This window comes from Salvia splendens, chromosome 17 (assembly GCF_004379255.2).
Source record: "Salvia splendens isolate huo1 chromosome 17, SspV2, whole genome shotgun sequence".
Lineage (NCBI taxonomy): Eukaryota > Viridiplantae > Streptophyta > Magnoliopsida > Lamiales > Lamiaceae > Salvia > Salvia splendens.
In genome coordinates, this window is record NC_056048.1 from 20,194,817 (window position 1) to 20,266,905 (window position 72,089).

At 38.9% G+C, this 72,089-nt stretch overlaps 1 protein-coding gene and 1 pseudogene across 1 annotated transcript; both read right to left on the minus strand.

Annotated features, from left to right (window-relative positions):
• Window positions 1-5,290: 5,290 nt before the first annotated feature.
• On the minus strand, window positions 5,291-9,547 carry LOC121775096 (annotated as a pseudogene).
• Window positions 9,548-25,421: 15,874 nt separating this feature from the next.
• Window positions 25,422-28,254, minus strand: LOC121773506 (low affinity inorganic phosphate transporter 1-like). The gene is made up of 2 exons (XM_042170381.1): window positions 28,114-28,254; window positions 25,422-27,159 (listed from the first exon to the last, which is right to left on the minus strand). The coding sequence occupies exon 2, from the start codon at window positions 27,150-27,152 to the stop codon at window positions 25,542-25,544; it is 1,611 nt and encodes a 536-aa protein (XP_042026315.1). The 5' UTR covers window positions 27,153-27,159; window positions 28,114-28,254; the 3' UTR covers window positions 25,422-25,541.
• Window positions 28,255-72,089: the final 43,835 nt, after the last annotated feature.

The following is a 72,089-nucleotide window of genomic DNA, read 5'->3' on the forward strand; positions in this document are numbered from 1 at the left end:
TCGAAATGCAAATTAATGAAATGACAACATGCAAGGAAGAACACAAGCGAATTACGTGGTTCGGCGTAAGCCTACATCCACGGGCAGAATCTGGTGTGTTTCTTTATTGATCACTCGAGAAATTACAAACATAAGAGCACTCAAAACTCTCAAGAATTTACAAGATGGAAAACCCTCAACTCGCCCGAAAACTTCTTGCTTCGAGAGCTAAAAACGCACAGCTGAAAGATAACACTTCCTCTCTTGAATTCTCTCTCTATCACTTTTGATTTCTGTTGTTGTTGGTTCTGGAATGAATCGCAACTCCCTTAAGAAGTATCGATCAAGAAAACCGCCGAACAGCTTCCTTTGCCGAACAGCTTCCAATTGCCGAACAGCTTCCTTTTGCCGAACAGCTTCCAATTGCCGAACAGCTTCCAATTGCTGAACAGCTTCCAATTGCCGAACAGCTTCCTTTGGCCGAACAGCTCCTTTTGCCGAACACGGTTATAACCGTTTCCAACGGCTAGTTCCTGTTTTGGTTCCCAACGGCTATTTCCTGACTTGATTCTTCCACCAGCTCAATCCGATCTTGATGAGCTCAAACACTAACAGCCTCTTTCCACAGATTTCCTTTTATCCTCAATTTCAACACTATACTTCAACCATACTAGAAAAACCATTTTTTCCAGTTAAAACAGCCCCAACCATACACCAAACGCATCTCAAAATCTCCCATTTCGTTTTTGAACAGTAGCTACCCAAATATGGGGTAGCACTGTAGCTACTACATAATTTGTGAAAAATTGCAAAACCCCCCTTCCTATGTACTCCCTCCGTCCCGCACTACTCGCACATTTCCTTTAGGGCACGGAGATAAGGAATGAGTGATATACAAAGTCAACAATTACGGCTGTAGGTATAAATTGTTACTAAAAATGGAAAGAGTGCAAATAACTTGGAACGCCCAGAAAGGAAATAAGTGCAAGTAGTGTGGGACGGAGGGAGTATGTATTTATCGGGGAAGAAACATACAAAGAGGAAATGGCGGAAGCAAAAATAGTAGATAGATAGGCGACGGGTTCTCTTCAATAAAGAAGACGATAGTCGTGGGCCTCTATTATGATCATGGGCCTCAATTATATATTTAATTATAATCAACTATAAATAATTAGTAAAAGATTTAATTGTTAATTGTATTGATATTTGGTTATGTTTAGTAGTACTAATTAACTATGTTAACACTAAACGAATTTAGAATTTTGAGTTTGTGTAAATAAGTTTTGTTTAAATATATTTGAATTTAGATTTATATTAAGTATTTATTCAAGGTTAAGTATTTGTAGTATTTAGTTTAAGTTTAATTATTCTTTCATCTATTATTTAGTTAAAAACTCAATTTTAACATTCATCTATTATATATATATATATATATATTGATATTATATACTACCTCCGTCCCATAATAATTGTCACTTTTATTGTGGGCACGTGTTTTAAGAAAGGTAAAGAAAGGTTGGTTGGAAAAGTTAATGGAATGTGAGACCCACTTTTTTATATTGGTTTTATAATAAAATGTAAGTGAAGTGAGTTAGTGGAATGCGAGACTTACTTACCATTTATGGTAAAAATGAAGTATGACAATTATTGTGAGACGGACTGAAATGGAAAAGAGTGACAATTATTGTAGGACGGAGGGAGTATAATATTAGATTTAAATTTAATACTATAAGAAAATAAATTAACAATATGATATTTAATTTATAATAAAATATTAATAAATTATTATGGGGTTAATGTGTAATTTAAATAAATATGTATGTAAGATTGAAAAAGTAAAAAGAAGTAGGAGAATATGGAATATTCTTTTAGGTGTTTTAGTGTAAATGGTTGGAGTAGAATTACTATTTGATGTGACAGAACTGAAAAAATGAGTTTGAATTTGGTAGAAATGGTTGAAGATGGTATAATAAGCTATAAATACCGCCACAAAAATTTAAAAGCTCTGTAGTCCAAGAGGGATCTATGTTTTATTTAAATAATGATTTTAATAAAATTTAAATAATCATTTACAATAAACTCAAACTTAAAATAATATACTATGGAGTGTATATATGTCTTATTACTGACAAAATTTAAAAAGTTTTTAATTTTATTTTAATGCAAACCTAAAAATAGATTATTTTTTATTCAAAAACAAAAAATGAGATTGATTTTGAAGTACTGTTGGAGCTAATTGTCTATCTCATTTATGTTTTAGAGTACAATTGGAAATGGTGTAAAATCATGCCAAAATTTGGTATTTACCACGAACCTTAAAATTGATCTAAAATATCACAAACTTTACATTTTCTTTGTTTTTTTCTATGCCAATCACCATATCCAATCAACTTCCTTATATTTTTCATCCTACTTGGCACTTACTAAATTTACGTGATTTTCTATATAACTTTTTATCCTACTTATCACGAATCTAAAAAGCAATTTAAAATATCATAAACATTTCATGGTTGCCCATGTATACAATATTTTTGCCGAAGATATATTATTTGGGTTGGGTTGGAAAATAACAAACAAAATGTAAAGTTAATGATATTTTAGACCAATTTAAAGTTAATGAGAAATACCAAAATTTGACCAAAGTTTATAATTTTAGGGACCAAATCCCTAAAACATTAAAAAGTTTCATCCGTGTTTTAGGTTAATACATTTCGTTATATGTGTTCTAACGTCGCTAACTATTTACCAACGTAGCGTACAAAATATAAAATAATAATTAAATATTTTGTACTAATGTAAAGTAATAATAAAACATTTTATACCAATATGAAACAATAATTAAGATTTTGTACTACTTAGACTTTGAGTTAATTGCATTCAAACAATAATAGTAATAGAACATACTAAAATGAGAACGGAGTAAAAAATTGTATATACACTTCAAATTTTTTATATCAATATAAACCAAAAGGTAAAACATTTTGTATGATTTGGGTGTTTATCCCTAATTTGATATACTACTCATTCTGTCCCACTTAAGATGACCACATTCTTGAGTGGCACGGAGTTTTAGGTGGAATAGTTATTTGTGATAAAGTAGAATGAAAAAAGTAATTGAATATTTTAAATTCCAAATATAGAATGGAATAGTTTTAGGTGGGATAGTTATTTGTGATAAAGTAGAGGAGAAATGAATTTAATTCCAAATATAGAAAGTTGACATCTTGAATAGAACAAACTAAAAAGGAAAGATGAATGTCTTGAATGAGATATCTTTTATACCAATATAAAACAAAAACTAAATATTTTGTTTGATTTGGGTGTTTCTGAAGGGGTTGGCAGCACAAGCGTCCGTTCAAACGGATCACATTAAATTGATCTATTTAGCAGATTATTTAGATAAACTCTATTCACGTAATTATCACATGTATCATGCTCATAACTTGAATTTTAAACATGCTTTAGCACAAATAATCCCTAAAACATGCTTGCTACGGAGTTAGCCAATTTACCTCGTTGATTCACCTAAGAATCGAAGATGGCTTGTGTCTTCTCCACGTGAAGATCTTGAGAACTCGACCTCAGATCTTCTGACTAGTTTCCCGGACTGTAAACTAATATTGTGTGTGGAAGGACTTGGAAAGAGGTCGAAAACACGAATAGAATGCGGATCAAGTTATATGGAATGATAACCGAACCGATTGGATCAGTTAGCAAATGTCGTTGCCACTTAATCAATGCAATCTAGCTCTTGCCCTTTCCGCCTTGCCAAAGTAATTTATAACTCCCAATTTTGTACAACTTTAACAGTAAAGCGGCAAGTTCGGGGTCGATCCAGAGAGAAGTTGGTGTGTCGAGTGTGTGAGTAGTGAACATGGGGGTTGGCTGCTGCCACGCTTTAACTTGGGAGTTTTTAACTACTAGTTTTAATCTAGACAGAATTAAACTAGCTAGCTTGATCAATGGAAATTTAACTACCGGATCAAGTGAATTGCAGGTAATAACAGAAAAGTAAATGCGCGGATTAAAAGCGAAAATAACTTTGATTAAACTAAAAGCTGAGTACAACGTGAAATTTAAACTAAACTAACACTTTGGAATCTAAGAAAGCGGTAAAAACTGAGAAAAATCTCAGCGGGAAACTTAAGATAACGCTAACAGAAATGAGTATTATGCAGCACTCCCTTTCGGTCGCCCTTTAAACTAAGCTATCTAACTAAGCTAGAGAACTGAACTAAACTAAGCTAGAGAGCTGAACTACGCTAAATAACTAAGCTAAGCTAAACTAGACGGAAAGTAAAGTCTCGGATGCCTTCTTGTGGTGGCACACCCTCTATTTATAAGCTCGATTCGGCCGCTAGCTGGATAACGATCTTGACAGGGAATATTCGCTCATTCTGAGAGTGAGCAAATCATTGATTGCTACGTGCTGTTCTTCTAGAATGACGACGCTTTTTTGTAACAGATTCGTGACTCAGCTCCATCCTTGCGTCTCATATTCCAGCACGTGTCCCCTTCTAGAACGTCGTCCTTGATAACAGAATGGTGCGCTATATCCAGCTCATTTCCTCACGTGTTCTTCTTATAGAAGCCAGCGGTCCCCACCTAACTGCTTGATCGCTCCCCCTTGATTCTTCTTCTAGAACATTAAATAATCAAGGGAGTCAACTAATCCTCTTTCCGCAGGATGAGACACGCTCTGATAGAGCTCTTGAATTTGGGGTACTGTGCCCAAAGATAAAACGACTAACATCTCTGGTGTAACAGCACCGCTAGTTGACGAAATGGATAATGGCAAGGACAGAGCTTCAACAGCAGAGTGAGGGAAAAAGCTGGTAAGCTATGAATAAGAGAGTATGTTGGTGTGCATAGAATTAAGTACTCCCTCCGTCCCACTTTACCATTTTTGGATGTCCCACTTTAAGAGTCTCGGTTGGAATATTCCATAAATGGTATTTGGCCCCACATTCCACCAACCTTTTTTCATTCACATTTTATTATAAAACTAATATAAGAAAGTAGGATCCACATTTCACTATCATTTTTCACCAACTTTCCTTTACATTTCTTAAAACCATGCCGAACTCAAATGAGACTCCTAAAGTGAGACAGAGGGAGTAATTCATATAAAATTGAATTGAAGAATTTGTGCACACATTTCAATGTGTGTTTATATATGTGTGTATAGAGATTTAAAATTATAATTTAATTTCAAATTGAAATATTTTTTTGATACATAATACTATTAGATTTGGAATAGAAGACTACACCAATTCCATATACCACGCAACCTTTTCTTTTTTCTCTACGATGGCAACAATAAATCTTTATATAATTTGGCTAAGAAATTATTCTTAGTAGCAACAAGTTCCCCAAAATCTTAATTTTACAATAACACAATCAATCGAAATGTAGTGTACAAATAAATTACTTCATGCATCGTGATCTAAATCATAATCTAGAACAAAAAATAGCAAAAAGAGAGAAAAAAGAAAGAAGAGAAACCAAGTAATGAATTTCCCTGGGAAAATGCTTCTTTGATCCCAAAAATATGTTGAGCAAATATAACAAGAGGCACATCAACTAACCTCAACGCCTACTCTGCATCTCTGAAGCTCTCACTTGTCAGCCACAGCTTCTTCTGGATGATAAATACGGCCTCGTCTCCGACCTGATTCAGCTCTCCAGTCGCCACTGCTTCCCAGTGCAATGCCGCCATATACTTCTTCACAAGTTGATTACTGGCTGCCTGTCCCGGAATATGGCAAATCCGGCGGGCCTCAGAATGCGATCCATCTCAAGCAGTAGATCCTCGCCACTGCAACCCTTCTTCTCGATGTCTGAGAGTACATTCCACGCGTGGAGCAAATCATAGGTTCTCGGGTACGTAGAGAAAGCTTCACACCTGCAGTTTATTAGATAATGACTCAACTTAAAATGCTGCAATTATCAAACTGAAAGAGATCACTAAAGCAACAGAAAAACACAAAAAACATCTTGAACCACAGCAGTTAATTGACGTACCAGTTATGAACTGAGCCAATCAAGCCTCCTGTCGTAGACAATCTTAAGCGTTTTGGTCCATCGTCAGCTACAACATTCATCACCCACACATCCTTGTCATTCAAGGCAGCAGCAAACGAACCTAAATTAGCTTTCATGTCCATCACGTTCCTGATAGTATCGGATGAGATCTTCGGGCTCAGAGACTCCAGTAGTTGTCAACTCTCCGCCTCCATAGTCCTGTTTTTAATCAGCGAGAATAAAATCAATATATTTGGCCACATATGCATATGCACAAGCATACAAGTTGTAGGGATTCAGAAAAATAGGGAAGAATGTGGTCGTTTACCAAGTCCTTTTCAAAACATATCGCTCGAATAGCCAAAATCAGCAGGCGTGGAGGAGGAGTAATTAATCTAGCAGGCCATGGCGCTAGTCCGCTACCTTTCATTTGGTGATCATCTGATAGTGGGAAACAAAATGATGTATAAATAAGTCGAATCACATGAATGAAACTTTGCCATAGATTCTCGAGGCAGGATGAGATTTTCTTCTGTTTCTTTTAAAGAGAATCCCTAGGTAAAAAAGTAGTGAGATGCTTACGGTCTGAATAATGCGTAATGCACGGCTCCATCAGCACGCTCCCGACAGCATCAGGGTCATCATCAGATCGGCAGAGAGGTGGCTGAGTTCCGTGTTCTCTTTCAAAATAGCAATCATTACTCAACGGCTTCTGCCAAATGACAGTTTGGTTTTTCTTAACCGCAATTCTCCAACACATGCGCTCGACTAGTGCACTCATCTCCTTCCATATTCTCAGATCCTCCTCGTCCTGAGCATAAGCTTCGGGAGACGAGTAGGCAAAATAGCCCCCAGGTCTAAGCACCCGATCTAATTCAAGGAGAAGGATCCCATCCCTCTGGAGCCAATCAATTCTACAGCGAGAACAGTGAGCAAGTTCAAAAGACCTGCTCGGATAAGGAAGCCTCTTTGTCCCAAGAACACCTAGATATGCAGGTATCCCTCTCTCCAGAGCAAATTGGATTTGATTTTGGTGCACGTCGTTAGGAGCAAGTGACATAGTAATGATATTGGATGAGAGTAGGTAACCACCAAAACTTGCAACACCACATCCAACGTCAAATACCGTGCGCAATCTACCTTCATTGTTCAATACATTGTTTGAAAAATTGAGCATCTGCCAATGGAAGTGTGATTACAAGTAAAATGAGTTTTATTAAATGTCAGTAAATGCAGTATTATTTTTACACTCGGGTTGATTATGAAATTCTCCGTACTACGATGGCACGAAACTTACATTGGCTAAGTGCGCGATATATTTATCTGCTCCGTAATGAAAGTGGGTGCCTCCTCCAGGAAAATGAATCCTATCGCCTTTAACAACCATCCAGTTTTGGTCTGACTTCTCATGGCAAGGTGAGTGTGGGGTATATTTAGCTTTCCAAACCTCATCTCGGCTACTCGGCCACTTAATCGGAATCTGTAACCTCCGAGAAAGGGTAAAAAGAGTTAAATAAACAAGCGAAACAATCAATTTGCCAACTTGTCACACAGTAAACTTCAATACCATAAACCAGCTAGATGAGCTCACCTTGTATCCGGGAGGAGGAGGAATCAAACAATTGAACCGCCTTTCAGGTAATGGGCAGTGCCTCTCGTAGTGCTCCATTAATGATAGGTCCAGCTTCAATCTCATTTGATAATAAGATTTCTGTCTAAACAGGGAATCAACTCGGAATGGCGATCATCACATACCTTACAAACCGAGCACAATGAGATCATAAAGTCAATTAGACACAATTCACGTATCATTTTTCTGATGAGAATCAAACTTGATTTGCATGAAATGAGTTGTCTAAACACTTACAGGGAAGCTCTTGGGAGTGATACCATCCTCACTGTCATCTAGCACAACTTAGCTTCATCTTGTTTACCACCAAGATCGGAATCTTCATCTCCACCCAAGTACGAAGACCCCAACTTTCTCAAAGACCGGCTGCCATACTCTAACGCAGACTCCCCAGTATTCTTAGAGCCATGGTAAACGTATAGAAAAACAAGAAATAGAGCAACAACAAATACAGTAGTCAACAACCGCTTCTTTTGTGCTCCATCTGGCCGTCCCCTCGACATTTATGTAGATTCACTAATACTTGAAAAGGCCTCGGCCTCTCCAACCACCCTAAGTTTTTTCCTTTCGTTCTTGGCTGGTAAAACTATTTCCTCAAAATCTGGAGCTTAAGGTCTGGAAGTATAATTGTGTTACAGAGGTTATGGAGTCTACCGACCAAGAAATCACACTCACAACTATTCAGGTAAACGATGGTCTATGAAGCAACCTGTAACATCAATGTATAGTTAGAAAAATTGATTAAATCAACCACAATAACGTTTTTCCAAAATAATTTATGAGAAGAAATGAATTACTATTCCTCCTATGGTGCTTAACTAAACAGAATATCGTTAAGCGTTACAAGTTTTAAAAGACAGAGTTCATATTATAAATATAGCAAATCAAGTTGCAGCAAGTATAGTGATAGAACTAGCTCCATTGTAATTTTCTTTCTTCAACACAATAACCACAGCAGGACATCTCTATGTAGTAGTATACATAAACCACAAATTAAAAAAGTTTCAAACACATACACAAGTAAAATAAGCTGAGATTATGACCGATTCAAATTGCAAAGTGACTGTGGTAAATGAAACCTACAGCATAAAGTTGAATGCACTAAAGCATTGGAGAATGAACAATCTTGGGGCTATCAGAGAACAACCAATTTCGATTGCAGGAACCGAGTTTCTCTGGCAACTCGATTCGCATTTAGAATGAAACTTCTTGCCAAATCAACAATTGTAGAAACAAATTTTCAAGATTCTAGAAATGTAGCATAATCATTGCCTGATTTGATTGAATTATCACAACCAAGATACATGATTTTTGAAGAGACCTATACTTCAAATCGATCATAGTACACTCACCTCTCCACATTAGAAAACTAATCAATCAATCTACTCCATTTATAAGAAACATTCCATACTTCATTCTATAATCCACACATCAAAATCTAATCTTTCTCTACAAAAAGACCCATAACAAAGCTGCATCGAGATAGATCTACGAATACAAAACCTCAAAGCCGCATCCAATTACATAATGCAGTAACAGAATTCACATTGCAATTAACATAAAAAGTTAACAACTCTCCATTAAAAATAGATCAAATATTCAAAGTTTCGAATCAAACGCAATGGGACACTAAAAGTAGAAACCAGATCAAGATAGCAAAGTGCCTACCGAATAGAAAATATTGAGACCGGGAAGATCTGAGTTGGATTCAAGAAATAAATAGAGAGTATAAATAAATTGTTATCGATTCAATATAGTGCGTGGTGGAGAGGTGAGTAAGTGAAGATTTAAGTAAGGTGCCGTATTTATAATTATAAGTAATTGGAAACATTTGTAAATCATGAGGAGAAAGAGAGAGATATTGAATGAGGTTAGTACTTCGGAAACAATTTGTGATTTTTACTCTCTCCGCGTGTATAAGATTTTTTCCCTTCAACATTTGGAGGGGAAAATGTGAAGGCCTTATTTTAATTTTTGTGGAATAGTATCTTAAATGGAAAATACTCACTCCGTCCATTAAATATTCTATTTTTTTCCAACCACCAATAAATGTTTCATTTCACTTTAACTATATTTGGTAAGCGTACCATTAACTTATTTCACACATTTTATTATAAAACTAATATAAGTATGAAAGTAGGTCTCACATTCTACTAACTTTTTCTACCCACTTTATAATATAAAGTTAAACAATTTCTTAAAATATATGTCAGTCAGATATGAGACATTTAATTATGGACGGATAAAGTACTAGTTTAAAACGTGAAGTAATATAAAAAGTGACTCACAATTTTTAAAATTGTTCTCAGATGGCTTTGACCTTTTATATATTTCTCGTCCCATAAAAATATAGGCATATGATATGACACTGTTGGTAAGATAAAATTGGTAAAGTAAGAGAGGTGGAAGGGTAGTTAAAATAGTATTAGTGGATAGTGAGACTCATATTATTATTAATATTTTAATGGTGATATAAGTTATAAATAATTTGATGTATAAGGGTAATAAATTAAGATGACTTTACATAATAAAAATGCCCATAATTTTATAGGACGAGGAAAATGAAAAATGTACATATTTTTATGGGAATGAGGGAGTAATATTGTAGGTCTCACTATACACTAAGACTACTTTAACTAATATTGTAGGAGTATTATCCTCTTCTCTCTTACTTTACCATATTATTCTCTTCATCTCTCTTACTTATCAATTTTGTCTTAATTCATGTGTTGTACCTATTATCTATATTTTTATGGGACGGAGGAAGTATTACATATAGTTTATTTAAAGATTAAATTTGCAGTTCTCCGAATTGTTCAATAATAACTGAAATTTCATAATTAATCGAGGTTAAAATAGAAGTTAGTTCTCAGTTTCCGTTTGTAATGGTCTAATATGTAACCCGTTAAAATAATTGCCAGCTTTTTATAATTTTGATGCCAAAAAGTTTATTTCGCAACATTACTATAAAAGATTCAATTCATGAAATAACCTTTTGCTATTGATTTGTAATTTGTTTATTAAAAATTTAGCATACTAATTTCTGCGTTACAAAAACAAGGTACAAAATATATATAAACGCAAAACAAGTTGAAGTCATCAGTGCCGTTAATTAAATCTATACATTACATATTGCCAATACGTCATGTCTATAAAACGTGACATAGTAAAAAACCATCGACATATGATACAGCGTGCTACTAAATTCTCTCCTACAATAAATCAATAAAAATAAAAGGTTCAGCAAAATCCTTCTCAAACAATAATAGTAGTCTCCAATTGGAAAATTTTTATAACTTTAATATATAAAAATAATAATAGATCAGTTATAAACTAGAAGTCTAGAACTATAAATGTTTATTTGACTAGTTATATGAATAACATGAATGAATTGTACAAGATACCCATTCTTTTGACAGGATCCAAATAAATTAATGAGGTAAGTGGCTGTTAATTTATGAATAATAATAATAATAATAATAATAATAATAATAATAATAATAATAATAATAATAATAATAATAATAATAATATGATGATGATGATGATGATGATGATGATGTGACGCGATGGTATTGGAGAAAAAGGTAGAAAATGAATGATGCTGTCGGTGAGCATTTCTCTGGGTTGATCTAACCATAAAAATTAGATTAGATAAAAAATTGAGTGGGTGGAAGAGAGTGTGTGAGGTGAGAATCCTCTTTAGGACCATAGAATCACAATTTAAAAGAAAATGACAATCCTAGGCAACTTTTACTAAGGCAAACACCACATTGACTCCACAAATCTAACCACACTTAGCAACATAGGCATACGTTTACTTGACTAAACAATAGGAATATGGGATTGATAAACTCATCATTAAAAGGAGAGAACGCTCATTTATTACTTGGTATGAAATGAGTCTCAAGGCCTATCTATAGTTGTACAAATATTACACATAAAAAGACTCAAAAAATATGCTTAAAAGCTAAAAATCGAGTTAGTAAGATCCACTCCAGCCCAATGGTAGCCACTCGGTCGACTGGGAGCCTTTGGAGTAATCAGCAAGGTTATCCATAAAAGCTAAAGACATTTACTTTTAGATTATTCAAAAAATCAACTATTGTTTGCGCCTTCTCCATATATTCTACGTACTCGACCTTAGATCTTCTAATTTGTGCCCTAACTCCAAGTTAATCTTTATGTGTGCAAATCCAATTATGCGAATAGAACTTGAATGAGAGAAACAAACCTTGAATGTGGAAGAGGAAAATTTGAAAATCCTCTTAACGTGAGACGGAGAAATTTTTAAATTTCCCAAGTATGGAGGCTAATGTTTCATTCTCTCATAAAGTCTCCTATTGGGTTATACTAGAGATTCCTGGAGGATGGACTTATTTCAAATTAAATTGAGCGTCAATTTAATTCAAGTCAACAAACATATACTCTCTTCGTCCCATAGAAATAGATACTATTTCCTTTTTGTTCGTCTCATAGAAATAGTCCATGTCCATTTATGGAAACTTTTTCACAAACAAACAGTACTAATAATGTGGTTTCCACCACCCAGTGACACTATTTCAATTACCTTTTCTCATTCTCCCCCGACTTCACCAATTACGCATTTAAATCTGTGTCGTCCCCTAAAGTGTCTATTTTCTGTGGGACGGGGGGAATATTATTTTGTGTCACTATAAAAAATAATACTCCCTTTGTCCCATTAAAAATGAAACTTTTTTTTAGGTTGTTCAACTAAAAATCAAATGTATCCTAAAATGTAAACAATATCATCTCTACTTTTTCCCCTCTCTTTACTTTACTCTCTCTTATTAACTCACAAAACAACACTATATGAAATTCAGTACCGAAAACCAAATGTTTCATATTTATTGGGACAGAGAGAGTACAAACGCTCGCCCTACACAAAAATTATGAGTAAAACGTGCTACCTCTTTCATTTAATTATTTATCGTGTTAAAGAATTTAATATCTGTCAATTAATTTGAGTCTTGTACTGACTCTTCCTTAATTGACATCTTGTTTCAAAAGTGGTGAAGTTCATCTTGCCCTGTTTATTAGTCATAGAAATACTTCCATCCGGTCAAGCTTCTGAATAATAAATCCATTTGTAAACTCCTCTTAGGGATATAATTAAGACGGTTTTGTCGCCACGCGACTCTTAACATGATAACAATTGAACCACCCCTGTATATTAATTTCCCAACTCATCAAGATTCATTTTGGATGATGAAAAACTATCACTGTTTGATAGGTTATAGCTAATGTTACTAATACGATATGCTAAAATATTATCGGCCAAAATTAAGAAATAAAAGTTTATCGAGACTTTGTCTTATCTCACTAATATATCCTTTCAATGTTATACCACACCAGTATTATTATTATTAATTTCCTAGATAAGAAAATTATCATATTAACATTGCAACTAGGTAGCCAGAGTTTTGTTGTGCGGGGCGACTCATTGAGCGTGACTTGTAGGCGACATGACACGCCGTCCACCCTTTTCCTTTTATATTTTAAATATAATTTTACTTATTTTCTCTATTCAATTCCGACTTAGTTCTAAACCGTCAAACATTACATTTTTTTTCTTCTCACTGCGAACTTCTACACAGAGCATTAATATTTCTTCATACCCAAGGTATTTCACCAGCATAAATAGCTTCTCACCCTCTGTCGTCGCCATTGGAAGTGTAAACTCACATTCGTCCAACAACAACAGTGGCTCTACAATACCCATCGGAAATCTGCATGCTATGCTGAAAACGTGTGAAATGGGAAATGGCTTTTAGCCTTTCATTTCCAAGTCTTTTGGCCTTTCACTTGTGGTAACCTCCAAAAGGTTTATGGGGTGTCTTGATTGGAAGACCATTCACTTGTTTTTCCTAGCCTATAAATAGGCTTGATCTTGAAGTAGAAAAACACACCAAGAAATCATCATCTTTTCTCTCAACGTCTCTACATCATAGTGTGCATCTTAGAAGCATTGTCTAGCTCAATTCTCGGAACTCCATCAAGTTCGCCGGTGCCTAGAGTGTTTGAGGTGCTTCTACACGCTAGGAGGAAGTCGTTTTATCTTTGGGGGCAATACGCCATTCCGTGAGCACTAGCCGGGGCGTAATTTGTCTTGTGGAAAGAGGGCTTTCCTCGACTCGACTAATAAATTTGGTTTGCTTTATTTCCGTTGTAATTTTCATTCCTCTTTTGTTGCAAGTTTCCTTTCGATTGTAATAGTTAGAGTACCCCCTGTACACGGCTTGGGAATTTCTTCCCACTACTTCTAACAATCGCAAGACAAATTAGTGTACTCTTCTAAGACAGGGTTATATCAATCGAAGTTGGAGAAAACATGAGCTTCAAAGCTGGAATGAAGAAACGAACAGTACCAATGTTCATGGGCTACAAAATGGTTAATTCCTTGAGATCTACTCTCTTGAGAATTGTGTTTATCGTTTGTCATTTGATAAGCAAGACCAATTTAGACTTGGTAGTAGTAATTGGGATGCATGGGTTGTTGAATATACCAATGCACATATGGTTCAATATAATTGTGTACTTATTGGTGGAGACAATATTGTGCAAATTATTTGAACGTGTTGTTATAAACTACAATGATCACGAGGTGGTCGCAATGGTCTCCGATGTGAACCATGGTAACAATCCAAATGAATGGTTTGTTGATACAGGTGCCACATGTCATGTGTGCTCTGAAAGAAGCATTTTTTCTACCTACAAATCTGTTGGAGGTAGAAAAGTACGTATGGGAAACCAAACCTCTTCTAAGGTGGTTGGTGTGGGTAATGTGTTCCTAAAATTAGGATCTGGAAAAGTTTTTACCCTTAGGGATGTACTGCATGTCCCAGACATCCGAAATAATTTGGTGTCAGGCTCACTTCTAGTAAATCATGGATTTTCACTAGAATTTGAGTGTGAAAAGGTTATATTGACCAAGTATGAAAAGTTCATAGGTGAAGGTCACCTAGTGAATGGGCTTTTTGAGCTGAATGTTACGGTCATTCACCGTGGAAAAGGAATAAGCAATAAGGAAGATGACACATCCTCTTATTTGCTTGAAAGCTCTGATTTATGGCATAATAGATTGGGATATGTAAATCTAAATGCTATAAAAAGATTAGTAAATCTTAATTTACTAAAAGTAGATAAGTTTAACTCACAAGAAAGATGTGAAGTGTGTGTTGAAGCCAAAATGGCTAAACTGTCGTTCCATTCGGTAGAGCGAAGCACAAAACCTCTTGAATTGATCCATACAGACGTATGTGATTTGAAATTTGTGCAAACAAGAGGTGGTAAAAAGTATTTCATCACGTTTATAGATGATTGCACAAGGTATTGTTACCTTTACTTATTAAGAAGTAAAGATGAGGCAATTGAAGCGTTCAAAGACTTCAAAAATGAAGCTGAAAATCAACTTAATTGTCGAATTAAGTGTGTTCGAAGTGATAGAGGTGGTGAGTATGTAGCGCCGTTTGCAGAATTATGCCATGCAAGTGGAATAATTCACCAAACCACAGCTCCATATTCTCTTCAATCAAATGGTGTTGTTGAACGCAAAAATCGAACACTAAAAGAGATGATGAATGCTTTGTTGATTAATTCAAGATTACCCCAGAACATGTGGGGGGGGCTGTGTTAACAGCGAATCATATCCTGAATAAAATTCCACTAAAAAATAGGGATGTGACTCCTTATGAGTTGTGGAAAGGCAAGAAACATTTGTATTCATACCTCAAAGTGTGGGGGTGCTTAGCGAAGGTAGAAGTGCCTCCTCCGAAACAAGTTGCAATAGGCCCTAAAACAGTCGATTGCATCTTTATTGGCCATGCACTTAATAGCAGTGCATATCGTTTCCTAGTCCATAGGTCAGCTGTGCCTGGCGTGGCTGAAGGAACAACAATTGAGTCAAGAAATGCTATATTCTTTGAGAATGTGTACCCTTGCAAGAAGCAGGAGGATCGTTCTAGTGAAAGAATGATGGATAAATCCACTAGTTCTAATCCTCCAAAAAGGACAAGTTCAAGTCCTGAAGATATAGAACCAAAACGTGGTAAAAGAGTTAAAATTGCTAAGACTTTTGGTCTAGACTTCATAACTTTCATGTTGGATGGTGAACCAAAAGTCATTGGCGGAAGCTTTGTCTGGCCCAGACGCAGCGTGGTGGCAAGAAGCTATCAACAGTGAAATTGAATCCATCATGAGAAATAACACTTGGGTGTTAGTAGACTTGCCTGAAGGCTGTAAGACTTTAGGGTGCAAGTGGATTCTGAAAAGGAAATATAAGCCCGATGGTACTATAGAAAAGTACAAAGCTCGCCTAGTTGTCCAAGGCTTTAAGCAGAAAGAAGGGTATGACTTTTTTTATACCTATTCACCTGTTACGAGAATCACTTCCATTCGGGTGCTTCTTGCGATTGCTGCTTTGCACAATCTTGAGATTCACCAAATAGATGTGAAAACTACGTTTCTGAATGGTGATCTGGAAGAAGAAATATATATGGAACAACCCGAAGGGTTTGTTGTGCCTGGGCAAGAGCGTAAAGGATGCAAACTGGTAAAGTCATTATATGGGTTGAAGCAAACACCATTACAATGGCATTTAAAATTTGACAATGTGATGTTGGCAAATGGATTCACTATCAATGAGTGCGACAAGTGTGTTTACATTAAGAACACATATAACGTTTTTGTTATTGTGTGTCTTTATGTAGATGATATGTTGATTATGGGCAGCAATAGGGCCATTATCAACGAAACCAAAAATATGTTGAAGAGAAATTTCGACATGAAAGATATGAATTTAGCTGATGTGATTCTCGGAATCAAAATTTAAAGGAATCATGAGGGAATTGCTCTGACACAATCTCATTATATTGAGAAAGTGCTAAAGAAATTTCACTCGTTCGATTGTGAGCCAGCTAAAACTCCATTTGAACCCAACGTGCATTTGAGTAAGCACACGGGTGATCCTGTAGCTCAAGAAGAGTATGCAAAGGTCATTGGAAGTTTGATGTTTATCACAAACTGTACTCGACCTGATCTTGCTTGTCCTGTAAACAAGTTGAGCCGATTTACGAGCAATCCAAGCAAGGAACATTGGAAAGCTCTGTGTAGAGTTTTGAGATACTTGAAATATACTCTTAACTTTGGGTTGCATTACACAAGGTATCCCCAAGTACTTGAAGGGTACTGTGATGCAAATTGGATTTCTGATTCAAAAGACTCATTTTTGACAAGTGGGTATGTGTTCACTTTGGGGGTGGTGCTGTCTCGTGGAAATCAACGAAGCAAACGTGTATTGCTCGTTCCACAATGGAATCTGAGTTTATCGCATTAGATAAAGCAGGGGAAGAAGCCGAGTGGCTCAGAAATTTCCTAGAATGTATTCCATGTTGGAAGAAGCCAGTGTCGACAATAGTGATATACTGTGATAGCCAAGCAGCTATAGGGAGATCACATAGTGGCTTATACAACGGTAAGTCTCGACATATTCGTCGGCGACATAATACCGTCAGACAATTGATCACAAGTGGTGTTATCACAGTTGACTATGTAAGGTTAGTTGATAACTTAGCGGATCCGTTAACAAAATGTTTAAACCGTGATCAAATGCATAAATTGCTAAAAGGTATGGGACTGAAAACCACATCTTAAAAAGATGATTATAGTGGTAACCCAACCATACGATTGGAGATCCCATGGGCTTGGTTCAATGGGAAAACAAAGCTATATGAATCTAGTTGTAACACTCGGAAGATTTTTAATCTTCGCCCATTGTTTAGAAAGCATTGAGTGTTATAACCTGCATGTGGTAGAAGGCTAAGTTTTGACTTTTAATGATTCTTGGAAACCTCGAGGGGGTGGGTATTGCAGGATACCTGGAAACGAATCACCTATGTAAGTGAAGAAGTGTGGGTCGCTTCAACATGTGAATCACTTATGAGTCCAAAGTGGTGTTCCATGGCCAGTAAAGGACACAAACGTGAGAACTGATGAGTTTGTAAATAATATTGTATCAATATTATTGTCTCGGTATACACTAAGGAGGAATGGTTCAAGGCATCACGTCCACCAGGCCGCCGGTATGCCCGATAGTGTTGACTATGGAAAGTTCAAAGCCACAAGCTACTAATCCAAATGCAATATTATTTCTCGAGAATTGAGCAAAAGAGTCTGCATACATGCATTTTGTGTCTGGTGTTGGTTTGAGCTTGCAGCGCTCCAACCAATGTGGGGGATTGTTGAAAACGTGTGAAATGGAATGGCTTTTAGCCTTTCATTTCCAAGTCTTTTGGCCTTTCACTTGTGGAAACCTCCAAAACTTTATGGGGTGTCTTGATTGTAAGACCTTTCACTTGTTTTTCTAGCCTATAAATAGGCTTGATATTGAAGTAGAAAGACACCAACAACAAATATAATCTCTACTCTTTCTACTACATTCTAGTGTGCATCTTAGGAGCATTGTCTAGCTCGATTCTCGGAACTCCATCAAGTTCGCCGGTGCCTAGCGGGTTTGAGGTGCTTCTACACGCTAGGAGGAAGTCGTTTTATCTTTGGGGGCAATACGCCATTCCGTGAGCACTAGCCGGGGCGTAATTTATCTTGCGGAAAGAGGGCTTTCTCGACTCGACTTATAAATTTGGTTTGCTTTATTTCCGTTATAATTTACATTCCTCTTTTGTTGCAAGTTTCCTTTCGATTGTAATAGTTAGAGTACCGCCTGTACACGGCTTGGGAATTTCTTCCCACTATTTCTAACATGCTAGTAATAGGTGGATTGCAGTGCAGATTGTTGAGTATTGCATTAATGTTCACACTGCAAAATAACTGCATACAACAACAATAATGTCCATAATGCAAAATAATTGTATACAACAACAATCAGTCTATATATATACTGCAATTTAAACATTCACCTATTACTATCATGTAATATGTAGAAATCCATCTAAAATGCCTACTAATTAATATTGCATGATCCGCCCCTAATATTACAGGATAACGTGTCACGTGGCAGCACGAGGTTGATGGTACACTGTTACTTTAAGAAGGTGTCATCTTAATACATGCCTAGGAACAAATCAATCATATCTGCAAGACAATAATTAAATCCAAAACCATATTCTTATTTCTTTGAGATTATCATTACCTAAATTCCTAGGATTACCAAAATAAATCCATCAAATCTATAAAATAAAGATAATATCTAAATTTACCAAATCAAAAATTAGGAAAGATTCTCAATGATGGAAACTATCCAAATAATTAGGAATTAATTAATGTAGTTAAATCATCAGCTCTAAATTACCAAAAGAAAATCCCATAATTTAGAAAATCCTAATTTTTTAATTTTGTAGGTCCTTTTGGACGAGACGTTGACGTCGTGCAGGTTCCACCTGCAAGATCGTCGCGTAACTCTAGCTTTGCCACCGTTATCTGGATAGGCTAGATGTGCCCTACCCAAAACCTAAATCCTTTATAAGAGGTTGTCGAGAGTGTCGTCGTCATTCCAACGACATGGTCGTCGCGAGAGGAGGCTACCATTGCAAGTGGTACTTCATCCTTCTCGTGAATTTGCGTTGTCGTCACATGAGAGTTTTAGAGGGTTACTGAGTTCCATTCAGCGATCAGTGACATTGATATGATAATATCTTTATAATATTTCTATTATTTAGTTTATAATTGATTTATCATATGTTTGTATTTGTTCAATAAGTTAGGGTACTATTATAAATATGAGGAATTGTTATCATTCTAATTAATCAATAAGAAGACTCCTTTATTATTTTGCACGTTACTTTCATTCCTTTATTGCTTTCCTAAGTCTTTTGGTTGATCGACGGGCATTAGGCTCCCGCGACTTTCTTTGTATCTCAATGCCATCTTGATAAGGGCTCTTCCTTTATCAGACGTTCAAGAATTGCAAGTTCATTGCATTCTTGTTCATCCTACAATATATTCATATAAAATACAAAATAAAGAACGAATAAATATATATTGAATGCAATTCACATAAACACAAATTTAATCCAAATAATAAGAGAAAAAACTAGCTTTGATATCAATTGATGGGGTGTGCATCGAAAGTAATTGCTTATTAAATAAATCAGAGTACGTAGATCTCTTCACGTGATTATTTGGATTATCCAATTCGTACATAAATAGGTATTGAGAATGAAGCAACTAGGGGGATGGGTGCGGAGGGTAGGCATGCACACGGGTCGAAATGTGCTTAAATAAAATTCAAAAAAATACGATGAAAGTTGCAATTTTATTGAGATTACAAGTTATAACAATTACAAATCACAAAAAACTTGAAGTCTTAAACAAAATTTAAATACAACGAGACTACTAGTCTACAGCTACAACGAAGCAAATTACAAATTACAAAAAAGACTTGAAGTTCTGAACAATAAATAGTATATATACTCTTAGTCGGCGAAGGATATCTTTCTACATAACTAAATTGAGGACACCTTTAGCAATTCAACCTTAAATGTTGAGTTTAGTCTAACAATCAACAATTATAGTAGAATTGTCAAAAGTTTCCCGAATTTAGCCTTATAGAGAAATCTACTTCATCGACTAGAGTATATACAAATACAATTATTTAATTATATTTTCATATTTTTAAACTAGAAACAAATGGGAAAAAAAGAAATAAAAGAAAAATGACATGAGCTCAACTTAAATTTAAAATTTAAGTTTAGGTGCCTACGTATCCCCAATGCTCATTTGCATTAGGGAATCAAAGCCCACGTAGTTCTCTTACCTTACTTACCTATTTGGCTTGGCCGGCGGTTGACGGTTGGCCTACGATTCATCCCCGGTGAATTCTTCTTGTTATCCCTCCTGACGATCATCCCAATCGTTTTCTTGTTCTCTGACGTCAGCTTTGGTCCAATCATCAAGTAACATCACGGCTTCCATATTTTTCGCGGAGATCTTACTTCTTGATTCATCCAACACACGTGAGCCAACACTAATAGCGGACTCGACGGCGACAGTGGAAGCCGGAACAGAAAAAATCTCCTTGGCTATTGACACAAGTATAGGAAAATCTTTCTCGTGTGTTCCCCACCAATCGAGGACATCGATTTGGGCGGGAGGAGTAGGACCTTCATCACCAAAGGAAAAGAGTGAATCGAAATATAAATCTAACTCACTTACCATACATGAGGTCGACCTTCCGCCGGTGTTGTAGCTGTATAGGTCGGCTAATTGGGATTGCGCATTGGGGTCATCATAATCGGCTTGAAATGCGAAGCCAAAGTTATGTTGTTGAGGAGGGGGAGGTCTTCTGACTTGGTGGGTACTGTTATACTTGGTTTCATATTCGGTGTAGAGAGCACGCAAGTTAAACTCGAAGGTTTGTTGGATAATTGACCGGTTCGGGAGGTTTATTTGAAATGTTTCTGAGATGTCTACTCCGAATTCGTCATTGGTATCCGATTGCAATGCTTTAAGTGGACCAAGATCAATAGAACTCAAATTGTTATAATAAAATATAAAATCTTAGAGGTATCAGCTGATTTCCATTTTGGATCCAAGACCTTTGCAATTAAAAACACTGTTGGAATCTCACTGAAATACTTAAGTCATTTCTCAATCATATAATATAAAACACACATCAATTCAGGTGAAGAGTAAGCATTTTTCATCACATTTTTAAAACCAAGTGATATATACATGCAATGCTCTAAAACACGAACAACAGTGCAATAATAAACACCCCATAATTCAACAGTTGCATTTTTGAAATATTTGAACAATTTAAATAAAGCCACGCTATGATCCTAACAACTATGCGAAAGATATAAATCAGAAACGGGATAGGTTCTAAAATAATCACACAAATAATCTTTATGCGTCAAAGTAGAATTCAGACAATCATATGTCGAATTTCATCTATGAGACACATCCATGATAAAATTCGTATATCTTACATTCTTTTGATGGCAATACTTCTTCCAAGCTTTGCCAATAGGCGGCTTTTGATGGATTAATCTAACTGCAGTTCTAATAGGACTAACATGCTTTTGCCATAATTCAAGCGCATCTTGTACACATAAATTCAAAATATGACATATGCATCTTTGATGAAAATACTTACCACCAATAACCGGAGCACAAGCCGCAATCAAGTCATTAATACTTGCAGTGTTAGCAGTTGCATTATCAAAACCAATAGAAAATATCTTATTGCATAATTGAAATTCATTCAAAACTTAAATAATTAAAGAAGCAATTTCGGGTGCAGTGTGTGGTGTCTCAAATTCTCTAAAACCAATTAAACGCTTGTTCAAAGTCCAACTATTGTCCACAAAGTGAACCGTAATGTCCATGCATCTGAGCAAATGTTCACTTTGTATCCCAAGTTGAGTAAATAACATGATAATTCAACTTTTTTCTCCAAACATTGTCTAACGGTAGATCATTGAACAGTCATTCGACCTACTCTTTTGATAGCTACGTTCAAACCACTTTGCATAGTAACCTCAAATTTTTTGTCATCATAAACATTAAAAGGAAAATGCTTCATTGCAGCCCATCTAGTCATAACGTCAGCAAAATATTTTTGATCATATTTAAAAAGAGGCATACCTGACGAACCTGAGCCACCGAGTTGGAAGTTTAGTTGGGTTTGGGTAGAGGTAGTGACACATTCTACCGGATGCTTTGTCACCAAAAGACGACAGAGGGTGCCATATCCCCCACCACTCGCAAATTTGTAGACTTTATCACAATAGTTACAATATGCATGAAACGCCGATGTCTCTTCTTGAGAGTGCGGATCATGTGGACTTGGAATCACCACCGGGACCTTCTTGTAGCGTTTAACAAAAATATCAGATTTCAAAGCATTTATAGTGTTAGTGGGTGGAGGGGGAGGAGGCATGTCCTCTTTCCGCCGGTGCTAGACGGAATATGAGAATGAGATCTATCATCATTGTTGTCCGAGTCTGACGATATAGACACGTCGTACTCGTCATCTTGTTGTTAGGAACTACCACCGCCCCCACCTTGATGCATTTCAGCGAGTAGCATGGCCATCCTATGATCTTCTTCTATCTATAAATATTATATAAGTTGAAGTATTAATTAGGAACACAAAAAAAATTAAAAAACTCAATCTTATGAAATTATTAATTGTAAAAATAATTTTATTTTTTAGAACTTACTTGCATGCGTTTAGCCGCCACTCGGGAAACCTCTTCCATAACTTCTCGACGACTAGGTCGCCTTGATTTTGAGGGACAACTACTTTGATCTTGGGCAATTCCTTTGCCCCGATCACCACGTCCCGGTCCACCAAGAGAAGAAGACATAGTGCAAAATGAAAGTAGTATGGAATATGGAGTATTGAATAAATGGTAAATTACGAACACAAAAACAAATATAGTACTCCCTCCGTCCCGCACTACTCGCACCTTTCCTTTTGGACACGGAGATTAAGGAATGAGTGATAGACAAAGTCAACAATTACGGCTGTAGGTATAAATTGTTACTAAAAATAGAAAGAGTGCAAATAACTTGGGACGCCCAGAAAGGAAATAAGTGCAAGTAGTGCGGGACGGAGGGAGTAGTAAGTAGTAACTAGTAAACAACTTGAGCTATTAGAGAGAATGAGGAGAGAATAGAGAAATTGAGATTGAGATTGAGAGAAGGAAATCCTTGTTAGCACAAGAATGGGTGAGTAAAAATAATGGGGGAAGTAGGGTATTTATAGGAGTAAAATTGGAAGAAATAAAAAAAATTTAATTTCAAATTTCAAATTCGACCGGTTTACCGCCTGAACCGGCGGTTCAGTCCACGGTTTCTGAACGAAACCGGTGGTTTCTAGCCGAAAATCGGCGGTTTCTGACCGGTTTTCAGGCCTATACACTGCCACCTATGCTCTGCCACCTGAAAAAGCACCTGAACCGTCGGAAACCGGCGATTTCTGACGAAAACCGGCGGTTTTTCTGCACACCTAGCCTGACCTAGCCGGAATTCCACCGTTGGAACCGTTGAACCGCCGGTTCCGGTTCCGGTTCATGAACCGCCGGTTAACCGGCGGTCCGGTTCGGTTTGTGCATGTGTAGATGAGAGGATGGATAAATCACCTTATAAACTGCCTGATTGACAAGCACAGTCATCTTTTGTATTCCAAAATACTTGTTATTTTTGCATTGTAAGACTTAGATTTACCTTTGTTTATGCGGGCTGAATAATGTTAGTTTAAGCTTATTGTGTTGCTGTTAAATATTATGTTCATATTTGGAAGTTATTTTGGAAAAAAAAGGGCTTTGTCTGTGTTCAATATTCATTTGTTTTCATTCCTTCGCGTTCGTTTGTTGATGTCTAGTTCATGTACTTGTTTATTATTCATGAGATTTCAATTCCAACCGGTCAGATTTTGAAATAAATAAAAACTATTATAAACTTCTCTTGTAGATATTATCAAAACGTTTTTGCCATCACATGATTAAGTGTAATAACAATAGTAGCACTACCATGTCTATCAATTACCATTGTCCAACATATCAAGATTAAATTGGGTGATGAAAAACTCACATATTTTGATAAGTAGAAGCAATTTCTTCCATTATCTATGCTACATGTTATCTACAGAGATTAAGAAATATCAACTTTTAACAAGACCGACCCCATCTTTCCGTACATAACAAGAAATACTTATCTCAATTGTTATACTTTTTTAGTGTTATACCACACCAATGTTTATTAGTTTCTCAAGAAAGTAAGCAGAGACAATATGATAATATTACTAGTATTCCATATATCGTGTGTAGAGCGAAATTGTTAGCTCCTTACATCTACGTGTTATCTCAACCGTTCGGCACAAAAATATGCCTTTTCTGCATACTAAAACTGCCAATATAGTTGACGGTTTTCTAAGACAGAGGGAACTTTTTTCCTTCTAACTGTGACTTATTAATAGTGCATGTGTACAACAAGGGGTTCTTTTAACTTGTGATATTAAGAAAAGAGTTTTAATAATCCATTCTTATCTAATTATTTATTTTCTAGTTTTTACCATAATCTCTTACTCATTATTTTCAGATTAATTTTGGGATTAAAGTCCATTTTTGATTAATCCATATAAAACGAGATGCAAGGAGCATGTCACAAAATAAAAATAAATTTTGTTTTAATCGCCTCAGCTGTACAAGCTTGTCAAATTACTGTACTACTACATTATTTTGCTTTCTTTCATTTTATCGCCTTTTTAATTACTCCGTCCATCCGTGAAATGTTGGTCACTTTTGCCATTTCGGTCTGTTCACAAAATATTGTCCACTATAATTTTTTTCATTTTTGGTGAATGGAGCTCATTTTCTACTAACTTATTACGTTCACATTCTATTATAAAACCAATTTATAAATATAGAACTCACGTTCTACTAACTTTTTCAACTCACCCACTTTTCTTCGCATTACGTAAAACCCTTGATAAATCAAATACGGACAAATATTTTGCGAAAAGAGTGAGTATTATTCTTACACTCCACACTCATATATCCGCCGGGATAGTTCATACTAATTGAGTTGCACTTATTTCGATTTCTTTCAGTTTCATAATAAGCTTTTCCCATAGCTGTTAGAATAATAAATATTGAACTGTGTATATATCAACATTAACCAACTATGGCAGCCCTAGTCCTACGGGTTGCCGTTAATATGAAATTTCATTTTACTTCCGATTTACTAAGAAAATTTTATTTTACACCTATATGAATGCTTCACAGTAAAAGGAGAAGAAAAAATCTTAGAAAAATTCCTAGTAACATAGCAATTTAAATCTGGCGTATTGATACCGGTATCGTACAGCGCACAATCAAAACCGACTTCAAAAATAAGTTCATAACTTAAAAGCTTTGCATTAAATTTAAACAGGAACCGTCGTAGCTGGATCACCCATTTCTCCATTTTCATTTTCATCCTCGACTTCATTCTCCTTCGACATCTCCTCCAGCGACTTCCCGTTCGACTCCGGCACTAAGAGCGTGAACATCACCCCCAAAGCGTTCACACACCCCAGCACCAGCAGCGCGTTTCTCACCCCCATCCCCGCCGGGTACCCCGCCTCCGTCTTCTTCGGATCCTTCGACTGCGCTGCGTACAAGAACCCGAACGCCCCCACTATCGCCCCCGCCTTCCCCGCCGCCGACGATATCCCATGGCACGTCGACCTCAGCCTCGCCGGAAATATCTCCGCCGGCACCACAAACGTCGTCGCATTCGGCCCGAAATTCGCAAAGAAGAACGTCAGCGAGTACATCGCCACGAACCCGATCCTATTATCCGGGTGCGTCCAGTGGTCGTACGGAATCGCCAGAGCGAACATGAAAATTGTCATCATCGTGAAACCCATTATCTGAATTGCGAACCTCCCGATCCTGTCGATGAAGATCACGGTGAACCAGTAGCCCGGGACGGTGCTGCAGAGCGCGATCAGTGTTTGCGCCCTCGCGATTCTGTAAACCTCTTCCAGAGCGTTCATCGTCTTCGCGGCCGGGATCCACCCGATCGCGCTGAAGATGTCCTTCTGGAAGAGGTTCTGGCTGTAGAAGGCGATGTCGAGGAGGAACCACGTGCTCGTGGTCCCGAGGAGGTGGAGCCCGTGCCTCCGGAGAAACTCCTTCGAAAAGAGGCCGAATTGATTAACATTTTTCCTCTCCGGCTCTGCCTCAGGCTCTGCTTCTATATCCACCTGCAAAACCTTAGACATGTTGGCCGCGGCCTGTTTCGCGTTTTTCTCAACAAGGGCCGTGTACCGGGCGGTCTCTGGCATTTTCATCCGCCAGTAGTAGGTGAGGGCCGCAGGGAGCGCGCCGAACATGACTATCAGCCGCCAGACGTAGTCAGACGCCGCGGGGACGGAGGCCGCGGCGTTGACTTCATAGGCAGGGGCGGGGTAGGCTGCCTTAAATGCGGCCGACATAATTATTGCCACCATCCCGCCTGCCAGGATTCCAAATCCCTGCATAGCGAAAACCGCAGCAATAAATGCGCCGCGGGTTTTTTTATTGGCATATTCGGACATAATAGTGGCCGAGAGGGGGTAGTCACCGCCGATGCCAAAGCCAAGCCAGAAGCGGAAGAAGCAGAGTGTTGCCATGACGGCCTTCGGCTGGCTTCCCAACGATAGGCCGGAGGCGATTGAGCAGATTACCATCATCATCAGTGTCATGCCGTACACTTTCTTCCGGCCTAGCCTGTCGCCGAGCCAGCCGAAAAAGAGCTGGCCGGTGAGGGTGCCGCAGAAGGCGACGCCGTTGACCGCAGCGGCCACGTTGGGGGGAAGAGAGCCTGGCTTGTCCGCCCCTTCGACGGTGTAGTAGAGGCGGCCGAGGAGCTTCGTCACGAGAGAGATGCAGAAGAGATCATAGGCGTCAGTGAAGAATCCCATTCCGGCGATCACAATCGCCGTGAAATGGTACCATTGCGTTTTGGCAACGTCAAGTGCGTTTAGCACTTCCAATTGTTTCTTGGCCATAATTTACCTGCAACAAACAGTCAAATAGTAAATAATAGTAGTAATCAATATAGCTATTAAATATATTTCCAAAGCCAACTATATGTATTAATTGCATGATCACAACTTTCCAAAGAGGTGGGTGTACGTGGGGGGGTTGAATATGACTTAGAAATGGGTCACATGAGAAGGAAAATAGTTTACTTGTCGAAGTCAATAAAGGTATAGTATATATTTTATTTATGACCAAATTTTATAAATTAATGCTCGCTTATTTGTTTATCACATATCCCTATTTTAATTTTATTGACATGAATAAAAAATCAACTCTTCTAATCAATAATTGATGATACATAGATTTGTTGTGTGTTTATTCATGAGATTCAAACCCATAAATGGATAATTATGGGATAATTAGTCATATCTAACCCCACAACTAAAATAATCTCACAACTCAATCATAGATTGTATTTTGGTATTATTTTATCTTGTAAACCGAACACCACCATAAATAATTAAGTCAAAGGATGAGATATTTAATTTCTAGTGCTCGGAAAATAATAGACCAGCCTAAGTTAGAAATATCAAGCAGATTAGATGGTGTTAGCCACAAAAAATAACAACAACGATAATAATACTGTTTGTGATAACAAGAAAGCGAAAGGAAACAGAAGCATGTTGAAAATTCATATAAGTCGAATAATGAAATTTATTGGAACGGAATCATGTTACACCACATTCATGACCTAGAATTAGCATAAATATCTTGGTATTCCCATCATTAAATAGGAAGCAGTTTCTATTATTGAAACGTAATATGGTTTCGCGAAACTTCAAATTCAAATTGACAATGAAATCCATAAAATGAAAAACAAAACACTCGCCATTCACATAATCTTTCTTCAAGCAACAAAAATATGTAATGAAGAATTCTCATGCAGATAAACAAACATAAAAATATTTATAAAAAAAACACAGTTACCTAGGCGAGGAAGAAACGTAGTAATGGCTTCTCAAACAGTTACTCTCGATTCTCAAACTTACTTATCTCTTCACGAATTTAAAGTGTTCCAAAAGCAGAGAGAGAGGAAACTTGAAACAAAGATTTGAAAGGAGCGAGTAGAAAATCGGAGTGAAGTTCGTATTTAACGACAAATTAACGGAATCTTGGAAGCATATTCGGGCCCTATTATTGTATTTCAAGAGATATCATTAACAATTACTAGTATTTAATTGGATCAAGTCAAACATGTTTTACTTTGATTACAAGATTATTATTCACATTTATATATAAATGAAGGATTAATCATTTGAAATATGTAAATATTTTAATCATTTATGTAATTATGTGTGTACAATAATATATAACTGGAATTTTTATGATTGTATATATATTTAAAATCAATTCAGGAATAGTATGTACGGAGTACTAATTTAAAATAAATTAATATATTATAGTATATATCTTAGAATAAATAAACATTTTAAAACTAAATATCGGCACAACAAAATATTAATTTAATTTCTATCTGCATAATAATTTACAAATTAAACTAGTATATATGCGTGAATTTGTTATAAATCTTTGATCTAAAACTACTTTTGCGATAGTTAGAGAAAAATCATCATACTGGTATAGCAAATCCATTCTAGTATATCTATACTTAAGGAATAAATATGTATTCTACTAATTATTTTAAAAGTAATTAAAAACTAAGAACCAGTTTTAATTATAAAATATCTAAAATATCCAATTAAGTACATAGAATGAATTTATGCACGTTCACTACTCACTGGTAAAATAGAAAACTAACTCAAAAATTTTACATAGTTAAACCATTTACTAAAACCGCGTAAACCAGTTAAAAATGGGCAGTTATTGTCTGGCGGAGGAAGTGACATTGTCTTCAGTCTTCATTTTTCACTAAATTGGAACTCTGAGTCATTATAAAATAGACAAAGTAAATGACACAATTCGAGCAAGATACATGCTATATTTGTATATCTGGAAAATAAATTTGTAAATTACTCACTCAGTCAATAAAAATATTCACTCTTTCCTTTTTAGTCCGTCCCACAAAAATATGTACTTTCTAATTTTAGAAAGTATTTTCTCTCTAATAATGTGAGACTCATTATCCACTAACCAATACTTTAATTACTTTTTCTCTCCACCTCTCTCTCAATTTACCAATTTTACATTAAAACTCGTGCCGAATCTAAAGTGCATATTCTTTGAGGTCGAAGGGAGCATTTGCTTTTGTATAAATGCTGTAAAAATTAGTTTTATAATAACTCTTTTTGTATACAATTTTTAGTTTCGTAATATGTTGTCAAATTAAAAATTTTAAATATACTAATAGACTATATTATTTTATTGGCAACAATGATGAAAAAGTAGTCCTTAAAATTATAAACTTTTGCCTAGTTTGGTACTCCCTCCGTTCCAAGGAAGATCACTCATTCCTTAGGTGGCACGTGATTTTATGCAACTTTATTTTGTGTGTTAAGTGAAAAGAGTAAAGTAAGAGAGAGAATAAAGTAGATATAAAAGTATTTTCATTTAGTAACGAGTCATTGATACGATCCTATCTCCCAATTATTTAGTTATATTTTGATTTACCGTATCTTTTCCATATTTGTTTAGATGTTTGTTTCTTGTTCAATAAGTTAGGGTAGTAATATTATAGTATTATAAATAGGAGAGATTGTTATCATTTTATTCAATCAATTAATGAAATATTTTCCCCTCCAAAGATACGTGTGTTTTCCAATCCTAATTTTGGATTCCCTCCGCCGATCCTAATTGGACGACGGAGTATTCTATCAGCCGCCAAGTTATCTACCCGACGGGAGCGACTCCCGCGCACAGAAACTCCGCCATCGTCCACCGAGCATGTTGGTCGCCGGAAATTTATCTCCACCGCCGAGCGAAACTCGCTGCCTGTGCTTGTTAAGGGAAACACCCTTAACAGTCATCTTGATTGAGACAAATTAAAAAAAGAAAGTGAGTTATCTTCAATGGGATGGAGGGAATATTTCTCAATAGCTTAAACTTTGGTCACAAAATAATGAACTTATTAAACTTTGCAGTTAAATTTTCCACAAATTTGAGGGAAATTGATTTAGTAAGAACTGTCACGTAAGGTGTCCCCGCGTGTCCCCATTAAATTCATTATTCTTGGCATGTATGAGGAGACCTGGAGAAATCCAAGTTAAGTAGTCAACCGTCAGTCCTGTCACAATTAGCTGTTAAAAATGAGTACATATATAAAAAAAATAAAAAAAATAAAGAGGGCATATAGAGGAGCAGTTTTTCTAATTTTGTGTAGTGTGGGAAAATAAGTTATGCGAGATTATTGTAAGAAGAGTTTTTCTTAATATTTATCATACATAATTTAGATTTTAGAAAAAAATGCACGTCCTAATGGGGATTAGTTAACTCTCTGAATAAATTATAATTAAAACATAAGTAGATTAGTGAATTATAGCCTTTGTCTTTGATGCAGCTATAATAGTAATTTTGATGCAGCTATAATAGTAATTTTTTTCTTTAAAGGTGTGTTGGTTTTTCTTGCCGCAAAATCCAAGTTAATCGAAGGGACCAAGGAAGCTGCAAAATTTCAAAATTTTATCATGTGTTGAAATGCTAATTGTTGCAGTTGGCCATTTTTACACTGTTCCTTACAAAGAGTATGTTGGTAATGGTACCACAATGTAGAGGAAGGGGAAAAAGTTTTAGTGATGTAATAAAAGAGAGGCTGTTTAAATTTAGATTTTCACTTAAACTTTATTCTACATCAGTTGGCGGATTCAGGATTTTTATTCTGGGGTACAGTAATATTATATTAATTTGGCGCTTCATAATTGACTTTTATCTTCACTTTAATACTACTCCAAAAAAATTATAAAAATAAATAAATTTAAAAGAAGTAAAAAACAGTTTAAAAAATTTAATGCATGACAAATACAAAATATAAAAAATTAAATATATTAAAAGAATTAAGCTTTATAAGAAATTAATGAAAAGATAAGAAAATTTATTATATTAATAGAATATTTTAAAAAATTTAAAAACTAGAGCCATTATATATTTAAATGCATTAGTAATGGGTATAAAAAAAATCTACTAAACTCAAAGGAGTCGGATATAAAAATTAAACCCTCTGTTGTTGTAGGTCGAACTCGGGCTCAGAGGTTGAGAGGCGAGAATTCCTACCACTAGGCCATTGCTGTCAATTATTTGAAAGTGAATCCTATATGATATTATCGTAAAGTTTTGGGGGTACAATTGTACCCCTTGTTCTATTCTCCCTCCGCCACTGTTCTACATCGATCGTAGAAGGGAAATGAAGAGAAGTATTGATATCATAAAATGAAGCTAAGTTTTTCTCATATTACAGTATATTTTACGGATTTATAAATCATGAAGCCCATGCAGGTAGTTAAAATTAGTTAATTTTTTTTTTATCTTGGGTTACTTTATTTTAACCGACTAACCTGTTTCAAAAATTGGTAGTACCAATTTCAGTTATTAGTCGGTTGATCGGCAAATTTGGTTCAATTAATAATTAAATTACTGATTAATAAGCACTATAGGAGTAATAACCCGATGACTTCTAGTTGCACAAATAAATCGAAACCTACCGTCGTTGGTTGATTAAATTTACAAATATATACTCCCTCGATCTCATATTCCATCTCATATTGAGGTTCCCATTTAAGCCGGACATGAGTTTTAAAAAAGATAAAAGAAAGTTGATGAAAAAATTAGCGGGACGTGGGTCTCTATATTTTTAAATATTACTACTAATTTTTAAAATAAAATGCAAGTAGATAGAGATTAATGAAATGCGAAACCTAATACCATTTATGGAAAACCGGGACTTCTAATAGGGACGGATTAAAATGAACAACCGAGACTCTTAATATAAGACGGAGGGAGTCTAAGTTTTCACATAAAATATAGCTTTAAGTTGGACTTTCCCAACATATCTATATCTATACTACTACTAATATAAAATGTGAGTTTTGGGCATAGTTTTAAATATTTACTTTGTCACACTTTAGGAGTCCCATTTGAGTTTGCCACGAGTTTTTTGAAATGTAAGGAAAAGTTGGTGAAAAGAGATAGTGGAATGTTGGGTCCTATTTTTATATATTACTCCCTCCGTGCCTTAAATTTTGTCACATATTGACCGGACACGGATTTTAAGAAATGTAATTGAAAGTGAGTTGAAAAAGTTAGTGGAGAGTGAGTCATATTTTTATATATTGGTCTTATAATAAAATGTGAGTTAGAATGAGTTAATGGAATATGAGATCCACCAAAAATAGTAAAAAGTGAAATGAGACAAATTTTGTGGGACAAAGGAAATGGAAAAATGTGACAAAATTTAAGGAAAAAGGGAGTTTTAATTTTATGGAATATTTTAATTGGAATTCCTAAAATGGGTCATCCAAAAATGATAAATCAGGACTTCTAAAATAGAACGGAGGAAGTATATGTTTTGGACATCATTTTAAATATTTATTAGTTATGTAATAGGAGTATTACATAACTTCTTCCTAAACGTTACTAACTTGGTTGAAAAATTATGTAACCGCCTAAACATGCCCACGGTTCACGAACCGGCGGTTCCGATTCGGAACCGCCGGTTCCGGTTCGGTCGTCTTCGGAACCGGAACCGAACCGTGAGGCTATTTCACGGTTCCGGTTCCGGTTCCGGTTCCGGTTCTAAACCGCCGGTTTTCCGGCGGTTTTGGCGGTTCCGGTTTTCGAACCGGCGGAACCGCCGGTTCAATTTTTTTTTTTTTTTTAAAAATTTGAAATTTGGCTTTATACAATAAATCGGAACAAGACAATGCATAATTCAAGCACAAATAAGACGAATAAGGAGAAAATGAAATAAATTTTATTGATTTTGAGTTGTAACGGACAACGATACATTACAATTTACAATACATAAGTATACAATACAACAATATAATATAATTTACAAGTGTCGTCGCCTCGTGGGACTCGGAAGGTAAATAAAAAAAACATGAAATGGGGGGGAAAAAGGAAAAATTGAAAAGGGCTTGGGATCAACTTAAACTTTCAAAGTTAAACTTTTCAAATTTAAGTTGAGTTGCCTACGTATCCACAATTTTATTGAGGAATCAAAGCCCACGTAGTTCTCTTACCTTAGGATCAACCATTTTTTCTTGCAAAATGTTGCCCATTTTCTAAGCAAACACATATCAGCACGCCATATACACATTGCTGCATTTCTAATAGGGGCAATTTGATCTTCCAAAGCAATCAATGCATCTCGAACACACATAGTCAGAATATTATTCAAGCATGGAAAAAATTAGCACTAATAGATAGTTTGTTCTGATTTTTTCCATGATAGATGCTTGAATAATGTTCTGACTATGTGTGTTCGAGATGCATTGATTGCTTTGGAAGATCAAATTGCCCCTATTAGAAATGCAGCAATGTGTATATGGCGTGCTGATACGTGTTTGCTTAGAAAATGGGCAACATTTTGCAAGAAAAAATGGTTGATCCTAAGGTAAATTGTACTTGAAGTTGAAGATCATTAAAATATATTCCCCATTCGATAAATATCTTATTGGTGAAAAAGTGGGTATCTTTGAGGCAGATGGTACTGGAACACAAATTTATATATGGAATCTGGATGATACTTCAAGATCATATATAAATTTGTGTTCCAGTACCATTTGCCCCAAAGATATCCACTTTTTCACCAATAAGATACATATCAAATGGGGAATATATTTTAATGATACATTACAATTACAAATAAAAAAACATGAAATGAGGGGGAAAAAAATTGAAAAGGGCTTGAGCTCAACTTAAACTTTCGAAGTTAAACTTTTCAAATTTAAGTTGAGGTGCCTACGTATCCACAATTTTATTGAGGAATCAAAGCCCACGTAGTTCTCTTACCTTGCTTACCTTTTTGGTCGGCTGTGCTCGCCGTTCACCGCCCCCCGTCGACTCATTGCTAATGTTGAGTGCTCTCGCTTCTGACCTCGTCATCGCCATCGGAAGAAAATTCTTCACCATCACTCTCTACACGGAAGTCGAAATCCGGCTCTTGTGCTCTCATGTCCGCCTTTGCCCAATCGTCAAGTAACATAGTGGCTTCCATGTTCTTGGCGGAGAGATTGCTCCTTCTGTCGTCTAGGACACAACCGCCGACACTAAAAGCTTGTTCAACGGCGACGGTGGAAGCGGGAACGGCGAATATCTCCTTAGCCATGATGGAGAGTACCGGAAACTCTTTGTCATGTGTTCTCCACCAATTAAGGACGTCAATTTGTTGAGTAGGAGGACCTGCATCTTGAAAAATAGAGCGCGATTCCAAATATATATCTAATTCACTAGTCGCTCTAGTCCTATTGGTTGTAGTACCATATAGATATTGCAATTGTGATACTACGTCGGGATCAATCATGATATTGGTAAAATCCCCTCCACCAAAATCAAATGTAGACGGACTAGGAGGAGCACGTACCTGGTGAGCGGTGTTATACCGCATTTCATATTCCGCGTAGAGAGAACGAAGTGCACTATCTAACCTTAGTTTGATTTCATCAACATCCGGAATACTTAGTTCGAAGCATTCTCCTCTTGTCAAGCCCATTTCGCGGAGTTGAGAAAAATCCAAAGCGTGCAAACAACCATAGTACATGTCTAAAATTTTATAAACACCATGCAACTTCCACTTTGGATCCAAGCATTTTGCAATCAAAAACACAAAAATATTTTAACCATTTTTCAACCATGTAAAACAAAATAGCCTTCAACTCAATGAATTGAGTATTTTTCACACAAGTTTTAAAACCAATTGCCACATACATGCAATGCTCCAAAACGCGCACAGAAGTAGGATAATAAACTCCGGATAACTCAACAGTGGCATTTTTGAAAGCGCGGAATAATCGAAATAAATCCATGTTGTGGTCCCAACAAGCGGGTATCAAAATCAAATCAGAAGGAACATGAGGACAACTTCTAAAAAAATCACATAAATACTCAATGTGGTTCAAAGTCGACTCCAACATATCATATGTCGAGTTCCAACGAGTTGAAATATCCAAACGAAAGTTGGTGTACCTGCATTGCTTACCATGACAATATCTCTTCCAAGCTCTACCAATAGGAGCTTTGTTATGAATCAACTTCACAGCAGTTCTAATAGGATCAACATACTTTTGCCACAAATCGATCGCATCTTGAACACACAAATTCAAAATATGGGCAATACATCGCACATGAAAATATTTACCATCAATAACAGGAGAACATGCACTGATTAGTTCATCTATGCTAGCAGTATTAGCGCTAGCATTGTCAAAACCAATAGAAAAAATTTTATTGATCAATTGAAATTCATTCAAAACTTGAATGATCAATTGAGCAATTGCTTGTGCAGTGTGTGGTGCGGGAAATTCCCGAAATGCAATCAAACGTTTGTTTAAAGTCCAACTGTGATCAACGAAATGCACAGTGATGCCCATATACGAATTTTTACAAAAACAATCAGTCCACACATCAGAACAAATAGAAACTTTATGCCCTAAGTTAATAATAAACGTACCTAATTGCGCCTTCTTTTCCATGCATTGTCGAACAACGGCCCGAGTCATTGAAGTTCGACTCAATTTTTTTGCAGCGGCATTATAAACTTGCCGCATACTCGACTCAAAAGCATCGTTATCAAAAGCATTGAATGGAAGATGTTTCATAACGGCAAATCTAGACATCACATTAAGAGCATTTTTGTGATCATATTTCAAAAGAGTATTGCTACACGTACCTGATGTTTGGGATGAACCCGTCCCACTACCGGTCCCGACTCCATGTTGAAAGTTGAGTTGAGTTTGGGTTGGAACGATACCAAACTCGACCGGATGCGCTTTCTCCATGTGACGGGTAAATGTATCGTATCCTCCACCCCTTCGGAATGTGTATACGTTTTCGCAATAGTTGCAATACACATTATAAGTGTTAGGATCGTTACTATCTTGTACCTTCTTGAAGTGTTTCACCATGATGTTGGAGGTTAAAGACCTATCAGCTGGTCTAGGAGGTTGAGGAGGACGAGGTTGTCCACGACCACGCCGACTCCTTGGTGGTGGTGGGGGTGGCATTTCTTGAACCTCTTCTACCTCCTCCCCCTCCTCCTCGTCGTCATCATCATCATCGTCTTCATCAACATTCACAGGGGTTGGACTTTGTTGGGAATAGGCACCGCGACCGGGAGCACCACTACCGGTACCAACATAAGCATCGCCTTGGTATTGAGAGCGAGAGAGAGCAATAGCATGTGCCACATCTTGCTCTTCTCGAGCCTACAAAATAATATTTGTATTGTAAATACAAAATAAAATTATGAACAATAATGTAATGTAATTCAAAATTAATTAAATTAGTAGATAATAAATATTAACCTGCCACTCATCCATGTTCATTTGAGAAATTTCATCAATAACGGATCTCCGAGATGGCCTCTTGGCCTTTCCCTTTCCCTTATCAACACGACCTTCTCGGGATGAAGACATATTGCTATGTAGAAGTAGAAATGTAGAAATATGGAATAATATTTTTTTTGTTTTAGCAATTGAGAAAGGAAGACAACTTATAGATAGAACTACGGGAACAAGTATAAGTGTATAAAAATGCGTAATAAGAGTAGCACTTGCGTAATTAAATGGAAGCACAATAGCACAAATGAGAAATTGGAGACAAAGAGAGAGAATTGGGAGATTGAAGAGAGAAACTCTTATTAACACAAGAGTGGGGTGAATGTAAATGAGGATAGAGGGGGGTATTTATAGATAAAAATGGGGGGAAAATGGAAGAATTTCGAATTTGAAATTTGAAAAAAAAAAAATTCAATTTTCGCAAAAACCGGCGGTTTTTGGCGGAAAACCGTCGGAACCGCCGGTTTTCCGGCCAAAACTGCCGGTTCCCGGGCCGGAACCGCCGGTTCAGTCAACGAAACCGTCTGCAAAAGCTGCGTCATGTCGCCTCGTTTCTCGCGCCGCATCCGGAAGCCCTGAACCGGCGGTTAACCGCCGGTTTTCACGGTTAACCGCCGGTTAACGGCCGGTTAACCGCCGGAATCGGCCGGTTTTTCAGCTGAAAAGCTACCGCCGGTCCCCCCATCAAAATGCCTCGAAATTAGCGCCCGAACCGGCGGTTCGGCCGGTTAACCGCCGGTTCCGAACCGTCCGGAACCGCCGGTTCGGTCACGGTTCCGGTTCGAAATATCTTGAACCGGAACCGGACCGCAACCCGAATTCCGACGGTTCCGGTTCGGGAAAAAGGCCACGGTTCCGGTTCGGAACCGGAACCGGTGGGCATGTTTATAACCGCCACCTCCCACATTTTATATAGCCAAAACGAATTTTAGGACTTTTAGATTATGACTACAACCAATGTAATGTGTTTGTATTATTTGCCAAATTTAAGTAATTTTGTTGCATATTAAAATTTATAGTTATTTGTGTGGTTTATATGTTGCTTTATTTTTACATATTTAGATTAATATAAAATAAGTTAAGATTTGTGCATCGCACGTATATTAAACTAGTACTAGTATATTATATATAAAAAAACTAGTAGTATATTATAATTTGCAAGTGATCATTTTCAGAACATGAAATATTATTACTATTATTTTTTTTGAAAATTAGGCTTTACTTTGAGTTGGAATTCAGGTTGTTGTTTAAAAAAACAACTATGACAAACTCGAAATTTAAACAAAAACAACTTCGACAAAATATTTTCCCTGCATATATTAGAAAATTATTGTCAACCACACTTACAACATCGTTCAAAATCTAAAAAACTTCGCATGGAGATTCGAGAAACAATATACAGTTTCATTAACATAAATAAATAAATAAATATAAATTCCATTAAGACACATCTAGGCTTTGGAGATTTGATTAATGTCAAACAAAATAATAAAAATAATTTGATTGTGGGAGCTCCACCGATCCACTTTGAGAGGACAAAATTTGGAAGCAATAAAAAGCAATCATTATTCATTTCTGATTCACCTTGTTTCTTTTAATTTCGAGAACAAACGGTAAGGTTGCTGTGCTATTTCTACACACGCAATTAAAGAAAAGAAAAAGGAAAAAGAAAAAGAAAAAGGAAGTTGCGTTTTGTTTATAAACTCCTGTGTTTTAAACACATGCACAGCGCAGCAGGCGATCCTTCCCCAATGTTGCATCAGCGACATTTATCCGCCGCAACAAGTGTGTACGTACAGGGAATGGATCCCTGTGCTCCCCACCACAGCATGCTTTGCCTCTCACTTAATAATTAAATATTAAAATATTAATTAAATTTTGTTTTTTTATTGCACTGTGAGAGCACAACACCCCTGCTGTGGTGGGGAGCACAACAAGGGATCCATTCCCGTACTTAGGCCATCCACAATAGGAATAACCTAGCAATAGCCTAGTCATAGCCTAGCCACTGCCACATCATCAGCACTAACAATCCTCCTGCCACATCATCAAAACAAGCAAACAGCCCAGTCATAGCCTAGCCACATCACTATTAACAAATATGTACAAAATGAAATAATTAACAATCACACAATATACGGAATTAAATTTACGACACAAAAACGAGAAAATTCACTAATATTAATAAAATTTAAAAAGTACATTAATTTAAAAAAATTACATAATTAAAAAAAACTAACGTCGTGCAGTCCTCCGCGCCCATAACTCTTCAATTAAATCCTTTTGGAGTCGAATATGAGCCTCCGTTTTGCGCATGTGCTTGGAGGCGGCCGTCTTCATCGTGGGGTACCCCACTCCGTACGTTAGGGGCGGCAACGCCGTGGCTTAGACCAGCTTCATTATCGTCGTTGGCCCAATCAGTCAGTTGTCCACCTTCATCTTCGACAATCATGTTGTGCATGATTATACAGGCGTACATTATATCAGCAATGCAGTCGACGTGCCACAAACGCGTTGGCCCCTTAACTGCCGCCCATCGAGCCTGGAGCACACCAAATGCGCGTTCCACGTCCTTGCGCGCCGACTCCTGCCGTGCCGCAAAGTAGGCCTTCTTCTCATCTCTTGGGCATCGGATCGTCTTCACAAAGACTGGCCACCTAGGGTATATCCCATCCGCCAAGTAGTAGCCCATATCATGTCGGTTGTCGTTGGCGACAAAACTGATGGCCGGACCGACACCCTGACACTGCTCGTTGAAAAGTGGCGACGAATTGAGGACGTTGAGGTCGTTGTTCGAACCAGTTATCCCAAAATACGCATGCCAAATCCACAGCCGGTAATCAGCTACGGCCTCGAGGATCATCGTGGGATTCTTTCCCTTGTAGCCGGTAGTGTACATCCCCTTCCAGGCGGCGGGGCAGTTCTTCCACTCCCAATGCATACAATCTATGCTACCTAACATCCCTGGGAACCCATGCTGTTCCCCGTGCATCCGCAGCAGATCCCGGCAGTCATCGTGGGTAGGGCTTCGAAGGTACTGATCACCGAATATTTCAATCACGCCCTGACAGAAATACTTCATACACTCCAGGGCAGTCGTCTCACCGATGTGGAGGTACTCGTCCCACATGTCTGCAGCGCCTCCGTAGGCCAACAGCCGGATTGCCGCAGTGCACTTTTGAATAGGAGTGTGGCCGGGTCTGCCAGCCGCATCGTGCCCAAAGCGGAAATACAGATATCGTTGCTCCAATCCGTTAACAATACGCATAAACAGGGACCTGCGCATCCTAAAACGGCGCCTGAAAAAGTTGGCGTTGAACCGCGGCTCCTGTGCGAAGTAGTCTTCGTATAGGCGCTGATGTGCAGCTACGTGATCACGATCAATCACCGCTCGGCGGTGTACCACTGGTCGAGGTCGAGGTACCGCCGGCTGCAAGGCCCTCTGCATCCATTGATCAATCTCACGGTTCGTATAGGCATCTAGCGCTTCGTTCATTATACGCTCGTACTCCTCAGCATCCCCACCACTACCACCGGCGTTACTCATTTCTAGGTGTTGATCTTGTACAGAAATTAAGATAGAGAGAGTACTCGTTAATACAAGTGGTGCGAATGAAAATGACGGGCAAGTCGCGTATATATAGTGTTTCGGAAAAAAAAAATTAAAAATTCGCGCTAGGCGGTGCGCTAGGCGATCCAGACGCTGCAATAGTGCCTAGCGGATCGCCTAGCGCCACGGAACCGCCGAGCGCTAGGCGGTTTTTTTTCGCGAAATCCGCTAGGCGGCTGCAATAGATCGCCTAGCGCACCGCCTAGCGCCGGCGCTCGGCTAGGCGGTGCGCTAGGCGCTATTGTGGATGCTCTTACAAATGAAAAATATTGACTGGCATTTGTGAGTTTGGCACACTTCTTAATTAGTCAATGTTTTGATCATATATCCGAGACGGTTCCAAAGACCCTGTCTATAATAGTATGAATCTAATTATTAAATGGGAATGTGGTATAAAAACTTCCTTAGTGATAGTTGCAAGTAGATCGCATATATACAAAAAGTAATAGTACTAAAATACTACTCTCTCGGTCCGGCATTAGGAGTCCCGGTTGAGTTGGGTGCGGATTTTAAGAAATATTTGAGTGTGTAATAATTGGAGTGTGTGATAATAGAATATGGGACCCATTTGCATTATTATTTGTTTTATTCTTTGAATATGTTTTTACTTGTGCTTTTTAGTGTTTTATTTTATAATATTTTTATTTCACTTTTTATGAAAATGTCTAACCGGGACTCCTAATGCCGGACGGATGAAAATGTCTAACCGGGACTCCTAATGCCGGACGGATGAAAATGATCAACCGGGACTCCTAATGCCGGACGGAGGGAGTTCTATAAAAGAGGAGATAATTACAAATTTAGTCACTTAAATCTGCAATAATTTTATCGTGATTCTTATTCGGTAAAAATATCTCCAGACGAGTTTAACCTTTGATGTAAAATAGTGTGAAACTTTCTCCACTATTCATGACTTTTTTGCTTTTATGATACTGGGGGCATTTTTGTACTTTTAAAATCGAGAGGATGTTAGTCCTTCAACTTTGCAATAATATTTGCAATAATATCAAAGGAGGCTTTATTCTTTTAAAATTATTTTCACACAGCTTTAACCTTTGATCTATAATATCAGTGGAAGGATCTTTTCACTGTTTCATGACTTTTTTTTGCCATTTGGGTAATACTCCTTCCGCCCGCCATTAGGAGTCTCATTTATAGACGTCACATATTTTAAAAAATATTAAAAAAAGTTGATGAAAAAAGTTAGTGAAATATGAGTCTCATTTGTATATATTAGTTTTAAATAAAATGTGAGTGGAATGAGTTAGTGGAAGGTGGATACCTATTACTCTCTCCGTCCAGCAATAGGAGTCCTGTTTTTCCGTTTTGGGACGTCCGGGAATAAGAGTCCCGGTTCTACTTACCATATTTGGGCAATTTAATTACTCTCCCCCTTCTCACTAATTTACACAATTGCCATAAAAAAACACCCCCCACCCAAATTTAATTTCACTCTCTCACCCTCATTCTCTCACCCTCACTCTCGGTCACCGCCCTCCTCCTTCCCAATCGCCGCCCTCCTCTCCCAATCGCCGTCGCCGCTCTCTCAATTACACTCACCCCAACCCCAATTTTCTCGTCACTCTCTCAATTACACCCACCCCAATGTGTTAGAGCTCCCCTTCCACACCGACGTCCATATCGAGGACACGCCGCTGTCGATCCGTTTCACCGCCGCCACCGACGACATCAGCGGCGACGTGTCCGCCGTCTACGAGGACCTCCGCTTCTCTCTCTCAACTCTCGCCGGGATTTACAGATTCGATTTTTTTGGTTCCACTTTTGGATTTTTTTGTTTGGTTTGTTGGTTTTGGAGTTGAAATCGAAGAAGTTATGGGTTCAATTTACAGATAAAATTGATGAGTCATTTTTGAAAGTTCTGGGTTCAATTTGATGAGTTGAAATTTGAAGGGATTTTGATTATGTTGAGTGTAAATTTTAAATTCAGTTTTAAATTGTGTTTGTGGCAGCAAATTGAAACTCCAGTAGTGAATTGAAATGTCATTGTTATTAATGCAATTAAAACAAAAATGCAATTGAATTGCCTTGAATTGTTGGAAGCATATTTGATTGGCAGCAAATTTCGATTTTTGGCAGAAATTGAATTGAATTGAATTGAATTGTGCAAGGAAGACAAAAATTTAACACACTTGAGGTGTGTCCCAAATTCCACTATCACACACCATTTACACACTCCAACAACTTTCTTAAAACCCGTGCCATGGAGAAATGGGACTCCAATTGCTGGACGGAGGGAGTATCATTTATGGTAAAAATAAACGGGGACTCCTATTCGCGAACGGACTAAAATGAAAAAACGGGGCTCCTATTCACGGATAGAGGGAGTAATTTTTTACTCAAGAGGCAGGAGACCAGGTACTTTTGTCCAAAAAATTGAAAAGTTCTTCCAACAGTATTATATCAATTTTTAGTGAATATGGACCGTGTTTGATTTTATTGCATAGTTCATAAACTAATTTATGGTTCTCTCAATTGCAAAAGTATAGAAACGCCCTTTGAGTAAAAAAAACCAACAAGTGAAAATTACATTACAATGACATAAAAGAAAAACAAGAGACGAAAAACAAATTAAATTAATAAAATGAAATACTTAATCTAATAAGCTGGTAAATCAGAATCAGCTCCTCCAATATTATCATATTATGAAGGGATATGTTCAAGTTGCATAGTTATTTGGTTGTTCTTGTTGTTGAGCTCTTTTTTTTGTAAATATGTCTTCTCTCAACTTGAAAATAAGGATAGACTATGAACAACTCCATAGTCATTATTTTGTTTTCTTCATCATAGTTTTGAGTACATTGCTTTTTTTTTGATACTTCAAAAACTTAACTATTTGATCATTTGCTTGTTTCATGCTCTCATTTATTTGCTCATTTTTGTTTTCCTAGAGCAACAATAAGTGATGCTGAGTTCTCGGATAGCTTTTTCTTCAATTCAGCTTCCTTCACTCTGATGAAGAAGAGCCACCAACGACATGTTCCTTTCCATTATCACAACTCATGGGAAATAAGACAGTTTGTGATCCATGCAAAGTATGAGCCTAACTTTCTGAATTAGAAGATTGCATTCCACGTGATGATTATTGTCTAGAGCTCCCTGTACAATCTGGGATGAGATGATTGTGGTGTTGTGCTTTCTTGTATTTATAGATATGAAATTACTCACTCGTCCCATAGAAATAAGCCATATTTCATTTTTTGTCTGTCCCATACAAATAGTCCATATCCATTTATGGTAACTTTTTCTCATTTTCTTTTACTTTATCATTTATGGGCCCCACCATCCACTACACAATTTCAACTATTTTTTCTCCTTCTCTCTTACTTTATAAATTACATATTAAAACTTGTGTCAAACTCAAATGACTTATTTCCATGGGACGGAGGGATTATTATTTTGCTTCTTAAATGGATGACTAGAATTTATTTCTACTTTTACTATGATTGACTACGATTGAAAGCACAATAATTGTGTTTTTTTTTTGTTTCTTAAATGGATGGCTAGGATTCACTTCAACATTTACGATGAGTGAGTACTATTAGAAACACAAGGATTGTGCCTTTTTTTTTGCTTTTTTAATGGATGACGATTAGAAACACAAGGATTGTGCTTTTTTTTTTGCTTTTTTAATGGATGACTATAATTTAGTTCTACTTTTATTTGATACAGTATTATTATTTAGTAGTACTCATATCGATAGAGAAGAGATGGAGAATGGCTTTGACGTTCACAAGTATTAAGTTGATAACCTCTTAGTTTCATAATGTTTCTTTCTCCATTCTCTCTCTAATGTGTTTTTATTTTGGATATTGTTGTATTTTCTCTTTTGCTACTGTAATGTGTTTTTATTTTGGATATTGTTGTATTTTCTCTTTTGCTAGTGTATAATTTTTTTTCTATTGTTAAATGTTTTAAAATTTCAAGAATATATCATTCTGGAGCCCTTATCAAATCAGTGTTATAGAAGACTAAATCGCGTGAAATTAAATGATATTGGAAGGGGCTGAATCGAATTTGTGAATTGAAAGTTTGAAGACGCAAATGAAGAAATAAATTACTCTATAGCATTGAGAAACAAGATGACTAATTCCCAAGAAATAAGAAATAAATTACAAAAAGTTTACTATGTAGATGGAGAAAAATGATTTCACATATTGTGTTTGTTGTTCAAAGTTCGACACCAACAATAATATTTAAAAACAAAATCAAATCTAAAATTCTTACTTAACAAATAAGCTTCCATATAGTTATAAAATATCTGCTCATTTAATCAAATTAATGAGTCAAAAATCTAGAAAGGCAGTCTAAATCAGAAACCGAAATGAGCAAAGTTTTCCTCACACATTTGAAAATCAGCACTGATGATGCGAGATTGGAAGAAAAAGAAACTGATTTATAAGGAGAAGTAGAGGAGGAAGAGGAATTACTATTTGAGTTCAAGAAATGTGCATGCTCAAATCTAGAAACGTGTGAGAGAAAAGTTAGAAGAGTGAGGTAATCAATTTATTCTATTCTCACTCCGTCCCAAGTTAAGCAAAGCGCTTATTTTGGATACGTGATTTAATGAATTGGTATTTAAATAGTTAAAATACAGAGAGTAAAGTATGAGACAGAGAAAAATAGAGGAGTGAAAAGAGAATAAAGTAGGTAGAGTATAAAGTAAAAGAAAGAATTTTTTGCCAAAAAGGAAAATGACTCAGTTATAGTGGGTCATCCTAAAAAAGAATATGACTAGCTTATCTTCAGACGTAGGGAGTACTAAAAAAAGTAGAGTACACGTTCTGAGCATAATTTATGCTACTGTACATTTTGTGTTGTGTATGAGAGTAGTGAGTTAGACATTAAATAATACTTCCTCCATCCCGGCTAAGATGACACATTCATTGGCCGGTATGAGATTTTAGGAATTATTGATTAAAGTGTTTAATTGAAGAAAGAAAATATGGATATAAATACTAAAATAGAGAGAAAAAAAGATGAATACTTTAATAGGAGTGAGAAAAAAGTGGTTGGGTGTATTAATTGGAGAGAAAGTTTCGAAAAAAGAAATGTGTTATCTTAATTAAGACAAACTAAAAAGAAAAATATGTAATATTAAGTGGGACGGAGGGAGTACTCTTTTCTGAAATAGATTCTTGAAATGTGAAAGATGAAAATAATGTATCGTATAAAAAAGGGTTGTAAGAATAGTTCGATCTATAGTCCATAGTTACATGGCTACTCTTTCACAACATGGAAACCAAAAATGAATCCTAGTAATTTTTAGGATTCCTAAATCTCAAAGATGTTTTCTTAAATACTCCCTCCGTCCTACAATAGGGGTCACGTTTATTGTAGGCATGAGTTTTAAGAAATGTAAATATTAGTAGGTTGGAAAAGTTAGTAGAATATGAGACTCACTTTTTTATATTGGGTTTATAATAAAATGTACGTGAAGTGAGTTAGTGGAGTTGGACCACGTACCACTTATGGTAAAAATGAAATGTGAATCTTATCATAGAACGGACCAAAATGGCAAATGTGACTCTTATTATGAGACAAAGAGAATAAAACATTAAAGATTAATCTAATTTAATCAGAAAAAATTCATTAACTAATAAAATAAAAGACAACTTCGAAAATAACTAGGAAGATGAAATAAAATACACAAACACAAATAAATAAAATACCTAATTGAAAACTAAGAATAAATTTCAAACCCTCTATTGTTTTCAGCATAACGTGAAATTAAGAATACTCTTCCCTAATATTTTAATTTGATATTTTGTTTATTAATGAAATATGATATACACATATACATATACATTAAAATTTAAAATACGACTTCCTCCGTTCTATAGCAATAGAGACGTTTCTTTTTGACACATGATTTAAGAAAAATTGTGTTAAGTGAATTAATTAAAAGAAGAATAAAGTAGAAAATGAAAAAAAATAGAGAGATGAAGAGAATAAAGTAAGTGAGATGAAATGTGTTGACTTTTACTAAAAAGGGAAATGACTCCACTACTATGGAACGTAACAAAAAAGCAAAATGACTCCACTACTATGGACCGGAACGGAAGCAGTACTACTAATAACACTATTTTATTCGATACAACTATCGTTTAGGCGGGAAAGCGGGCCCACAATTTTATTCGATAAAACTAAACTCGTTTCTCTTAATATCTTACTTTGGTATTTAAATTAATTAAATATAATTTATGTTTAATTTCATTTACGAAAATTACAGGTATTTTTGTTTTACTTATCGAATAGAGCTCTACGAATTATTGATGAAACATATCTCATCTATGATTATCTTAACAAAGGTAAATTAGTTATGATCTTGATCGCGTGGCAATAATCAATACTCCCTCTCATCAATAATTATCAAAACAGTTTTATTAATATTATATATGCATTATATTGATATTGTTTAATGTATTTATTTATATAAAATATGTTTATCAACATATATAAAAATTGAAATAAAAATTATAAAATTTCATCATTCGATTATCATCGAAACATCGAAACATATGCAATTGAGATCACATTAGAATTCTTATGAAATGACCTTTAATTTGATATTTTTTTTACAAAAAAGTAATTTAAATCGAGGAGCTACGTAAATTTAAAATTTTAAATTAATTTTGATGAGAGAAAAAGTGGTTAATTTTAACTACTAGAAATGACATTAATATCCTTTAAATTTATTTAACAAAATTTTTAATTTAAAATATAATTCACATTACATTGAACCATAAAATATTTTAATCTATTAACTAAGATTTAATCTTAATTTGTAATTACTAATTATTTATCAATTTATCATAACAAGGGAATTTAATACTTAAATGAGTAATTAAACTACTCCACTTTTTTATCAAATGGAGGAAGCATCTTCCTCTCCCGTGACTGTTTCAGCTTGTGTTATGTACTTGTGTGTGTAGTGAGAAAGAGATTCTGAGCAGCAATACTTCCGTGACAATTGTAAATTGACCAACACTACTCCCGTCACAAACCAACCTCCATTTTCTATATACATCCCTCTCTTCTTCTTTCTTTTCACCACACCTTCTTTAGTCTTTACCTCTCACTTTTATCTCACTCCATCTTTTTTACACATCTCCCTCTTCGTAGACTTTCATTTTATTTTATCTCTATTTTGCAGAAATGGTGATTCTCTCCATATAATAACTTTTCCAACACTATTTTAATCCGCATTTCTTCTTTAATTATATCTACGTTTCTTCTCTCTAACAAAAACAATAACAGTCGTCTTCCTCCAGCGGCGATGGATGGGGCGACATTGGCGGTTTTCTGGCGAGAGCGGGTAGAAATAGGTCGCCCCCGTCATCCACCACTGCCCGTGAGGCCTCACAGCTCACACATATTGAGGTGCATAATCTCTCATTTCTACCACCTATCTCTATTCGCATATGCGGCCATGCGTGACGCAGTCTGTCTGGCTTCCACGCTAACCCACAATCGGAATGTTCACCTCCTTTAATAATTCTAGTAGGGGAGGGAAACTGGAGAGATCTAGTGATAGCGAGATTATACACTCGGAATTGAGGTAGAAAAGAGGCTCAACCGCATCTGGAGCCGACTCGAAGCTGAAAGGGCGGCCGTCTTAGGATTTAAAGTTTGTTATTCAGTTAATAAATGTCCTAGTCTCTAGGATAGTATGGTAGATTTGAATTATTGTTAGTTTGCTAGCACGTTTTTAGCTAGAACATGATCTGCACATTTTCAATTTTGTTTCTTTGTAAAGCTATTATAAATAGCTGCTTCCATATTCAATAAAATTAGTTCATTCCCTCAGATTCAATACTTCCTACAATCTGGTATCATAGCCCCCACTGGGATCTGAGAAAAAGAAAGCCACAGTCTTTTAGAGTGACTCACAAACAAAATGAGTGAAGAGAAAAACTTTATGTAGCCCGCCATACCACGCTTTGTCGGTCATTACGACCATTGGAGCATGTTGATGGAAAACGTGAAGAGAAAAACTTTATGCAGCCCGCCATACCACGCTTTGATGGTCATTACGGCCATTGGAGCATGTTGATGGAAAACCTTTTGAGATCTAAAGGTTATTGGAGTCAAGTTGAGGTTGGTTATGAAGAACCAAAAGCAGAAGCATCATTGAGTGATGCTGGTCGGAAGAAATTAGAGGAAGTGAGGACTACCGACCTCAAAGTAAAGAATTACCTGTTCCAAGCGATCGATAGGACAATTCTTGAGAAAATTATGGAGAAAGGCACCTCGAAACATATATGAGATTCCATGAAAAAGAAATTCGAAGGAAATGCTAGGGTGAAGCGTTCAACCCTGCAAGCACTGAGAAGAGACTTCGAGATTCTGGAGATGAAAGTAGGTGAAACCATCACCACCTATTTTGCACGGGTTATGACTATTGCTAACCAGATGAGGAGTTATGGTGAGCAAATGAGCGAAAGTACCATCGTTGAGAAGATTCTTAGGACTTTGACGGAGAGATTCAACTATATAGTTGTTTTGATTGAAGAATCCAAGGATATTGATTCTCTCACAATTGATGAACTGCAAAGTTCACTGGTTGTGCATAAATAGAAGTTTCACAAGAGTCATGGAGAAGGGCAGGCACCCAAAGTAACACATGAAGAGAGAAATGGTGGAAGAGATCGTGGGAGAGTTGTGTTCAAAGGAGGAAGAGGCCGAGGAAGGAGTCCCCAATCCTACAACAAAGCCACTATTGAATGCTATAAATGTCATCAACTTGGACACTATCAATATGAGTGTCCAATGTGGCAAAAGCAAGCCAATTATGCTGAGGTGAATGACACAGAAGAAATGCTTCTAATTGCTTATGTAGAGTTGCATGGAGCAAGTCGAAATAACGTATGATTTCTCAGCTCAGGTTGTAGCAATCACATGTGTGGATATCGATCAATGTTTTGTGAGCTGGATGAAGATTTCAAGCAGATGGTTAATCTTGGAAACAATATGAAGATGAGTGTAGCTGGAAAGGGCTATGTGAGATTGTGTCTGAATGGTGTCACTCACATAATAAGTGGAGTGTTTTATGTGCCAGAATTGAAGAACCATCTTCTAAGTGTTGGGCAACTGCAGGAGAAAGGGTTTAGCCATTCTAATTCAGTCAAATGAATGCAAAAATATCATCCATCAAGAGGTTTGATCAAACAAACCAACATGACAACAAATAGAATGTTTATTTTGCTATCTCACTATGAAGTCACTAATTAATAAGCAAACAAAGAAGGAAGTTTCTCTTCAACCAGCAACAAAAGAGCAAGATCTAGTTCAGTTATGGCATCGTAGATATGACCATCTCAGCTATAACAGCCTCAAGACTTTGCAGCTAAAAGAAATGGTGAGGAGGTTGGCTAAGTTCTCTGAGTCCAGTATTGATTGCTTGAAGGGAAAACAACATCGAGATTAAATTTCCAAAAGAAGCACATGGAGAACATCCAAGAACTGGAACTTGTTCATGCAGACTTATGCGTACCAATTTATCAGATCTCCAACAGTTATAAAAGGTATCGGATCTGCTTCATAGATGATTTTAGTAGAAAAGCATGGGTGAATTTCTTAGTTGAAAAATCAGATGCATTTGCTGCTTTCAAAATCTTCAAAAATTATGTGGAGAAAGAGACTGGTTTAGCCATTAAATATTTTAGGACAGATCGTGGTGGAGAATTCACTTCAAGAGAATTTAATGAGTATTGCAAAATGAATGGGATAAAGAGGCAATTAACCAATGCCTATACCCCGTAACAGAATGGCGTTGCAGAGAGGAAAAATCGAACAGTAATGAACATAGTGAGTGAGATGTATATTATCTGAAAAAGGTGTTCCGAAGAGCTTCTAGCTTGAGGCTGTGAATTGGACCATCTATGTGTTGAACAGGAGCCCCACACTATCAGTGAAAGATGTGACTCGGGAGGAAGCTTGGAGTGGAATTAAACCATTTGTAGAGCATTTCATAATTTTTGGAAGTATTGCACATGCTCATGTTCCTGACGTCCGAAGAACAAAACTTGAAGACAAGAGTTATAGTTGTGTTCTATTTGGAGTACGTGACGAATCAAAAGGGTATAAGCTTTATGATCTGGTATCAAGAAAGGTTGTGATAAGCCGGGATGTTGTGTTCGTGGAGGAGCAGAACTGGGATTGGGATAAGAGCTACGAAGATAACATTCTACCAGATTTGGAATGTGGAACTGAGAAGGAGAAAAATATCTCTTTCGGGTCTGGAAGAGAAGACACAGAAACCGATGATGAAGTACTCCCAAGTCCTATGAGTGCAGAAGCTTCTCCAGAATCTTGTGCAGAAACTTCTCCAGAATCGTCTAGCTTAGAAGCTGGCAGGAATCGAAGGGTTCCAGCATGGATGATTGACTATAAAACTGGTGACAATCTGGGCCTCTCTGATGAAGATATTAATATCCATATGGCTTTTGTTGTTAGTACAAATCCAATCATTTATGATGAACCAGTGAAAGCTGATAAATGGAGAGAAGCCATGAATTCAGAGATAGAATCAATTAGAAGAATGGAACTTGGTCTCTAACAGAGCTACCCAAAGGAGCTAAAATCATTGACCTCAAATGGATATACAAAACAAAGTTGAATGAGCTTGGAGAGGTTGAGAATTATAAAGCTCGCTTAGTTGCAAAGGGGTGTGCACAAGAATATGAAGTTGACTATGAGGAGGTGTTTGCACCCGTCGCTAGAATGGATACAGTTCGAATGATTCTTGCCTTTGCTGCACAAAAGGCATGGAACATTAATCAATTTGATGTTAAGTCAGCATTCCTCCATGGAGAGTTGACAGAGGATGTCAATGTTGAACAAACAAGGGGCTATGAAGTGAAAGATGAAATTCACAAAGTTTATAAGCTTAACAAGGCGTTGTACGGACTCAAACAAGCACCTAGAGCTTGGTTCAGCCAGATTGAGTCATATTTCCTAAGAGAAAGTTTCAGAAAATGTGATAGTGAGCAGACACTTTTCATCAAAACCAACAAGCAAGGTAAACGTTTGATTATTAGCTTGTATGTTGATGATTTAATATATACTGGAAATGATGAGGCTATGGTCATTAAGTTCAAAGATTCAAATGAATGAATTCAATATTTCGGATTTGGGAAAGATGAGGTATATCCTCGGTATTGAAGTGATGCAGTTTGGTGAAGGGATCTTCATAAGCAAAAAGAAATATGCTATGGAGATCTTGAAAAGATTTGGGATGGAGAACAACAATGAAGTTCAAATGCACATTACTCCAAGGTCCAAGATGAAAATGGTGTGGCAGTTGATGGCACTTATTATAAGCAATTGGTGGGAAGCTTGATGTATCTAACAGCCACTAGACCAGACATAATGTTTGTTGTTAGCCTTATCAGTAGGTACATATCAAACCCAACTGAACTTCATCTCATGGCATCCAAGAAGGTTTTGCGTTATATACAAGGAACAACTGCATTTGGGATCCTTTACAGGAAGGGAGCGAATAAGGAGTTACCACAAGCCCTAAAGAGTCCAGAAGGTGTCGAAAATCAAGACCCGGCCGGGTGAATTTCTTGTGCAATAATGTCACCCGGCCGGGTGACTCCTCTAAAGCGTGGGAGCTACAGAAAATCATACCCGACCGGGTGATTTATCAGTTGATTAATGCCAGGGTCCATCTCGCTGGCGCTTTTCTTAGTAAAAACGCGATTCTAAGAAGAGGGGATAAGAGGAAAGATTTAGGTTAATTCTTGGCATTCTATTTCTAGCCGCCGTGGACACATTCTCTCTCTCTCTTTCTGAAGAACTCTTCGAAGAAGATTGAAGATTCAAGCTTCAATTCCTCCGTCAATTATAATTTGTATCATGATATTCCATTATTTTTCCTAGTTTTGATTTGTTTTCTACCATGAACATGAGTAGCTAAACTTTTCATGTAGAATTCTTGGTGAAGATGCATTGATTCATAGTTTTAATCCTACTGACTTCGTTTTATCTTGCTCTTGTGATTGTTTGAATTATTCTTGTGCTTTTTCTATCAATTGCTTGATCACAAATTGAGAGTGTTAGGGTTTCTTAGAGTAATCGGGGGATGAAATAATTAATCTTGAAAGATGAGTAATTAAACTCGAGAGAGTTGAGATTCTGAGCGGGATCTTTAATCTAATCAAACTGTTGAGAGTTAGGTCTAAGAATTAGAAGGGGACTTCAATTATTACACATAATCTACAGATTTCTCACATCGGGAGGAGGTTTAATCTATAATTGTGATTGATTCAACAATTCTAGAGTCTTTAAATGGTAAATCATTTCAATTGGGTTACGATATGAGTTTTGCATCGGATCCTTGAATTCTGCATATTTCTCCACCATCTTACACAATTTGCTTAATTGCTTTCTTGTTTAAGTGCTTTAATTTAATTTCTGAATCTATATGCTTTTAGTAGTTGTTAGTTTCAAAACCCAAAAATTCCTGATTGTCTGGATAGTAGTTGAAGTTTGTTTGTGGTACTTAGGTTTACACTTAATTGTCTCTGTTGGATACAATATACTCTTGCTTGCTAATTGCTACAATAACCCCGTACGCTTGCGGGTGTTAATTGGGTAAAATAAAGTTGAGTCAACTGACCGTGATTATGCAGGTTGTTTGGAAGATAGAAAGACCACGTCGGGTTATGCCTTTATTCTGAGCTCTGGAGCAGTTGCTTGGTCCTTACGTAAGCAGCCGATTGTTACTCTTAGCACAACAGAGGCTGAATTTGTAGCTGCTGCAGCGTGTTCATGTCAGGTTGTGTGGATGAAGAGAATTTTGAAGGAACTTGGCTATGAAGGCAGTGAAGGAACTACCATTTTCTGCGACAATAGCTCAACAATCAAGCTATCTAAGAACCCTATGATGCATGGTAGAAGCAAACACATAGATGTTGTCTTTCATTTTCTGCGGGAGTTGGTTGAGAAGGAGTCGTGCAATTGAAGCATTGTGGAACACATGAGCAGATGAATGATGTAGTAACTAAGGGATCAGTTGGGAGTGTGCAATGCACCATCAATAAACTAGTTGTTTTGGCAATCTAGTTTAAGGGAGGGAATGTTAAGATTTAAAGTTTGTTATTCAGTTAATAAATGTCATAGTCTTTAGGATAGTGTGGTAGAATTGAATTATTGTTAGTTTGTTAGCACGTTTTTAGCTAAAACATGATCTGCGCATTTTCAATTTTGTTTCTTTGTAAAGCTATTATAAATAGCTGCTTCCATCTTCAATAAAATAAGTTCATTCCCTCAGATTCAATACTTTCTCGTGAGATTCAATATTCCCACAGGCCATGCGTGAGGCCGCCTGATACAACTCCACACACGACCGATGTAACCGCCCTAAACCAGTCGACCATTCATCGCCCCGATCGCTCCACTCGCACAACAACATACTTGAAGGATTATGTCTGAAGTAGTGGGCTGTCAGTTTATGAACATTAGTGGGTAGTTCTCTTCTTTAATAGTTGGTAGTTTCCCTTTACATGTTTATGGTTATGAGAATAGGTTGTCACTTGTTCTCTATTAATTACTTTTTGTAAGAGATCATTAGAAAATTCTCCAATCAAGTGTTTATTTGTTTCCTCTTGCTTCCTTCCATGCTTATGATTATCTCGGGGCTCGTCAATTGGAGCAAGTAGTTGCTCAAAATGCCACCGCCGGTGCGGCCCCAAGGCTGACACACATTCAGGTACACACTGTTACGAACGTGGACGAACCACGAGTGGGACATCTGACCACCGAGACCGAACCTCAGCAAAAAGAGAGGCTGACCTAGAATATAGAGAACCGAAGGAACCAACGACCAAGACATTAAACACCGGGCTTCAGACCACTATCAAGATTATGTCTCTCGTTAATTAGTTTTGATTAGTTACATTTTACTCCCTCCGTCCACGGGCAAAATTTAGTAGAAAGTGAGTGGAAAATATTAGTGGAAGGTGGGTCCCTATTTTAATGGAATATATTAGTTTTATACTGAATGTGAGTGAAATAAAGTTAGTGAAATGTGAGATTCATTACCAAGCAAATAGGACATTTATTGGTGGATGGATGAAATTGGCAAAATGTGATACTATTACTTTATTTAATTTCTTTTTTTCGTAATTCATAGTTATTCAAAACGTTTCTTTTATTTGACCAGATAGAATGGATACGCAAACGAGCGATAAGTATTCAAAATATTAAATTATCCAAAGATAAAAGTGGTATGAATGATTGAAAACTCACACTTAGGTTGATCACGTGTTTCTATCTCCAACACAAATGGTAAAAATGCAACAAACTACATCAAGACTGCACATAATTTAAAAATCACGACTACTATGACATCCCGCCTTTTGCTAACCTTATTTTAGTTTGTTCGCAAGTGAACGTCGAATGTTTAGACGAATGCTCCATTTGTTTCTTCTTGATGATTTATAGAATAGTTATTAACCAAGAGCCTAAGTCCTTTTTACGTTTTAATTACTCGATAACGTGAAAATACGAATAGAATCAAAGAATAAGATATGTTTTTCTAAAGATAAAAAGGAATTGCAATTTTTATACTTGGATTAACACCAATGCACTAAGTATAAGTATGGAATATTACAAGTAAAGCTAATGTCTTTTGTTTTACAAAACAAAAGAAATTAAAATCTAAGAAAGTAATTATATAATTAATGGGCCTATCAAATACATAAGGGTATTAAGGTCTCCTTTTATTTTAGCCTACTTTTTGGGAGGCCCAAATCCGCTTCTTCAAATCTGCATCAGATTTGAGCCACGTGATCATCAGTTGGTTCAACATGTTAAAAACTAATCGAGCTTGTATCCCAAAAAAAAAACTAAACGAACAGCTTGACCTCAAACTATAATATTACGTTGGTACTAATCCGTACGATTTGTCACCTGATGGGGTGCGTACTAAACAAGCCCAACAGCAATGACGGCCCATCAGCCCAAAGCCCAAGGAAGAGTATGAGTTCGGCATTACCAAAGAGTTCGGCATCAGCCTACAGCTCGGTAAAAGCCAACCAATCAAGCTCTGCTCTCAGGTCGGCATCAAGCTCTACTCTCAGATCGGCAACCAAAGCAGTTCGGTCTCAGTATTCGACCGAACAAGGAGTTAGTGGACCCATACAGGATTTCCACAACTTCCAACACACCCACTACCACGTGGTGTCAACTCAGGCCACGATCGTAGGCCATGACCTACGCTACATCCACGATCTTAGGCCATGACCTACACGACATCCACGACTCAGGGTGGCGATGCAAGCCACGATCTTAGTTCAATATATAAATAGAACTTAGATCTGATAGACAGGGGTTAAGCTCTCTAGAGATAAAATATCATTTAGCAAGTCTGTGTTGTAAGCTGTAATCCCAGATCAAGCAATACAATCTTGCCCTCCCTTCTTCCCGTGGACGTAGATTTACTTCAGTAAATCGAACCACGTAAATTCATTGTGTCGTAGTCTTTATTCTCTACCAGCATTTACTAACATCAAAAATTCGCCAAACCATCACTGGCGCCGTCTGTGGGAACCAGAGAACAAAATTTGTGATAAAGCGAATTTTTGACCCTTTTCCACCCCAAAAATGCGTACCAGATCACGTAACACCCGTAACACCGTTCGCGATAACCAGGAGGAAGCTAGTCCAGCCCGCAGCTCTGGGAAACAGCCTCGGGAGACTACCTCATGTTCTCACGGTGAAGGAACTAGCCGCTCCAAAAGCCGTCACACCGAGTCTTCCCAGCAGCCCGATTTGAACGAGGCTGTCAAGCTGTTTTTGGCTGAAAAGCAGGAGGAATTCTTAACCTTCCTGCAAAAAAGCCAAAAGCAGCCGGAGACGAAAACGGCGGATTCTCCCTCTCCCTCCATACGAGACAGTCACTACCGCAGTAGTGTCATGTCTTCCAGGAGAAAGAATCCTCGGTACCGGAATCACAGGAGAACTCCATCTCCTCCATACCGAAGAAATGTCGGGTTCGCCATGTACGGAGCATTGAGGACTCCGTTCTCGGACGATATTACCCGAACTCCCCTACCACAGAACTACCGAACTCCGTCGATAACCTATGACGGACTCGTGGATCCTCATGATTTCTTGGGACGCTATCAATATAACATGGCGAACCAGGGTCTCAACGAGGTCCACATGTGCAAGCTGTTTCCCGAGCTGCTAATCGGGAACGCAAGAAGGTGGTTCGATAGCCTCCCCCAAGGCAGCATTAGATCTTACCGAGATCTAATGGATGCATTCCATAGGAGGTTCTTTCAGAAAGCGGAAGTCCGAATCACTTCGGCTCAGCTGCTTTCCATTCGTCAAGGTCGCGACGAAAAAATCAGCGACTTTATGACAAGATTCCACAAGGAATGCCTGCAAGTAGACGATCTCAACGGTCTGCTTGTCATCTCGGCATTCCAAAATGGAATCCTGCCCGGAGCTCTCTACAGGAAGCTCGTTGAGTGCGGTCCGCAGACAGCTCAGGAAATGTGGGACATTGCGGACCAGTACTCCCGGGCCGATGAGGCAGACCGTCGCAAACGGTCGTTAGACAGCTCATCGTCCCGAGGAGACAGAAGGAAGCCCGATCATAGCGATCAGGGGCATCCTCGCCGGACTCCATTTGAAAGAATTCAAAGGGCTCCGGTGCAAGACAGATTGGGACCCCGTCTCAATCCCGAGAAGCCGCCCGCTCAGTTCGTACCGCTGAACAAGCCGAGAGCGGAAATTTTCGAACTGCACTCTGACCTGTTCGAAAAGCCAAAGCGGATGACGAAATCAGCCGCGCGCCGACCCCAGGATAACTACTGCTCCTACCATCAAGACCACGGTCACGATACCGAGGAGTGCAGAAACTTGGCTGCAGGTATCGATGTTCTTGTGAAGGCAGGGACATTGAAAAAATACCAAAGCAAGCAGTCAAAGAAGAATAAGAAGCAGAGAGGTGCGAACTGCGCTCCTCAGGATCCGAAAAGGCAGCCGGATCCCGAAGACGATGACGAGCCGCAATATGATGGAGTAATCCAGACTATTGACGCTCTCCCTGCCGGGAAGACCAAGTCGTCCCTGAAGTCAGAGCGCAGAGGCTCCAATCGAGAGGAGCCAACGCATAAAAGGCTGAAGCAGGACGAAGTGATTACGTTCTCGGATGCTGATCCCGTCCCGGCCATCTCTCCTCACCAAGACGCCATTGTCATCCAAGCCGGAGTGGCAAACAAACTGATCCACAGGGTGTTTGTGGATACAGGAGCGTCAGTCAGCATTCTTTTTAAAGAGTGCTTCGACAAACTAGAAGTGGACCCAGCTCGGCTCAGTCCGGCTCCGCTTCCCCTGAAGAGCTTCGCCCAGGAGGACACCCGCCCTGAAGGTATTATCAGCCTTCCGATCACGGTGGGGAAAGCGCCTACTAGCTCCAGTACGATGATTGAGTTTTTCGTGGTGAAAGCTCGGTCCCCGTACAACGTCATCCTGGGAAGAGACTGGCTCAACACAGTTCGGGCCATTTGCTCCACTTATCACCTCACCATCAAGATCCCTACTAAAGGAGGGATAGCGGTCATCCGAGGTGACCAAAAGAGAGCAAAGGAATGTCTGCAAATTGCGCTTAGAAGTGCCGAGCAGTCAGATCGGCACCACCAAGCATAGCAATCACAGCAGCCGGAGTCAGAGGCAATGACCGAAGTCATACCGGAGCCGAATTCGATGACAGTTCAGCTGTACGAAGACGATCCATCCAGAACGGTTAAGATCGGCTTCGCGGGAACGCCTCTACTTCGGGAAAAAACCATCCAGCTCCTCAAGGAGTATAAAGACGTCTTTGCATGGTCTCCGTTGGACATGACCGGAGTGCCCCCCGAGGTAATCACTCATCGGTTAAATATTGATCCTTCGGTCCGGCCGATAAAACAGAAGCAAAGACTCTTTGCGGCAGAACGAAGTCAAGTCATCCATGACGAAGTCCGTCAATTATTGAAGGCGGATGTGTTATTCGAAGTGAAGTATCCTTCGTGGGTGGCCAATCCTGTCATGATCAAGAAAAAGGAAGGAGGATGGCGGATGTGCATAGATTTCACCGATCTAAATAAGCACTGTCCCAAAGATTGCTATCCCCTTCCGAACATAGATAAAAAAGTAGAAGCTTTGATAGGCTTTGAAATTTTTTGTTTTCTTGATCTGTACAAAGGATACCATCAAGTTTTAATGGATGAGATTGACGCTTCAAAAACGGCCTTCATTACTGATTTCGGCATTTTCGCTTATAAAAAGATGCCATTCGGTTTAAAGAATGCCGGAGCCACTTATCAAAGGATGGTAGACAAGCTTTTTCGGCACCTGATTGGAAAGGAGGTCGAAGTGTATGTTGACGATATAGTCGTCAAAAGCAAAAGCACTTCGGAGTACGAGCACAACCTCAAGTCCACTCTCAACGTGCTCAAGAAAGCCAACCTCAAACTTAATCCCCAAAAGTGTACCTTTTTGGTAGATTCGGGAAAGTTTCTGGGTTGTTGGGTTTCAAAGGACGGACTCAAGGCAAACCCCTCAAAAGTTCAAGTCGTTCAGAACATGGCAATGCCGAAGTCCATACATGACGTGCAAAGGCTAACCGGATGTCTAGCCGCACTGAATCGATTCCTTTCCCAAGCAGCCGAAAAGCAACTGCCGTTCTTCAAGGTGTTGAAAAAGGCACCAAAGTTCGAGTGGGGAGCCGAGCAGAAAAAGGCCTTTGACGAGCTCAAAAGTTATCTAGCCGAGCTTCCTATTCTCTCTGCTCCAACCGAAGCCGAAGTAATATTCTTATACTTAGCGGCATCGGATCAAACCATCAGCGCGGTGCTTGTACGAGAAGAAGGCCTAAAGCAGCTTCCCATCTATTTTACAAGCCGAGCATTAAGAGGTCCAGAAACCAGGTATCAACCTCTGGAAAAGATTGCTCTGGCATTAGTAAATGCAGCAAGGAGACTGCGGCCATACTTCTATGCTCACAAGGTATGCGTCTTAACTGATCTGCCACTTCGGCAAGTGTTGACCAAACCAGAAGCATCAGGCAGAATCGCCAAGTGGGCTATAGAGTTGGGAGAGCACACAATTGAATATCTACCTCGGAAAGCCATTAAGGGACAAGCCTTGGCAGATTTTCTTGCAGAAGCAAAGTTCGATCAAGCAATTCCTGTTATTGCCGAACAGAAGAATTCTGCCAATGCCGAACTAGCACAGCCCTTGGAATCCGAAGTAGAGCCGCCGGACTGCTGGAGCGGATTCGTAGATGGAGCTTCAAACAAGATGGGAAGTGGAGCTGGTATTTTACTTGTCGCTCCCGACGGACACGAGGTAACCTACTCACTTCGGTTCCTATTCCCCACTACTAATAATGAAGCCGAGTACGAAGCCCTCCTGGCCGGACTCCAGTTAGCGCAAAGTCTGCTCGTCAAATCTCTCAAAGTCCATTGTGATTCACAAGTCATAGTAAATCACATGTTGGGTACAAGTGAAGCTCGTGACGAGAGAATGAAGAAGTATTTGGACAAAGCGCAAAGCATCAGCCGAAGTTTCTCCTATTTTCGGATAATCCGCATTCCCAGAGCGGAAAATAGCCGAGCAGATACCTTAAGTAAGTTGGCCTCAGATCCGAGCTCAAAGGCGGAAGAATTAATGCATCGAAGCATTGATGAAGCCGAGGTACATTCAGTATCCAGCTCGCCGAACTGGATGACGCCGATCTTGCAGTATCTGGATCAAGGACAATTGCCCGAGGATAAGAGAGAAGCTCGGAAGATCACGTGCCGAGCACTTCGGTACGAACTTCATGAAGGAGTCCTCTTTAGAAAGTCTTACCTCCAGCCGTTATTGCGGTGCGTAGGACCAGAAGAGACGGACTACATCCTCAGAGAAGTTCATGAAGGATCGTGCGGTAGCCACATCGGAGCCAGAGCTTTAGCTAAAAAAGTTCTGAGATGGGGATATTATTGGCCAACCATGGTACAAGAGGCAGTGCAGCTCGTCAAGAAGTGTACGAAGTGCCAAATTCATGCAAATGTCCCAAGGATGCCGCAGACCGATCTATACACTATGCAAAGCCCTTGGCCTTTCATGCAATGGGGCATAGACATAGTGGGACCACTTCCTCAAGCTCCTCGGCAAATGAAATTCCTTATCGTTGCCGTGGACTACTTCACGAAGTGGGTGGAGGCTGAACCATTAGCTACGATAACGAGCTCAAAGGCATTGGACTTCGTCTGGAAGAACATAGTGTGCCGATTTGGCATACCCCACATCCTCATCTCGGATAATGGGACTCAGTTCACCGACAAGACGTTCAAGAATTGGTGCCAAGAGCTGAACATTCAACAGCGGTTCACTTCGGTCTCCCATCCCCAAGCAAACGGACAAACGGAAGTAACGAACCGGATTCTGGTGAAAGGGTTAAAAGCTCGGTTAGAACAAGCCAAAGGACAATGGGTAGAAAATCTCCCTCAAGTCCTATGGTCCTACCGAACTACACCCAAAACCTCCAACGGTGAAACTCCGTATAGTCTGGTGTACGGCACTGAAGCCGTAATTCCGGTGGAGATCGGCGTACCCAGTCCCCGAACTCTAAATTTCTCCTCAGAAATGAATGACGACGGACTGAGAACAGAACTAGATCTCGCCGAAGAAAGAAGAGAATTGGCGTGCATAAAAGCAGCCAAGTATAAGGAGCAAGTAGCCCGGTATTATAACCAAAGGGTGAAAAAGCTTCAATTTCAAGTGGGAGATCTCGTCTTGAGAAACAACGAAGTAAGCCGAGCAGAAAAGCTGGGCAAACTCGAACCCACATGGGAGGGTCCATATCGGGTGTCAGAAGTCCTCGGCAAAGGGTCTTATAAATTGACTCACATGTCAGGAGAACAAGTACCCCGAACATGGCACGTCTCCAACCTCAAGAAGTTCCACTTGTAAGAGACAAAAGTCCGGTCAGTCCGTCTCGTGTCTAGTTCGGTCATAGGGGTATATGTTTTTATTTGTTTGTTTCTTACTTGTACCTTTTACTTGTCGTTTTTTAAAAAAAAAGTTTAAAGTTTTTTTTCTTTCATCTTTTTCATTTTTTCTCTATGTGTTTTGTCTCTATGTGCTTGTCGTCTCTTACAAATGGTACCAAGGTATATCGTTCTTTAAAGACTGATCCCCTTTTTAGATCGATTATTAAAGACTATTGTGAGTCCAAGCTTCTAAGGAGGATACAAGACCACAATTCAGCTTAACAAGCAGTCCGTCTGAAACGAACTGCAACAAGCCAACGACTGTGAGTCCAAGCTTCCAAGGAGGATACAAGACCACAATTCAGCTTAACAAGCACTTCGTCTGAAACGAACTGCAATAAGCCAACGATTGTGAGTCCAAGCTTCTCAGGAAGATACAAGACCACAATTCGGCTTAAGAAATAAGCACTTCGTCTGAAACGAACTGCAATAAGGGAAAGTCCGATCCACGCGATAAACCTCGCCGAATTAGGACGACCAAGTTCGGTCAAAGAAGTTTACCTCATAAGACCGAGGACGACCATGTCTAGTCAAAGAGGTTTACTGCATAAGACCACTTCGGTTAACTGGGAAAGTCCGATCCACGCGATAAAACTCGCCGAATTAGGACAAGGGAAAGTTCGATCCCGGCGACAAAAATCGCCAAATTAGAACACAAACCAAGTCCGGTCAAAGAAGTTTCCTTCATAAGATCAAAGACGAGTCCGGTCAAAGAAGCTTACTTCAAAGTCCAAATACGAGTCCGATCAAAGAAGCTCACTTCATAAGACCGATGACGAGCACGATGAAATTGTTTCGCAGAACTGTAAGTAAGCAGTGATAAAAGCGAAAGGAAAAAATTTCATTTATTAAATCCCGTTCGGCAGACAATTCAGCTCCCCTACGAGAAGGCATTACGCCATTACAAAGGACTATTCTACTGTCCTCGGTTGCTAAAGTTAAGCCACCTATCTGCAAAATCCTCTGGAAGCCGAGTTCGGTTGTTCCGAGCAGATGAAGAATAAGCAGGTCGACGAGATGCTATCCTCGACCCTACACCTCTTCCGCGAGCCCCAGAAGCTCTAACCCCTCGGCGATGAAGAGTCTCTGCAATAAGCATCTGCTGATCTTGCTCGCTCATAGTCACAACTCCTCGGCGAATTTCAGTCCGTCCCTGTCTTGACGATTCCGGTTGCTCCTGAGCCCGTTCTCGTCTTGACGTTTCCGGCTGTTCCGGAGTTCGTTGTTGACTTGGAGTAGGATTTTGAACAAGGGAACCAGAGGCTTGATCTGGAGTGCGAGCATCTGTTGGCGGGAAATGCCTAAGGAATCTCTCGATTGAGGGACGCCGGGAAAGAATGATGTCGTACCGAGAAGCCCAGCGCCGTAATGATTTCACAACTTGTTGGCAAGCCGAGCTCGCCAGCGCATTGTTCCTCCGGAGTACATGATATTCCTCCCACAGTTCGTCAACTCGACTCTGAACATCTGATATGGTCACTCCCCCGCGCACACGGATGTAATCCTCGTACGCAGTCCTCTCAGCAATGGTCGTATTCAGCTCGGCCTCCAGATCCTTCTTATCGGACTCTAAGTCCTTATTATCGGCCTCCAGCTTCACTAAACGAGCCAGAAGCTCGTCATTCTTCGTCTGATCGGCTATAGCTCTTTTCTCAGCTTCGTCTAAAGCCGAAGAGTACAGCCGTTTCCAGTGAAGTATCTCCATCTCCTTGAGTACAAAGCAGCTATATTAGTTCGGCAGCTGTACCGAGCAGATAGTAAAATACAACAGGAATAAAGGCGAGTACGAAAAGCTATACGAAGACAAGTGTAGAGAATTTTTCATTCACAAGGAAAATTTTTTACACTAGGAGGGCTTCAAGGCCATTTTACAAGGAAGAAACTAGACTAAGAGAAGGGAGACGAAATCATACTCCGCCAGCTTCGTCTCCGGCTCCTCGGTCTGGTTCAGCTTCTTTCTCCTGAGCTACCTCAGCCTCGGCCTCGCATCCTGCCGGCCTCGCCTCCGCCTCCTGATCGGCTTCCTTCTCCGGATGCCCGGCCCGCTCGACTTCGGCCTCCTGCTCCAGCGGCTCGGCCTCACCCTCTCCGTTGTAAGTCGAAGCGGGTGAAACGGGTCCCACGGAGGCAAAGATAGCCTCCAGGTTCTCGTCCCGATCAGCTCGACAACTCCGGACTCGGTCTGCAGAAAGCAGGACCGAGGATGAAGCGAGCTCCTCAAGGAGCGGCAGATTCTGAAGCCGAGCTGCTATCTCTCGGCTGTACAGAGGCAGCACGACGTCGGCCCCCTGCTCGCCCTCATCGGTAATTAGCCTTACCAGACTACCGACAAAGGCCGAGAACTGGCCGCTCAAAAAGAGTTTCTCCGTGTAAACACGGAGAGCCTCCCCCTGGGCAGCCACGGCGGCAGCCTCCTTCTGAGCCTCCCGGTGCTTCGTCTGCTCTTGCAGGATGATGAGCTGGTTTTTGGCTGACCGGGCTTCATCCTGGGCCGAGATCCTAGCAGCTCGGGCCCTCTCAAATTTGGCCTCAGCCTGTTCGGCCAGACTACGAGCAAGATGCAACTTCTTCTGCATCTCCTCGTAGTCGTGGGATGCTTTGGAGAGCTCCACGGAGACGAGCTTGGCTCTCTGAAGATGAACAAGGAAAAAACTCAACAGAATGGCCATCAAAAAATGTGGAAAAGAAGCCAAGTCAGAAAGCTTACCTCCACAAAATTCGTCGGCCATTGAAAAGGCTCAGGGACGTGTTCCGGGATGTCTGCAACCACCTCGGAGATGACCAGGTCTTTCCCCGGCACTCTTGGGGACTCATGAAATTTCCCCTTCCCTTTAGCCGAACACGGCTCCGGCTCTTTCGGATCCGAAGAAGAGGTTTTTTGCCTCTTCGGATTCTTCTCGGCTTCAGACGCCGAGCGAGGGGCTCTCTGCCTCTCCGGCTCCACAAGCTCGGAGGACTTTCGGATAGCCTTATTCAGCAAGTTCACTGTCAAAAAAAAAAAAAAAAAAACAACAAAGTCAGATTTTCTTCGTTAAAGCAGTAGAGCATAAAGATAAAGAGAAATCCTCACCCTCGGCCTCTTCGTCCGAAGACGAGATGTCGAACACGACGTCGCCCTTGACGAGCTCAGACTCCGTGTATTGTTTCCTAACTATGGGAATCTTGTTGAGCTCGCCATCGAGCTCGTCCAACGGTTCAGGCCGAGGATGACGGATAACGGACTTCGGCCCTCTCCAGGGAAAACTAGGAGCCGCGGTCCTATCATAGTAGAAGAAGCGGTTTTGCCACTTCGGCCACTTCGTTTTACAAAAGGCCCTAAAGGGCTGTACAGGGATCAAGTAAAACCAAGACCCCTTCCTCTTAAATTGAAAGAATTTAAGGATCGCCTTCAAAGACAAATCCCTTCCTAACTTACGGAGTTCGGCAGCGAAGGCCGACAAGTGCCTCCAAGAGTTCGGAGTCACCTGGCCTAAAGGAAGCTGAAAAAAATCTAGTAAATCTATAAAGGCAGAAGGGAGGGGGAAACGAAGCCCGCATTCTAAGCAGGCCTCGTACACGGTGGCGTAACCCTCCGGCGGGGAGTCAGCCCTATGATCACCGTCAGGTACCACCGCCTTCCCCCCAGGAAAAAAGTATTTTTCGGGTAGGGATATCACAGTATCCTTACTCAAAATACTATGGAAATACTCTACGGTCTTCTCCCCGGACTCTTTCCGGCCAGAAGACCCCTTACCGCCTCTCCTACCGCTACCCGACTCCGAAGAAGAAGAAGAAGACATTTTTCTTACTTTTTGAAGGTGAAGAAAGTCTGAAGAAATCCTTGAAAGCGGAGAGAGAATTTTCGCAAAAAAGAGAGAGTGCAGAAGAAGCAGTCGCAAAAGTGCTTCAATGATGAAGAAAGGAGGTATTTATCAGATTCGGCGAAGATTTCAAAATCGTCGCACCGTTTCGAATCCCACCTTTTCAGGATTCAACGGCCGGATTTTACTGTCGCATTTAATGCAGTCACGTGCAAGGCACGTCCCCTGACATCAGCCTCCCCCTTGCCTTTATCCAGAATGCCGAAGTGACTCACTTCGCCGAAGTGATTCACTTCGCCCTTCGGGGGGGGGTAGTGATGGGGTGCGTACTAAACAAGCCCAACAGCAATGACGGCCCATCAGCCCAAAGCCCAAGGAAGAGTATGAGTTCGGCATTACCAAAGAGTTCGGCCTCAGCCTACAGCTCGGTAAAAGCCAACCAATCAAGCTCTGCTCTCAGGTCGGCATCAAGCTCTACTCTCAGATCGGCAACCAAAGCAGTTCGGTCTCAGTATTCGACCGAACAAGGAGTTAGTGGACCCATACAGGATTTCCACAACTTCCAACACACCCACTACCACGTGGTGTCAACTCAGGCCACGATCGTAGGCCATGACCTACGCTACATCCACGATCTTAGGCCATGACCTACACGACATCCACGACTCAGGGTGGCGATGCAAGCCACGATCTTAGTTCAATATATAAATAGAACTTAGATCTGATAGACAGGGGTTAAGCTCTCTAGAGATAAAATATCATTTAGCAAGTCTGTGTTGTAAGCTGTAATCCCAGATCAAGCAATACAATCTTGCCCTCCCTTCTTCCCGTGGACGTAGATTTACTTCAGTAAATCGAACCACGTAAATTCATTGTGTCGTAGTCTTTATTCTCTACCAGCATTTACTAACATCAAAAATTCGCCAAACCATCATCACCCCTATCCAATACTATTTGGTTATCATGCATGATAAATCATCATAACAACACGAAGGAAAATAATCTTTGGTTATCAATAAACACGTCCATCAAAACGTATGTATTAAGCAAATTGCGAAGTAGACCATAATTTGGAATCGAACGGATATCGTAATTTGGTCGAAAACAAATAATCGAAACTTCAAAATTTAATAATAAAAAACGTGGATCAGATTTTGCTATAGAAATGATCAAGACTTGATGAACACGAAAGACTGTGAATAAAATCGCTGAAAATTTAGAAATCAGAGAATAATTTGAGGAAGATCATACATGTTGTAAAGAAGATTTGATTTTGTTAAATATATATGCATCTAAACACCAATATGAATATGTTCATGAAAAAGATACTCTTTATTTAACAACGTACACAAAACATCGGTTGCCTGGACTTTCCCTAACAACAGCCCTTCTTCCTCTTTAATCTCATGATCCGATTGATCGTTTCTTTGTTAGAGGATCTCTCGATTCTGAAAATAATGCAAGTGAGGATGACTCAAAGGAGAAGCAATCCAGTAATGTATGTCATGCTACATCTACATCTGTGTACGTGAAAGGTAAACAAGTTAATCCATCTCATCTTGAGAATGTGTTGGAGATATAGCTACAAAAAGCAACACAAACCGGGCGTAATACAACCCGAGAGAAAAAAAGAAAAACAGAAACGAAACTGTAAAGAAGAACTTAGCCGAGTCGAGGAGGCCTCTTCCCGCAAGAAGGGATACGCCCCGGTAGTGCTCTCGGTTTGACGTGTCGTCCCCAAAGGTAAAACGGCAACGTCTCTGGTGAAGCAGCACCGCTATCAGCAGAGCTCCGGCGAACTGGATGGAGGAGAGGGCAGAGCTTCGACAGAAAGACAATGCAGAGAGAGGGAGAGAGTTTATGCTTGTGAATAGTATATTCTATCTAATGCAGTGGAATGACTAGCCTATTTATAGGCCAAGCCACCATGCAGGGTCAACCAAGCCATGAAGGCTCATCATGACAGATTCGTAACCGTCGGCGGTTACAAGCGTGTGGCAGGAGTGTGCCATTCGCGTGTGGAGCGTGTGCTTTTCTCACGTGTCAGCTTTGACTGTGCCACGCTAGACGACGTGTCAAGGCACTTGGATTGCTGACTTAGCGGAGGTCTAAAAAGATTATTACGGGTCCAGACCCGAGCCCAAAGACCACCTAAAGACCAATTGCCAAGATCCAAGTCCAAGTCCAAGATCGAGATCGGGCCTCGGCCTGCGACCGCGACCGCGGGCACGGGCACGGGCTCAGGCTCGGGCAGGCGGGCGGCGGCGGCGGCGCGCGCGTATGGGCTCTTTCACCCATCTTGGTCCACTATAATTATTAAGTAGCATAAAGTCACTTAATTTAAACACATTAAAAGATGTGTTACTTCTCCAATGTGGGATAATTAACACTAGTTAATTATTCTCTAAGCTCAAACTCCAAGCTTTAATTAAAAGCTAATTATGCCCAACTTTAATCCACTATTTCTCACTCACCGGAAATCGGATTTGAGAAAGTGAATATACTATATTTATCTACGTAAAATGTAGATCGACGCTATATCATTTAATTTCACAAACTTAAATGTCTCGTCATATTTATTATTTGGTAAAAATCCATTGACCGGGCATATTTAATCCATGATTTTTACAATCCCACACATGAGTGGAAATAGCCGAATGCAAATGCATGCAGACACAAGCTCAACCCTCGAGAGGTATATAAGCATAAGGATAAGTAGTTGTTGGCTTTGAACCCTCCATAGTCGACACCATCGGATACACAGGCGGCTTAGTAGCGCGATGCGTTGAGCTAATCCCCCACAACGTGCACCGAGACAATGGTGTTAACGCTTAAACACATCAACCTCATCCGTTCTTACGTTTTGTGTCCATTGCGTTCTTGGACATCACTTTGGATTCATAAGTGCGTTTTTATGAAGCGACCACACTTCGCACTTACATAGGTGATTCTTAGTCAAGTACCTTGCCATACTTGGTCTCTTTGAGAACTCCATCTCTTTGAGATCCTTAAGAACCATTAAAAGTCATAGACTTAGCCTTTACCACTAGGCAAGTTCTCCAACACTCTATTGTTCTCTAGGGAATAGATATAGTTGAGTGTTTCTCATGAACTCTCATAGCTTAGTTGTCCCTTTGAACCAAGTTCTTGGGATCTCCAGTCATCATGGTTGGGTTACCACTATGATAATTCTTTAGTTTGTGGATTTCAAACTCATTCCCTCTAGCAACTTATTCATTTGATCACGGTTTAACCCTTTGGTCAGCGGATCCGCTAGATTATCTATTGACATCACGTAGTCAATTGTAATCACCCCTGTTGTGATCAAATGTCTCACGGTCTTATGCCGTCGACGTATATGTCGAGACTTACCATTATTGAAGCCATCGTTTGCCCTTCCAATAGCTGTTTGGCTATCGCAGTGGATCAGCACTGGTGGCACTGGCTTAGACCAACATGGAATATCTTCAAGGAAGTTCTTAAGCCACTCGGCTTCCTCACCTGCCTTGTCTAAGGCAATGAACTCCGATTCCATGGTTGATCGGGCTATACATGTCTGTTTCGTGGATTTCCACGATACAGCACCACCCCCAATAGCAAAGACGTATCCACTTGTTGAAAGTGAGTCTCTATTGTCGGATATCCAATTTGCATCACAGTACCCTTCAAGTACCGGGGGGTATCTCGAGAAGTGTAGCCCAAGATTTTGAGTATGTTTTAAATATCTCAAAACCCTCACAAGAGCTCTCCAATGCTCTTTGCTTGGATTGCTCGTCTATCGACTCAACTTGTTCACGGCACAAGCAATGTCAGGTCGAGTGCAATTAGTTAAGTACATAATGCATCCGATGACCCGTGCATACTCTTCTTGTGCAACGGGCTCGCCTTTGTTCTTACTCAAGTGAACGTCGAGTTCAATTGGAGTTTTAACTGGCGCGCCATCATAGGCTTCGAATTTATTCAATATCTTCTCAACATAATGCGATTGTGTTATAATGATTCCATCAGACGTTCTTAGAATCTTCATTCCAAGAATTACATCGGCTAGACCCATGTCTTTCATGTCAAAGTTTCTCTTTAACATGGCCTTTGTATCGTTAATTACTTGAGTGCTGCTACCCAAGATTAATATATCATAAACGTATAGACACACTATAACATGACCGTTATTAGTGCTCTTGATGTAGACACATTTGTCGCACTCGTTGATCTTGAACCCGTTTGATAATATCACATTATCAAATTTCAAGTGCCATTGCAACGGCGCTTGTTTCAATCCATATAGAGACTTTACGAGCTTGCATACATTTTTCTCTTGTCCAGGTACTACAAACCCTTCGGGTTGTTCCATATAGATTTCATCTTCTAGTTCACAATTTAGAAACGCGGTCTTTACATCCATTTGATGAATCTCAAGATTGTGCAATGCAGCAATAGCGAGAAACACTCGGATAGATGTAATCCTTGTTACAGGTGAATAGGTATCGAAGAAGTCATGTCCTTCCTTTTGTTTAAAACTCTTTACTACTAGTCGGGCTTTATACTTATCCACTGTTCCATCGGCCTTAAATTTCCTTTTAAGTACCCATTTGCAACCTAGAGGTTTCGCACCTTCAGGTAGATCTACCAACACCCAAGTGTGGTTTAGCAAAATTGAATCAATTTCGCTTTGAATAGCTTCTCTCCAACGAAACCCGTCTGGGCCATCGAAGGCTACTTTTATAGATGTCGGTTCTTCATCTAACATAAAAGCAATGTAGTCAGGACCAAATGTTTTTGGTGTTCTGACCCTACTACCACGTCTTAGTACTGTATCATTTGGATCGGGCCTTGCACGCTTGCGTGATTTAGGTTCCTCATCCACTGATTTAGAACTAGTGGCTTCAATATCCACTGGTTTAGACCTAGTGGCTGCTTCTTCAATTCTTGTCTCAGAATTGGTTAAGACTTTTTCCTTGTCTTTGCAAGGAAATGTATTTTCGAGAAATACAGCGTTCCTTGACTCAATTGTTGTTCCTACAGTAAAAGTCGATATTTCAGACTTGTGAACAACAAATCGATATGCGCTACTATTAAGTGCATATCCAATGAAGATGCAATCAACCGTTTTAGGTCCGATTGTAACTTCTTTGGGCGGAGGAACCATCACCTTAGCCAAACACCCCCACACTTTGAGGTATTTGTAGGATGTCTTCCTTCCCTTCCACAACTCATAAGGAGTAACATCTTTTCCTTTGAGAGGGATCTTATTCAAGATATAGTTGGCTGTCAATACAGCTTCCCCCCACATGTTATGTGGTAATCCTGAAGTCAGAAGCAGTGCATTCATCATCTCATTTAGAGTTCGATTTTTGCGTTCTGCAACCCCATTAGATTGTGGTGAATATGGTGCAGTCGTTTGATGAATTATACCACTTGCGTTGCATAACTCCTCAAACGGGGCTACATATTCGCCTCATCTATCGCTTCGAATCGTTTTGATTTTACAACCAAGTTGATTCTCAACTTCGTTCTTATAATTTCTGAACGCTTCTATTGCTTCATCTTTACTTCTTAAAAGATAAATGTAGCAATACCTTGTGCAATCATCTATGAAAGTGATAAAGTACTTTTTACCACCTCTAGTTTGCACCATCTTTAAATCACATACGTCCGTGTGAATTAATTCAAGGGGTTTTGTGCTTCGTTCCACCGAGTGAAACAACAACTTAGTCATTTTTACTTCAAGACAAATTTCACATTTATCTTGGATATCAAATTCATTAGCCTTTAGTAAATCTAAATTCACTAATCTTTTAATGGCTTTTGAATTCACATGTCCCAATCTACAATGCCACAAATTTGAACACTCAGTCAAGTAAGAGGAAGTAGATGCTTTATTATTAGCCAAAGGCTTCGCAACACTCCGAGTTTGAAAAGCCTGTCGGTTAAATAACCTTTCCCGAGGGATTTTCCAAACTTATACAATACAAACCTATCACACTCAAATACAAGTTTAAACCCCTTATTAACTAGTATTGATCCTGACACTAGGTTCTTGCGGATGTCGGGGACATGCAGCACATCCTTCAGCATTATTGTGACGCCAGAAGTTATCATAAGGATCACATTTCCGATGCCAAGGACTTCGGAGGATGCTTGATTCCCCATGTTGATCTTTCTCCCTTCAACAGCAGTGTAGGAGGCAAACTTGCTCCTATCTGAGCAGACATGAGCAGTAGCGCCGGTGTCGATGTACCAGCCACCCTTGTTATCAACAAGGTTAACCTCTTCAGTGACCACAGCAATGAGGTCGTTTTCATCCTAGTCTTTGAACTCCTTCTCAACGAGGTGGGCAGCCGGCTTCTTCTTCTTGCTGCGGCAGTCCTTTGCAAAGTGGCCCGGTTTGCCACATTTGTAGCAATCGCCTTCAAACTTCTTTTTAGGCTGCTTCCATTCCCTTTGTCATTTGGACGATTTGGGCGAGGGCGTTTGTTGGAAGGACCGCCCCGCTCCAACGGATTGGCTTTGGCTTCAAGTGGGGTGAAGCCCTTAGCCTTTTGGTCGCTTTTGCGCACATCAACCTCAATGCGCAATTTCACAATCAAGTCTTCAAGGGTCATCTGCTTTCGCTTGTGTTTGAGATAGCTCTTGACTTCCAACTAGGAGGAAGCTTGTCAATGATCATGCACCTTAGAAATTTGTCGGGCAAGGTCATCCCTTCAGCCACTAATGCGTGGATGATCATTTGGAGCTCTTGGACTTGCTCCATGATAGGTCGAGAGTCGACCATCTTGTAGTCCATAAACTTGGATGCTACAACTTGTTCAGTACCTGCAGCATTATCTATGCTATACTTCTTTTCTAGGCTTTCCCACATTTGTTTAGATGTGGTTACATTGGAGTATACATTGTAGAGGCTATCATCTAATGCACTTAAAATAAAATTTTTACATAGATAATCCCATTTTCTCCAAGCTTCATAGTTCGTCATGACTTCGAGCCTAGT

What these genes read in the sequence shown, in the direction of transcription:
- LOC121773506 (XM_042170381.1), bottom strand. Translation starts at nt 27,152, where the DNA reads ATGGCCAAGAAACAATTGGAAGTGCTAAACGCACTTGACGTTGCCAAA.